The sequence below is a fragment of the Leptopilina heterotoma genome, unplaced genomic scaffold, assembly GCF_015476425.1.
Source record: "Leptopilina heterotoma isolate Lh14 unplaced genomic scaffold, ASM1547642v1 Lhet_557, whole genome shotgun sequence".
In the NCBI taxonomy this organism is placed as follows: domain Eukaryota; kingdom Metazoa; phylum Arthropoda; class Insecta; order Hymenoptera; family Figitidae; genus Leptopilina; species Leptopilina heterotoma.
This window is the reverse complement of record NW_025111121.1, coordinates 3,345-75,433: the sequence shown is the minus strand read 5'-3', so window position 1 is coordinate 75,433 and position 72,089 is coordinate 3,345. Positions and strand designations below refer to the sequence as shown.

Genomic DNA, 72,089 nt, shown 5'->3' with positions numbered 1-72,089 from the left:
AAAAGATGTAGAAATTTTAACGATACCTGCTGGAACAACTGGCATGATACAGCCTTTGGATGTATATGGATTCAGACCGTGGAAAAATTTCGTAAAAAATTTTTCAGATGCTGTTATTTTGTACGGCTACGATGTTAACTTACATTTAACGAACAATATACTAAAAATTCAATCCCTTACACATAATCAGTTTTCATCTCCGAGATTTGTCAATCTTTTTAAATATTCTTGGTATAAAAGTGGTTATATTGATGAAAAACCACCCAAATGTGAGACACCAGTAACCTACTGCTTTCGAAAATGCACTGAAACGTGTAAGTACTGTGATGGCAATTCCTTTTTTAGGTGCGCCTGGCGCGCAAGTTTTATGTGTTTAGAACACTTCTTTGATCCGAAATATGAGAGTGCTCCTCACTTTTGCAATAATTATCAAATTGACAATTAATGAATGCTTTTTCGATATAAAAACTTTCAGATAATAAATAAAAACTAATAACGATTTAGAAAAAAAATGGATAACTTCCGTTGTAAAAACCCGAAAAAAATTATAAAATTATTTTAAAAATTTAAAAAAAAACAAAAAAAAATTAAAAAATATAAAACAAAAAAATTTAAAAATATAAAAAAGTAAAAAAACAAAAAAAGGGAATAGATACTCGTCACCTCCACGTTGGTTATTCCTGGGTTTAGCAAAGAACGAGAAGCCATGTGAAATTATAATTCGACAAAGAGGGACCGCAAAAAGTGACCTTTTTTGTACATTGACAATTGTCACAAAACGTACGTAAAAAAATCGGCCAAGAATCTTCTTAATCTGTCTAAAAATTGTAGTTGATCTTTTTTTTTGGTTTTTATTTAAGGGTAGCTAAATTCAACTAAAATGAATAATTATCAATCTCAATTACCTTAACACACTTTAAATTGTCTTCAACCCCCAAAAATTACCCCCAATTGAAAAATTGATGAAATTAAACACTACAAATTTATTACTCTGCAAAATCTTCACGAAAATTATAAATAAAATCAACTAACTAGCCACACTTCATTTCCATGCTAAAGTTAATCAATCAAGCTCCAAAAATCTACCTCTAATTGAAAAATTAACCAAATTACATATTTAAAAGTTTTTACTCCGCAAAATCTTTACGAAAATTATAAATAAAATCAACTAATGCTAACATGGAAATCAAGTCTGGCTAGTTAGTTTATTTTATTTATAATTATCGTGAAGATTATGCGAAGTAATAATTATTTGAATGTATATAATTTGGTCAATTTTTCAATTAGTGGTAGATTTTGGGTGTTGATTGATTAACTTTAGCATGGCAATGAAGTGTGGCTAGTTAGTTTAATTTGGTCCATTTTTTAATTAGGGGTAGTTTTTTGGGGGCTGAAGACAATTTTAAGGGTGTTAAGGTAATTGAGATTGTTTTTTTATGAAAGTGATTTTTTATTTACGTTATTTATCAATTGTACCGATGAAAATTATTTATTTTAGTTGATTATGTAGTCGTATGAATTTTATAACTTGGCAATCTTTAGAAGATTAAATTTTGAATTTGGCTACCCTTAAATAAAAACTAAAAAATATGATCAACTACAATTTTCATGCAGATTAAGTAGATTCTTGGCCGAATTTTTTTTACACACGTTTTGTGATAATTGTCGATGTACAAAAAACAGTCACTTTTTGCGGTCCCTCTTTATAAGCCCTAGTATATCTACTATTTTATAATTTTGAAAATTGATGTCAGTTTCGTAATCAGAAACATAAAAAATCCCCAGATACTTTACTTTGTACTAATTTTTATACTTGATAAAATTAATTATTTCCCTTCCCCTAAAAAATTACAAGCGTCCCATATTGGATGTACTCTATTTTTTATTTATTCTACAAGAGTTTAATTAATGTAAGACATTTTAATTACCCCCTTCCCAATTTTTTTTGTCAGACATATTGGATCCACCATTTTGAATTTTCAAAAAGTTGACATCAGATTCGTAATCAACGACCCTAAAATCCTCGAGTGTTCATTTTTATGAGCTCATAATAAGCTGTAATTAAAAAAGTTACCATTTTCTTTGCAAGTCTTATCAAAAACATTTTTTTTAAATGTTATAATAATAAAATTGTTATAAACATATTGTACTATTATTTTCATACACTGTAAAAAAAAGGAGTTAAATTTTAACTCCCCCGGGGGGTCTATAAAAGTCGCACCCATTGAGGAGTTAATGCCAGGGGAGTTAAATAAAGAGAGTTAAAATTTCACACCCAAATGCTAACTCCCCAAAGAAAAAATAACTCGCGCGGGTGTTGAATGAAGGGAGTTAGAAATTAACTCTCTTTTGGAGTTGATTTTTAACTCGAAAAATTTCACTCCCAACTCCCGAGTCCGTTAATTCCCTAAATTTTTTACAGTGTAAAGTAAATTAAATTTGTAGGATATTTGTGTTTAGTAAACAAAAATTTATTAATTTTTGACAAAATTATGAATGTTTAAATGCAAAAGTGGTTTCAATCGAAACCGTTGGGGGTTTAAATAAGGATTAACTCACCCCATTCATAAAGGTTTATAAGGGTAATTTCTACCCTTAAAATGTGTCAAACATTTCTTAAATAAATAATTTAATACTTTAATTAAAGTTTCTTTAAATTTATCTTTCTACCATGATATGCATATTTTGCCACTCAAAATATGACTTTTCAACCCCTATTTTCCACCCTTGAAACCTCTTCATTGCCGATATAAAAAAATACGTGTCAAATATTTTTGGATTCTCTAAAAAATGCGCACAAACTCAAGTCAATCGCCGATTGGCACTTGGGTAGTGTTACTTGTTAGTGTGCGGTTTAAGGATAGATTCGTACACGAAGAGAAAAAACAAGGCTTTTTTTCGTGACTTCAATTCATGCCATTTTTAGATAGTAGTTTCACCGGATTTCGCGATGAATTTCTTACGTTTAACGGTTAGGCCACGCCTTAGCCCTTATTGGCCTAAGCTCGTTTCAAGAATCTCATCGGGAAAAACCGTGAGCGTCCTAAATTTGTACTGTGATTAAGGGTTAAAATGTCGAATTTGATCGAAACTCGTAACTCAAGGGTTTTTGGGGTCTGATTACAAATTCGGTGTTAGTTCTTCAAAATTTTAAATTACAGTTCCAATATGGCAGAATTTTTTAAAAATTATCACGATTGACCTAAAACTGTTTACTTCTGGATTTTGAAGACCACTGATTACAAATCTTATGCCAGTTTCTTAAAATTATCACGGGAGAATTTTATAAATAATCTTATTACCCTGAAACTTCTTACTTGGGGGTTTTCGGAGTCGTTTGGAAACTGACATTATTTTCGTAATCAGCGACGTCGAAAACCCCAGAGTGACGAGTATCAAGTGAAATAGACGACATTAAAATTTATCGTCCGCCATATTGGATCCGCCTTTTTAAATTTTCGAAAAGTGACATCATATTCGTAATCAGCGCCCCCAAATAACCCCCGAGAAGAGAGTTTCAGGTGAATTCAAATAATTTTTACAAAACTCGTCCGCCATATTGGATCCGCCATTTTGAATTTTTGAAAACTGATATTACATTCGTAATCAGCGACCTCAAGAACCCCCGAGTAGAGAGTTTCAGGTGAATTTAATTAATTTTTACAAAACTCGTCCGCCATATTAGATGCGCTATTTTGAATTTTTGAAAACTGACATCATATTCGTAATCAGCGACCCCAAGAACCACCGAGTAGAGAGTTTCAGGTGAATCCAATTAATTTTTACAAAACTCGTCCGCCATATTGGATCCGCCATTTTGAATTTTTGAAAACTGACATCATATTCGTAATCAGCGACCCCAAGAACCCCCGAGTAACGAGTTTTAGGCGATTTCAGTGACTTGAAAAAGTTAGAGCACTATGTTTCATATGTGAGCCATTTTTTTAGTTTTAGCCGCCTTATTAGCGTCCGCCATTAAAAAAAAAGTTGATCGCTTTAAAGGTTTTGTAGCTCAGGGTCCATGGACGCGATATTTTTTTCTCGAAAAATCGTGTTTTTTTGGAAAAAATTGTTTATAACTTTTTAACAATTTTGTATAAACAAATTTTAACAGTAGAATCTGAAAGAGGGGTAAATTTTACATTAAAAACTGTATGTGCTGATTTTTTGGTATGCATTTTAATAAAAGAACGAGGTCCTCAAAGTCAATTGGAATTTTTCGTCCGTCTGGTCCTTAATGGGTTAATTCCCTATATGCAAAGTCAGATTAAAAATGATAAAGAACTTAACAATGATGACACTTATTATAGAACGCTATTTCTTTTAGAAAATAACAAACACATGTTTAACAATTTTTTAACAGAACATAAAAGATTTAATTTATATAAAAATGAGAGTTTTTATGAATAATATGAATAATTATTATAAAAAACTATCCGAAGACTCGACTTATTTATCTAATTTTGTCCAAGAAAACCTCTGGAGAAGTAAATACTGTCCGAAGAATAAAGGAAGAATAGTTTTTCCGATATTTATTTTTTATGATGAATTCGAAGTTAGAAACGCCTTGGGTAGCCATGCCGGAGAACAGAAATCAGGAGGATTGTACGCATCACTTACATGTTTACCTAAACATTTAGTGGCTAAACTCGAAAATATGTTTGTTTTAACCATTTGCTACTCCAAAGATTTAAAAAAACTTGGAAATGCGGCAATATTCAAAAAGAGTATTGACGATTTAAACAAATTGTCCACAGAAGGCATTCAAGTCCAAGATAACGGAAAAATTTTTCAAGTTTACTTTAAATGCATTCTTGTTTTAGGAGATAATTTAGGTCTCAATTGCACTTGTGGCTTCACGAATGGTTTTAATTCAAACTTTTATTGTCGAATTTGTAACGCGACTCTTTCTCAATGCAAAAAAATGACTATCGAAGATAAAAATTTGTTAAGAAATGTTGAATCATATGAAAAAGATTTGCTTACAAACAATTTTTCTCTAACAGGCATCAAAGAATTGTGTACGTTTAACTCGTTAAATAATTTTCATATCATGGAAAACCAAACAGTCGATTTCATGCATGACTTTTGTAAAGGTGTTGCAATTTTCACAATAGGAAAAATTCTGCAATCACTTATTAAAGAAAAAGTCTTAAGTCTGCAAGTGATTAATAATAGGATTAATAATTTCCCTTACTCTGATATCGAAAAGCCTAATAACCCAAGATCATTGTTTTTTGTTCAAGACAAGGGTGGTCAAAAATTAAAATTGAAACAGTCGGCTTCAGAAATTCAGCGCATCAAAATACATCGGAATACATATGTCTCGACCCCAGATCAAGACACTTTATTTTTTTTGTGTGGCTGTGTAATGATCATATGTATGAATTTCAAAAGCTATTGGGAAAGCAATCGAATTTTTTTATAATATGCAAAATACTTTGTGTTTACAAACACTTGATTTGATAGTTCCAATCGAGAAAAGTAAGCAGCACATTCAAATACTTTTTAGTGGATCTTATAAATCTGGTCATTGGATTTGTACTTATTATGATGGAATAAGCCTTTACATTATTGATAGTCTTAATAAAAAATGTTTAAATCATTATCAAAGAGATTATTTAATTAGATTATATCCTTTTGAACCACCAGTAGTTTTCACAACTACTGGAGTATATGCAATAGCATTCAAGCGTTGTTTTTTAATATTATGTCCCACTCTGTCAATTACTATTATTGTAATATGAGAAATCATTTAATGTTAATGTTCGAAAACAATAGTTTATGTAAATTTCTCTCTGTTCAACTTTCTAATAGTAGATCTTGTACTTTTATAATTGAAACACAAAAGGTAACGTCTGGGTAACGGCGCGTAACGCCGGCTCTGGTTTCTCTCTTTCTCTAAAGGCAATATAAATAAGAATGTCTCTCTTTACCTAATAAAGCATATATATATATATATGCTTGATATGATTGCATATGATATTTCTTTGCATATCTACTCGTTTCATATTAAGGAAAAAAACCCAACTGGCCGGTTTACCCCAGGGGGTAGGGCAAACCGGCCCGTTTGCAATTTTTTTAAATATTAAAAACATTTTGTTTTAAAATCAGATAAATTTAAACTATAAATATATTTTCGTATGGCGTAAACCTGACCATAACCAGATTAATTCCGGACTTAATCGGACTAATTTCACATTTGCAAGTTGCATATTATCAGACTAACTTCGAACTAGATTGGACTAATTCTGGATTCACTGGTTATACAAAAACCGTATTGAGTTTGGATTTATCCAGGCTAATTCTAAGTGACAAAAACCTGACAATTTGTTTTTACAAATTTACTAGTATTATTAGTTATCTTTTTTTAATATTATAATTAACACTGATGTGTTAGTTTTTTGTCATTTCTTTTCGTGGCACTTTATAAATTCTATTATGAATTTGAAATCCTATGCGAGCGTGGTATAGTGTATTCGATTTCAGCGCGCGTTATAATGTTAGATAGGTGTAGGTTCGAATCCCCAAGCGTTAGAAATTTTAAGTTAATGTAAATAAAATTGCGATGGTATATCGAAAAATATGTTGAATGTACCATAAAGTAATGATAATTAATATGTGTAATAATAATTGGGTCAAAATAAGTGAAACCGGCCACTTGAAAAATTTTTATCTCCAATTTTCAAGTTATCTATGATTTTTAGTAGATATATGAGTACACTTTTTCCCCCTAAAATATTTTTCAAAAAAAAATTTTATTTTTGAAGTAATTAGGTATTGAAGTTTTAGGTCATTTTATTTTCATTTTATTATTACTTTGAAACAAATAAAGATAATTAAGTAAATTTTTTTTAAATTAAAGCTTAAAGTCTATACTTTAAAGATGAAATAAAGCGATTGCTAAAAAATGAAAATTTATAATTGTTATTAACAATTCTTTTAAACAATTGCAAATTGAAGAATGTTCTCAATGTTTTTGAAAGATTAAATTACGATATATTGATGCGCAAAACTATAAGGATTCATTTAAAAAAAAGAAAAATGAGTAACTTCCAATATTATAGAAATTATGTAAATTTTGCTGACAAAATGCAAGCAAAAATTGACTCAAGTTCCTGGAAAAAGATAAAATTGCAAACGAATAAATAAGATCTTCTTTTGTTTTGTTAGAAACTTCACGCTTTCAAGCGGATTTTTAAGATTAAAAATCGATTTTGGCCTGCATTTTGGCAGAAAAATCTACACAATTTCTATAATATTGGAGGTTACTCATTTTTCTTTTTTTTAAATGAATCCTTATAGTTTGCGCATCAATATATCGTCATTAATTCTTTCAAAAACATTGAGAACATTCTTCAATTTGCAATTGTTTAAAAGAATTGTTAATAACAATTATAAATTTTCATTTTTTAGCAATAGCTTTATTTCATCTTTAAAGTATAGACTTTAAGCTTTAATTTAAAAAAAATTACTTAATTATCTTTATTTGTTTCAAAGTAAGGGGCCGTACACATAATACGTCACGCGATTTTTGACCATTTTTAACCCCTCCCTCACCCTATGTCACACTTCGTCACAAATCTTGAACCCCCCCTCCCCCCTACGTCACGTCACATACGTAAAATTCACTGTAAATTTTATACATTGGACAATATATATGTATATTATATCTTACACTCTAAATTATTGAATCAGTTAAGAATATCTGATTTAGAAGCAAAAAATCAGTCACTAATTCAAATAGTAATATTTTTTTCTGACAATTAGTTGAAAATAACTGATGTTTCAATACAATTGTTTTTGATTGATTCAATTAGTCACGTTTAACTACCTACATAGCACCGAAACTTTCCTAAAAATTTACTAAAGATTTACTCGCAAGCTTCGAAATATTTAAATGCAAAGTTTAGTTAAAATTGTGTAAAGATTTAAATATCCCACTTCAATAAATGTTTAGCGGGAAACTTTTCCGAAAATTTAAGTTAAATTTTCAGGAAGATTTTCACGAAAGTATAGTCGAAAATGCAATTCAAATGTTCAGGAAAGTTTCAAGCTATATTTTTAAGAAAATTTGACGACAGACATTTATTGGAGTGAGAAATTTAAATCTTTACACAATTTTAAATTAAACTTTGCAAGTAAATTTTTTGACTTATGCAAGCAAATCTTTAATATACAATATTTAGAAAAATTTTAGTGTTTTGTGGATAATTTTTGTTATTTTTAACTGATTCAGAAGCAAAAAGTCAGTCACTGCTGATTGACAGTTAAAACCATGATTTTTAACTGATTCAAATTAAGAGAATATCCCGTGTAGAAATTTCGCTATGGTCCGGATCAGGGACTGATCGGGCCTTCCATATCAGGGAATGAAACACACGGCCCGATATGGCCCTGATCAGGAAATCCACATTTGATCGTCGCCCCGATCTGGCCCAGGTCGGGCCGTGTGTTTCATTCCCTAATATGGCCATAATAGGGATATTTCTACACGGGATATTATTTATCATATTATAAATAATATGCCAATAGATGTTAAACAGATACATAATAGATATTAAATAGTTCAAACCATTCTTAACTTGTTTTATTTAGAAAAAGTGACATTGTGACATATAATTTCTTATTATCTTTGAATTTAAAAGATCGTGACGTAACACATGAGTTCACCCCCCCCTCCCCTATGTCACACTTAATCACAGTTCTCAGACCCCCTCCCTCCCCCTAGCCGCGTGACGTATTATGTGTACGGCCCCTAATAATAAAATGAAAATAAAATGACCTAAAACTTCAATACCTGATTACTTCAAAAATAAAATTTTTTTTTGAAAAATATTTTAGGGGGAAAAAGTGTACTCATATATCTACTAAAAATCATAGATAACTTGAAAATTGGAGATAAAAATTTTTCAAGTGGCCGGTTTCACTTATTTTGACCCAATTATTTTTTTTATTAACATTTACTAAATTGTCCGGTCTAATTTTTGACTGTTTCGGACTAATTCCGGATTCACTAGTTAAAATTAACTGATTAATGTCGGACTTCATCGGACCAATTCCGGATTTACTAGTTGTTCACAAACCGTATAGAGTTCGGATTTATCCGGATTAATTTCGGGTGACAAAAACCTGACCATAAACCGCACTGTTCCGGAAAAATTTCGGATTAGTCCGAAATCTGTCCGGTTTTTAACCAGGGACTTTACTCCCTGTCGTCAGGTATCTAAAAGCGCTATTTTTGTGCATGTAGGATAAAAAATAAATTATTTTTAATTAATTCAAATTTAGAGAACAGTATAAATATCTATAAAAATTGAAATAAAAATCGATTTTTTAAAAACAAATTAAAATAATAAAATTTTTTTTAATTTGGTGAAAAAATTCTCGGTTTGACATAAAATTCCTGGGGGCCGTACACATAATACGTCACGCGATTTTTGATTAGTTTTAACCCCTCCCTCCCCCAATGTCACACTTCTTCACATACCTTAAACCCCCCCCCCTCCCCCTACAACGTCACGTCACACACATAAATTTCACTGTAAATTTTATACATTGGACATTATATATTACATCCTACACTCTAAATTATTGAATCAGTTAAAAATAACTGATTAAAAAACAAAAAGTCAGTCACTAATTAAAATAGTAATATTTTTTAAGGGCATGACCAAGTTGTGAAATGTAAACAAACCAAAAGGTAAACAAACCAAACACAAAAATCGCAATTTTGTAACAGCCATTTCTCCCACAAAAATTAATATTTTTTCACATTCTTTACAAAAATGGAAAATTAGAGTGTTAAAGTGTTCAATAAAATCATTTTTGACTATAAGCAATAAAAAGCAATAAGTAAGATAACTAATTAAAATTACTTGTAAAATAGCATTTTTGACGCGTCGCGAAAAATAAACTGTTTGAGTATATCAACCGCACGGATGATGAAGAAGTCTTGTGTCAGCGATTGGACCTTCAACATGTGGAAGGGGAAATTTTTCCCTTTCCTCCTTGAAATTACAAGAGAAAGGGTAAAAACATCTTCATCGTCCGTGCGGTTGATATAGTCAAACACTTTAATTTTTCGCGACGGGAACTCTGTTGCTCTCTGCGCGTGCGCAGACCATACTAAGAATGCATTGACAACACCTTGCAGAAGTGCACATTTTGTTTTGAATGAAACTTAGTTATTTTCTCATTTTTTTAGCTATGCTAGGTATAGTTACCAAATTCAATACTTTAGTTTACCATTTCCATAAAGAAAATGTGAATTTATATTTATTTATGCAAATTAGATGGTCGAAAAAATGCTTTATTATAGACCGAATAGTGAAGCATTTTTTCGACCATCTAATTTGCATAAATAAATATAAATTCACATTTTCTTTATGGAAATGGTAAACTAAAGTATTGAATTTGGTAACTATACCTAGCATAGCTGAAAGCATGAGAAAACAACAAAGTTACAGTCGAAAACAAAATGTGCATTTTCGCATGGTGATATCATTGCGACCTTGGTACGGCCTGCGCACGCGCAGAGAGCGAAAGAGTTCACGTCGCGTAAAATTCAAGTGTTTGACTATATCAACCGAACGGACGATGAAGAAGTTTTTACCCTTTCTCTTGTAATTTTAAGGAGGAAAGGGAAAAATTTTCCTTTTCACATGTTGAAGGTCCAATCGCTGACATGAGACTTCTTCATCGTCAGTGCGGTTGATATACTCAAACAGTTTATTTTTCGCGACGCGTCAAAAATGCCATTTTACAGGTCATTTTAATTAGTTATTTTACTAATTGCTTTTTATTGCTCATAGTCAAAAACAATTTTATTGGAAACTTTGATACTCTAATTTTCCATTTTCGTAAAAAAAGTGTAAAAATATTAATTTTTGTGGGAGAAATGGCTATTACAAAAGTGCGATTTTAGTGCTTGGTTTGTTTACCTTTTGGTTTGTTTACATTTTACACCTTGGACATGCCCTTAAGACAATTAGTTAAAAATAACTGATGTTTCAATACAATTTTTTTTGATTGATTCAATTAGTGACGTTTAACTACCTACATAGCACCGAAACTTTCCTAAAAATTTATTAAAGATTTACACGCAAGCTTCGAAATAATTAAATGCAAAGTTTAGTGAAAATTGTGTAAAGATTTAATTATCCCACTTCAATAAATGTTTAGCGCGAAACTTTCCTGAAAATTTAATTTAAATTTTTAGGAAAATTTTCACGAAAGTATAGTCGAAAATGTAATTTAAATGTTCAGGAAAGTTTTAAACTATATTTTTAAGAAAATTTGACGATAAACATTTATTCGAATACAAGCAAATCTTTAATATACATATTTAGAAAAGTTTCGGTGTTTTGTGGATAATTTTTCAGTTATTTTTAACTGATTCAGAAGCAAAAAGTCAGTCACTGCTGATTGTCAGTTAAAACCATGATTTTTAACTAATTGAAATTAAGAGAATATATTATTTATCATATTATGAATAATATACCAATAGATGTTAAACAGGTACATAATAGATATTAAATAGTTTAAAGCATTTTTAAATTGTTTTATTCAGAAAAAGTGACATTGTCACATATATAATTTTTTATAATCTTTGAATTTAAAAGATTGTGACGTAACACGATTTTAATATGTATAAATAACTTCTGCCCAGAAAAATGAAAAATTACGAAAGTTGGGCAATAATTAATTGATCACTAGATATACTCACTGGAAAAAGATTTTCTTTGGTCCCGAAGCTATTTTTCGAAATAATTAATTTTAAACTTTTTACTATTTCTATCAGGTTAATACATGTGATTTTTTCAAAACTGAAGTTGGTTCAAAACGATTGAACAAGAAGAGCTAACTTCGTCCATTAAAAAACACATGTATTAACCTGACAAAAATAGTAAAAAGTTTAAAGTTAATTATTTCGAAAAATAGCTTCGGGACCAAAAAAAATCTTTTTCCAGTGAGTGTATCTAGTGAGCAATTAATTATTGACCAACTTTCGTAATTTTTCATTTTTCTGGGCAGAAGTTATTTACATTTTAAAATCGTGAAAATAAGCAAAGTGCCAGTTTTAATTGCTTATTTTTTAACATTTGTGAAAAAAAGGAAGAAAGTGATAAGAAAAACTAAAAGTTAATCACAGGTACTTTATATTTTATAAGGTTTTATTGAATTTAATGATGGGTTAGATTTTCTCAAGTGGACCTTAAATTTTCAAAAGTTGAAATTTATCAGTGTAAATGTGCAAAAAGATAGTTCTATTAGAGTTACGAATAACCTGTAAATTTTATTAAAAAATATTCAATTGTTTATTTTTTATAAACAATTGAAATTTTATGCATAACATTTCTATAAAATGCATAACTTTGACAAAAAATGACGAAACTTGATGATTCTTTTTGCAAATTAACTATGAAATTACAAACTTTATAAAAATAATGTTTACTCCATCGAAGTTCTTAATTTGTTTTAAAAAATAATTATTTATTATAAACAAATTAAAAATAAGACGTGTTCTAGATAACCATATTTAATTTTATAAATAAGAACTTTAAGAGAATTTATTAAGGATTGCATATCAAAAAGAAAAAATTGTTTCAAGCAAATATTTTATTAATTATGAATTTTTTTGTAAGAGTGCGCAAGCTCCGTGATGTGGGCTCCCGCGTCTGACGAATGTCGTGTGCCCCGCTTTGCACGCTTTAACTTGTTTATTTTGGAAGGTTTTCTTTCATATTTTTTTTCAAATTTGGTTTGTATGTTTTGATCTAAAATTCAATTGGAATACTTGTTTATAATAAAAATAGTAATACATTATTTTATTTATATTATTTATTTATAATTTCTATTTTAAGTTTATTCACTGAAAAAAAATATTCTTCATTTGAGAGGAAAATTCCTCTTGAATCAAGAATATTACACTTAATGGAAGAGTAATTTGCTCTTAAGATAAGAGGATTGTTTTTGAGCCGCATATTCAAGAGGAAAATATGCATTAAAAAAAGGAATCCGCTTAAAACAAAACTGTTTTTTTGTTATTTAATTGTTTTCAGTTGAATATTTCTCGCTTCGAAAAAAACATGTTTTAACTGATTTTTTTTAATTCTATAATTTTATATATTTACTTGTAAACTTTCGTACCTATTAAAAATAAAAAGTAGTAATACAATATATTTTACTACTAAACAGACTACAATTTTTTATGAGGGTTTGAAGGCAATTTCCTCGGTAAGCATATGTAATGTGGTAAAATTTTGTTCAAAATTACGTGAAAGTAAAAAAAAATTTTACTCAAACTGAACGAAATTTTAAAAAATTTATATTACAATATTATCTTTTTATAAATAAAATTTTACAAAATCCTTATCATTTTAAAAAATTTATTTTATACTATATAAATTACAATATAATTTTTTTATAAAATAAATTTTATAAAAATCCTTTCAGTTTGAGTAAAATTTTTTTTACCTTCACGTAATTTTAAACAAAATTTTACCACATTATGCTTACCGAGCAGATTGCATTAAAACACTCATAAAAATTTTAATCTGTTTAGTAGTAAAATATATTGTATTACTACTTTTTAATTTTAATAGGTACGGAAGTTTACAAGTAAATTAAAAATATTTTTAAATTATATAATACAAAAAAATTAGTTAAAACTTGTTTTTCTGGAAGCAAGAAATATTCAACTGAAAACAATTAAACAATAAACTTAAAATAGATTACATAAATAAATATTAATAAAATAATATATTACTAATTTTATTATAAATAAGTATTCCAATTGAAATTTAGATCAAAACATACAAACCAAATTTGAAAAAAAATATGAAAGAAAACCTTCCAAAATAAACAAGTTAAAGCGTGCAAAGCGGGGCACACGACATTCGTCATACGGGGGAGCCCACATTACGGAGCTTGCGCGCGCTTACAAAAAAATTCATAATTAATAAAATATTTGCTTGAAACAATTTTTTCTTTTTGATATGCAATCCTTAATAAATTCTCTCAAAGTTCTTATTTATAAAATTAAATATGGTTATCCAGAACACGTTTAGTTTTAATTTGTTTATAATAAATAATTATTTTTTATAACAAATTAAGAGCTTCGATGGAGTAAACATTATTTTCATAAAGTTTGTAATTTCATAGTTAATTTACAAAAAGAATCATCAAGTTTCGTCAATTTTTGTCAAAGTTATGCATTTTTTAAAAATGTTATGGATAAAATTTCAATTGTTTATAAAAAATAAACAATTGAATATTTTTTAATAAAATTTACAGGTTATTCGTAACTCTAATAGAACTATCTTTTTGCACATTTACACTGATAAATTTCAACTTTTGAAAATTTAACGTCCACTTGAGAAAATCTAACCCTGATTTCTCTTTCTCACATTTAGTGAATGAGCAAAAATATGTTATTTGTCAGGTGAACTTTAAAATCATTTTTTATTTAATATTTCTTATTAATAATTGTTTCTACCAATTTATAATAATAAAATAATTCATTCTTAATAAATTCTGATAATTTTTTTACGTTTTTATAGTAAATTATGTGTTTTCTTTAATATTTTCTAATAGATGAAAATGTGACAGTTTTTACGACTCCATATACTTTAGATGCTTATTTTACAATAAATATAAAAAATATTTAAAAAATTCGTTTTGTTCGGTGATCCTAATATCTTTAAAATCATTCCTACAAAATATTACAATTTTTAAAAATAAGTCGGCAACGACTTTAGTCGAAATATAATGGAATGACTCCATGTCAAAATAATAATTGAAAAAATGTTTTTTTTAAAAAGTGTGTTTCTTTGCAATAAAAATGTTATAAATTTTTTTGAGATAATTATAAACAAATTTTAGCTTTATATTCCGAAAGAGCGAAAGTTTTACGTCGGAAATGTATTTTCGTAAAATTTTTAACTAATTATTTCATACAAAATATGAGTCGTGAAATCATGGTACATTTTGCGTCCTGGTGGGCGTTAGTGGGTTAAAATCAATTCAAACAAAACAATGTCAATGACTGGCGTCGAGAATATAATGTGTATTGCACAGAAAAACGAGCCGAGAGTGGTACGAATATCTTCCGTAATTCATTGAGTAATGTTCATAAATAAAATTTTATTGCAACGGAAGAGATAAAAAAATACTTATAAGCGAAAATAGTTTTGTTCAAATATTTGTTATGTATAACTGAAATTTTGAAAAATACAATTCATAAAATTGATAATTATTGTTTATTACTGTAATATTTTTACATTACATTATTGACAGTGGAACAGGTGACCCTATTTCGTAACCGAAAGTCTAAATATTCTAAAAATTCCTTAGAACTTGTTACTCGGGGGTTTGCGGAGTCAATGATTACAAATAAGACGTCAGATTTTCAAAATTAAAAATGGCAGATCCAATGTGGCGGAAAATTTTTCAAAAATTCAATAAATCCCCTTCAAAGATTGATTTTGCCACATCCATGCTCGATGATTCTGGATTCGGTAAAGAGCGAATAACCAGAAAGATTAAAATTATTAATGCATTTTTAAATCTGACATTTTGAATTTTGAAAAACTGACGTTGGATTCGTAATCATCGACCACGAAAACACTAAAGCGTCGAGTTTAAAGGGAATCCGTTGAAATTTTTTTAATGTGTTTCCCATATTGGTTTTATGACATTTTGAATTTTTTAAATCTGGCGTCGAATTCTTAATTAGCAACCGTAAAAACCCCCAAGGAACGACTTTGAATGATATTCGTTGAATTTTTTTTAAATTTGGTCGCCATATTTGATCCGTCATTTTGAATTTTGAAAATCTGACGTATGATTTGTAATCAGTGACTCCAATAAACTTCGAGTAATTGAACAAAGTTTAATAAATTTTTTTTTTATAACTTTAACCCCTTCAGTGTGTAGCTAAAATATAACAAAATGGTCCCAAAATATGTAAGACCTTCTTGTGAATAAATTTTCATGACACTAGGTACTAAGGGGTTTTTTGGGTCGCTGATTATGATTCCGGTGTTAGTTTTTTAAAATTCAAAATGGCGAATCCAATATGACAGTCATGATTTTGAAAAATTCAGTGGATTCGATTAAAATTTGTTACTTGAGGGTTTCTGTGGTCGATGATTACGAATCTGTTATTAGTTTTTCAAAATTTAAAATGGCAGATCCAATATAGCAACTAATTTTTAAAAATTCATTAGAGCAAAGAGGATCGAATATGGCAGACGATTATTAAAAATCAATTTTGAAAATCTGACTTCAGAATCGAGATCAGCGAGCTGAAGAACTTCCGAGTAAGAATTTTTAGAAAAATTTATCCACTATTAAAATTTTGAAAAAATTTTGGCGGCCATTTTGGATAAAAAATCATTTTTTTTGAAAATCTGACTTCAGAATCGTGATCAGCGACTCCAAAAACCTTCGAGTAAGAATTTTTGCTAATATACGTTAAGATGTTTTCTTGTTTGGGCCATGACGTGTAATTTTTTCATGAAATCCCTCAAACATTTTTTAAGCTCATATAAATGTAATAAAATTCAAACTCAAAAGATTTAAATAATAATTATTTCAAATATTTTTTATCCCACATGCACAAAAATGGCGCTTTTAGATAGATGACGACATGGAGTTAAGTCACTCATTTGTTCGACCATATGAAAATGGCGTCCATTTTCTCACATGTGCAAAAGTAACAGCTGATCCCATGCGTTATTTTTGCCCAAGGGAGAAAACGGCCGCCATGTTCATATAAGTCGAACAAGTGAATGACTTTTACTCCCTGTCGTCTGCTATCTGAAATCGACACTTTTGTGCATTAGGAATAAAAAATATCGTAAGTAACATGGGAATAAAGGCAGCCAATTTGTTTACGATGATTTTTGTGACACTCGTTCCGGTCTCGGGGCGCCCTCGACCTCCACTCGTGTCACAAAAATCACCGTAAACAAATGGCTGCCTTTATGCCCTTGATGCTTAATATACTATTAATGTCCGTTCTTGTGTGTTTTTAAAAATTGTTAGTATTTATCTGAAAAATGTATTGAAAACATACAAATGTTGATAATTGAAGGAAAACAAATTTTTAATAGAATTTATAAGTATCATTATTTCTGAAGAAAATGGAAAGCACCCGATTCTGGGTAATAGAAGGGCAAGAGTATTAAAAAATGTAAAAAGTATGGGATATTTTTTGAAAAGTTTTTGAATTATCATTTTATAGAAGACTTAATTTACCAAAAGAAATAAAATTTCTAAGGATGTATTTAAAAAAATACTATTTTAATCATGAAAAATATATAAAATATTTTAACTTCAAAATTTAAGTATAGGGGAGGGTAGGCTACATTGAACCGGGTTTTTTTTATAAAGTACAAGAACTAATTAAATTTTAAAAATTTTGATCAGGTTTTTGTAAAAATAAAACTGAAATACTCCCTTAGTTAATATACACGTTACAAACACAAATTATTACACAGGTCAACAAAAAAAACTTACTTTTTTTATGAAATATTGGAATGGTTTTCGAACGTATTTTTTGACGCTGAACAGGATTTTGAGAAAAGTGGGGGTAAAGACCCGAAAACGCTTTTTTAAGGATTTTTAACATTACTTTTCTCTTTAACCTGACGTGTTAGAGACTTCCACAAGGTCTTAATTTAAAGCTTGTAATGTGCACTACAAGACCAATGTTCATAAAAATTAAAAAAATTAAAATTTTTCAAAAAATGGGGTTAAAGACATCAAAAATGTGTGTTTTTAGAGTACTTTAATAGACTTCTTGCAATTTTTTGGATTCGCTTGAAAATGCGGTTACTCTGGGTTTTGGGGGTCGCTGATTACAAATCCGATATTAGTTTTCAAAAAAGTAACCATTTTCAAGCGAATCCAAGCAACTGCAAGAAGTCTATTATGGAAATCCAAAAACACCCATTTTTGGTGTCTTTTACCCCATTTTTTGAAAAAAAATGTAATTTTTTAATTTTATGCATATGGGTCTTGTAGTGCACATTAGAAGCTTTAATTTAAGACCTTGTGGAAGTCTCTAACACGTCAGGTTAAAGAGAAAAGAAATTTTGAAAATCCTCAAAAAAGCGTTTTTAAGGTCTATACCCCCACTTTTCTCAAAATTCTAACGTGATGGGCAATTTTGGAAGTCGGGATCGTGTTCAGCGTCCAAAAATACATCGGAAACCATTCCGATATTTCATAAAAAAATTAAGTCTTTTTTTGTTGACCTGTGTAATTAAATTTAATTTTTTTCTAACCAGTAACACTTTTCTTATTTTGCCACCGAAAAAAAAAATTTTTGTTTTAAGCGGATTCCTCTTATTTCAATGCATATTTTCCTCTAGAATATGGCTTAATAAACTTTCCTCTTATTTTAAGAGGAATGTCTTCTACTTCAGAGTATTCCTCTTAAAATAAGAGGATATTCTTAATGGTGTTCCACAGTGATCGCCTTTTAAAAATGGCTGCTTGAACGTATACTTGATTTGAAAATGATTTTTCTCCCAATTCCGACAGTTAGTGAAAAATCGGAAAAAATACCAGATATCCTGAATATTTTATCTGTCATTTGCGCAGAAGATGAAGTAAAAAATTTATTTACATTTACATCGGCAGGAGGTAAAATAGAAAAAAGTTTTAAAAAATGCGCGGTAGGGGAGACTGGGGCTAAACCGGACACGCGGCTAAATCGGACAAGTCAAATATTTCCGAAACCATGAAGAATTTCAAATAATGTTAATAACCTGTGAACGCGCTATTTCGTGAAGCATATATTGCATAAGGTTTTAGGGACATGTCATTTTTCTTGTAATAATAGTTGCCGTTAATGTATGAAAATGTCGTTTTTCGCAGTAAAAGTAAAAAAAAATTTCTTATTTTTTTGGTTTTTATTGTTATAATTAAAGTGCACATATCATATGGCAATTTTTTATTACCTGAAGGTGTACTGAGTTTAGTAGAAAAAAAGTTTAATGGAAAACTTTAAGAAGAAAAGATTTATTGCAGGATAATTATTAGATGACGGTGTGGGGCTAAATCAGACGTCGTGATAAAAAACAATCAAATTTGCGAATACTATAATTTATTTTATATTAATGACCTATTTTAAATTATATTCTTTGCATAGAACCACTTTATCAATAAATAAATAAAGAATTTATTTTAAAACACGAATTGGGTCATTTCGCAGGAGAGTGAAGGTTCATGTCTCAGATTTTTTTAATATTTTGTTTATTAATAGTATTTTGGGTCCTAAACAACTGTACCAAATATTAATTAAATATTTTTATTATTTTTCAAGATATTTGCATTGCATATTTCTTGACATTTTTTTTTCATTTTATTATAACTCATTTATTTTTAAAAAAATTTTCAATTTGTTAAGAACCTTTTTTACTCAAAAAACATTAAAGTTTAATAAAAAAAATTTTAAATTAAAAAATATCAATTTTTTAAATAATTTATTTATAAAATAATATTTATTTTTAATGTTTAAGCATAAGCCCTGTCAGATTTTTATTTAAGGGGGAAATCTACTGTGAAATTTTTTCAAAAAATCAATTTTTTTTATTGTCTTAAAAATACTTTGAACCCTCTAAAATAAGGTACACTGGGTGTTATAGCCGGCGAAATTTTGTTTTTATTAAAATTTCAACCTTTTACCTAAGCGTGTCTAACGTACAGTTTTTATACTTTTATCAAAATGAAGCGTTCTTCTGTCGCCAAAAGGGTTCACGCGAATATTTCGGACGACCTTCACGACGTAGAAAAAGACCACTGCCACCAAATCGTAATACGATGGAGAGTGAAAAGGAAGCGACAAGTTCTTCTGCGAAAAAATTAAGAACGAAATCGGTGGAAATAGAAGTTAATAATGGAAATGGATACCGTTTAATTGAACTTTCATACTTGTTTCAAACGCTAAGTGCAAATTCTGCGGTGGAAATGTGACTGTTTCGGAAAGTAGTATTCGTGGACTTGGCGTAAGCGGGGTTATTCATCGTTGCAAGGCGTAACGAGTTTAATCGGACAGTATATAGGAAAAGTCCTCGAACTCCAAGTAAAATGCGCGTATTGCAAGCAGTGCGAGTACTGGAAGACACACACTGACGACTTCAATGAATGGATGGAAACACACAAAAATGAGTGCACTGCGAATCACGTTGGAAGCGCCGGAAAAATGGAGGTGGACGCGGCTAAAGAAATGTTCATGAGATCAAAGAAATTACACTGCGCGGCGTGAAATATACCTTGTATGTCGGTGACGGCGATTGCAAAACTTTTAAAGGGATAACAGAAAGTAACCCTTACGGCGAAAATTGTATTGTCGAAAAAAAGAATGCGTTTGTCATGTCCAGAAACGAATGGGAGCACGACTGAGAAAACTAAAAAAAGTTACTAAAAGACTGGGCGGCAAAGGAAAGCTCACAGCGAAACTAATAGATGAACTTAGTGTTTATTATGGGTTAGCCATCCGAAGGAATAAAGACTTACGCCGGATATGAAAAAAGCAATATGGGCTACGCTGAAACATAAAACATCGACAAACGAGAAACCACAACATAAAGATTGTCCGAAGAGTGAAGAAAGTTATTGTACCTGGCAACAAGCCAAAGCTCAAGGTAATCTGTCCGATTGTGAACACAAACCGACTCTCTCTAGCGACGTGCTGAAATCCATCAAACCTATATACGAAGAGCTAAGCAACGAAAATTTGTTGACACGTTGTGTTGGAGGGTATACACAGAACAGCAACGAGAACCTGAATGCGATGATATGGTCGTTAGCTCCGAAACAAACATTCAGCGGCGCAAAAACCGTCGATATTGCTTCTTACTGTGCTGCGAGCATTTTTAATGAAGGCTACTCCAGTATCCTCAAAATTATGGACACTATGAACATCAAAATTGGAACAAACACCTTCAATTTAAGCAACATTGTGGATGAGCGCAGAATATAACAAGCAAACAAACGGTCGGTCGACGCTTCAAAAGAAGGGAGAATCGAAAGAAGAACGGCGCGATCGCCACTCGAGGAGAATTTCCTTGAAGAAGAAGGTGTACTATATGAAGCAGGAATGGGCGATTAATGGTAAGAAGCTTAAAAATTATTTTTTCATTGAAAAAACTAATGCAGGAACTTTAAACGCGTTTTTCTCAAAACTATGTTTTTCAATACGGTGTACATGATATCTCGAGTTCTAATGAATGAATCGACTTAAAATTTTAACCACATATTCTCTGGAATAGTGTCTCTCGTCTTACGGAGAATTTTTTCGATAAAAAATTTTGTTTAATTGTTATTAACAATAATAAAATAAAATTTGGGCCAAAAAAAAAATTTCAAGAATTTTCTTTTCGGATGCAAAATTTTTTATCGAAAAAGTGCTTCGTCAGACGATAGTCAATACTATGTAGGTGATAACCATATTTTGTTTTTTTGTTTTGAATTTCCCAGTTGTGAGATTTCATGTACACCGTTTGGGTACTAAAAAAAGACGGACCCGTGATTGAAGGAGTGCCACGACGACAATTTTAAATAATTTAACTTAAAATTTTTTTACAAATACTTCAATATAATAAAAATGACGGTTTAATTTAATTTAATGTACGAGTCATACATTTTTTAAATTCCGCAAAATTGACCTGTTTTTTTCCTTGTCACAGTAGACTTCCCCCTTAACCCTCCATCCGTCGCACCTTTTTTTGTAACGCGATCCGTCGCAGGTGAGAGAAATTCTCAACCTCATAAATTAGTCCAAACTTGTTCTAAAATGCCAAATTTTTTTTTAATGTTCATTAGAATTTCTAAATAACCTATTGGCAGTAAAATTAACTTTTATTTTCTGTTAATTATTTAAATAAAAAATTAATGACAAATGAAATCGAGTATACGCGGTCAGTCGCATGGTGAGAAGTTCCCGCACTTCGCGTCAAAAATCCTCGACATTTGCTGCTTTCAAATTCAATAACAAAGAAATTAAAATATAAAAAACACAAAAATTGTTTTAATGTAAAGAAGAAGAGTGTTGTGAAAGGTAATGAGAATATGAAATTATAATTTTTTGTATTTTAAAAATTATAAATAAAAAAAGAAACTGGGTGAGGGAAATTCTCACCATGCGACGAATGGAGGGTTAAAAAAAATCTTATTTCAAAGTTTAAGATCTCATTAAAAAACCGTGAAATTTTTAGAATGGCATCTGTCTTTGTTTTTTAGTAATAAATTTAAAAGTTTTAATTGCACTATTGCGCGCCTGCTCACAGTGGGATTTTTTTTACAATTTATTGTTTAAAAATGACTACAGCTTACAATTTGTAACCAATTTGAGTGTTTTTTGTTTTAAATTAAAAGGGACATCCCAGGAGGCCGATTTTTTAAATATTAATTATTTATAATTTTTTATTTTAAACAAATTAATACAATTTCTTTTAAAAAGGACGTTTATTTTCTTATTCCGTTACTGCATATGATCTAAATCAGTTCAAAATAATCCAATATGACTATCAGACAATTAATAAAACAAAATAATTTATTTACATTGTTATAAACAATATTAATTAACAAATAGTTAACTTTGATTCCACTTTACTAAAAAATGTTTTTTTTCACATTTACTTTTATATTTAGGTTCATTTAAGGCCAGGTTCCTCCAAGAAACGTGTTTTTTTTAAACAAATTTTATTATATTATAAAAAATATTTATCAACCAAAGTTTTTATAGTTTAAGAGGCATATAAGAATACTAATTAACCCATTAAGGACCAGACGGACGAAAAATTTTAATTGACTTCGAGGACCTTGTTTTTTATTAAAATGCATATAGAAAAATTGGCACATACAATTTTTAATGTAAAATTTAATTCTCTTTCTGATCCTGCAGTTAAAATTTTTTCATAGCAGATGGTTAAAAAGTTATAAACAATTTTTTCCAAAAAACACGATTTTTCGAGAAAAAAAATTTCATTTCAGACGTATTTTCACCTAAAAAAAGTAGGTGGATACTCTCAAAATATCGCGTCCATGGACCCTCAGCAACAAAACCCTGAAGCGTCCAATTTTTTTTCAAAATGGCGGACGCTAATAATCCAACTTTTTAATGTCACTGAAATCGCTTGAAACTCGTTACTCGGGGGTTCTTGGGGTCGCTGATTACGAATATGATGTCAGTTTTCAAAAATTCAAAATGGCGGATCCAATATGGCGGACGAGTTTTGTAAAAATTAATTGGATTCACCTGAAACTCTCTACTCGGGGGTTCTTAGGGTCGCTAATTACGAATATGATGTTAGTTTTTAAAAATCCAAAATGGCGACCGAAAAAATAAAAATCATTCGGATTGTCTTAAAAATTGGTACTCAGGGGTTTTTGGGGTCGCTGATTACGAATATGATGTTAGTTTTTAAAAATTCAAAATTTCGGATCTAATATGCAACAGATATTCAAACAATAAAAAACATTTGTCCTTAGTAACTGAAAGTGACCAGGACTTAGAATAAGTTTTGGTAGATGTTACATCCCGAGATAAAACTTTTTTTAATTTAACCCTCAATGTGTAAAATCAAATCAGCACTTTACCTCCCTTTTATTATTCGCTTAATAAAATTACTTTTGCCTTAGCTCGGGACGTGACACAAGACAAACTCAAACAAAGTTTAATGATGAAAAAAGGTCCCTACTTTAAAATTCAATAAGTAATTAAACTAAGTTTTATGAAAGTAATGTTTCAAGTTTGACATTATTATTAATTGAGTATAAGTAAATTCCAAAATTGACCCAAATAACAATTTTCAAGTCAATCCGGATGATTTTAATTTTTTTTGTCCGACATATTAGATCCGAAATTTTGGATTATTAAAAACTAACATCATATTCGTAATCAGCGACCCTAAAAACCCCCGAGCACCAATTTTTAAGCCAATCCGAATGATTTTTATTCTTTCGGTCGACATTTTGGATCCGCCATTTTGGATGTTTAAAAATTAACATCATATTCGTAATCAGCGACCCCAAAAACCTCCGAGTACCAATTTTTAAGACAATCTGAATGATTTTAATTTTATTGGTCGCCATTTTGGATTCGCCATTTTGGATTTTTCAAAAACTAACATCATATTCGTAATCAGCGACCCTGAAAACCCCCGAGTAACAAGTTTCAAGTGAATTTGGTAAATTTTAAAAAAAATCGTCCGCCATATTGAAATCGCCATTTTGAATTTTTCAAAGCTAACATCCGATTCGTAATCAGCGACCCCATAAACCCCCGAGTAACAAATTTTAAGCGAATTTAAGCAAATTTAGAAAAAAAAATTGTATGTGTAATAAAAAAAAATTAGCGTTCGGCCGCCATTTTTTAATGAGAAATGAAAAAAAAACTACTGCATATTTTTAAAGTACAGCTATCAAGAATACGGTTTTTGTACCTTAGACGATATGTAGATACCGATATATCAATGAAAATTGCAATAATAAAAAAATTTCATCCAAAAATCTTGCATTTTTTGAAAAATTTCATTAAAAGAGGGGGTTAATTTCATTTTTTGGAAATTTTGACAACGCCATTCAAAAGAGCGATCCCGAAAATAGTAGGAAATGGTACTTTTGAAATTTTTTAGCTTTCTTTTAATAGTTGTACGAAGTTAAAATTCAAGTCGGAAAACAGCACATTTGAGCGTTAAAGGGTTAAAAAACATAAAACACGAAATTTAAAAATCAAATTTAACACACTGAGCAGTTTTACGACATAAATATAATAATATTTTTTATTTTTAAAATTATTTCCTTAAATTGTCAGTTTTCTGGAAAACTGTATTATTTCAAGAATTTGTTATCAGCGAAAAAAATTTGAAAGTCAGTTACAAAACATTTCTTTTTTTAAACTCGTATGAACTATGCTATTATAAAATGTTTATAAAACGTAAAGGCAATTACAGATCTTCTTCAAGATGATAAGGAGGTTCTTTCGCAAATAGAATTAACATTACCAATTTGTTGAAATTTGTACCACTGTTAGATAAAGGTTTTAAAAAAATGTAGTTAAATTTTTGATACCTGTTGGTACTTGTGAAGAAAATTATCAGCGTCTTTGTTTTTAACTTTTAACATTGAGTTTTGTGGAAATTGAGTACATTTTCAAACATATTTACTCACCACAAAGTACTTAACATTAATAAATTAATGAAAAATTTTTTAATACGAGACAGATATATTGATTAAATATCTGTTAAAAAAAGTGTCATTAGGTACCTGTGAGAGTTGCAATAAATTAATTTGTAAAAATATTTCATGTTTTATACAGTATATTGAACAGTTGTTTAAACGTCTGGCGACATTGCACACAATTTTCTACTCAAAACTAAATGTAATCAAGTCATACCAAACATTTGCAACAAGACTAAAGAAATACGGTGTTGCGAGACGTTTCAAAGTACCAAGCAAGTCAAATTACAAAATAATGGTTTTTGTTTCGATTAGTTCAGTCAAGCGATGATAGAGAAACTTTATATAAATTCATTATACATTAGAAGAATTATTTTATTGAAGTATTCTTCCTTCTTTGTCAAAACATTGACACCGAGATTTATTGATAGTCATGATATAAGCCGAGGTATAAGCTTAGGGTCCGTCCATAAACCAGGGGACAATTTTTGATTAATTTTTTATCCCCCCCATCTAATATGGAACAAAAATTTTTACTTTATGCAATTGGCCTTAATTTTGTCACTCGGTGGTTTTTAGGGACGCTGATTACAAATTTGATGTAAGTTTTCATAAATTTAAAATGGTGTATTCAATATGGCAGAATTTTCTGATAAATTTATGCAATTGATCTTAATTTTGTTATTCGAGAGTTCTAATACCAGTCAGGTAGCTGTAAATGTCCTAGGAGCGCTCACTTTGAAATTTTGAAAACAAACATCATATTCGTAATCAGCGACCCTAAAAACCACCGAGTGACAAAATTAAGATCAATTGCATAAAGTAAAAATTTTGTTCCATATTGGATCCGCTATTTTGATATATGGGAAACTAAAATCGAAATCGTAATCAGCGACCACGAAAACCCCCGAGTAACAAAATTAAGGTCAATTGCATAAATTTAAAAAAATTTTGTCCCATATATTGGATCCGCCATCTTGAATTTCTTAAAAATAACGTTGAATTCGTAATCAGCGACCCCAAAAGCCTTCGAGTAAGAAAACTTAGGCGAATTTTGTTACATTTTGATATTTTGAAAAATAGTGACCAACCCTTTCAAAGTTTCCTTCATATTTGACGTCATATTTGGTTCGCCATCTTTAAATTTTTGAGGTCGCTAAATCCAAATATTTGATAAAAATTTAAAAATTCAAAATGTCGATCAAAAATTTCAAAGTTTACGGATTTTAAATTTTTTCGTTCGCCATTTTAGAGCTGACATTTTGAATTTTTTAATTCTGACCAAAGATTCGGATTCAGCGACCGCAAAAACTTTAGAATATTTATTGATATTCATATTTTATTTATTACAGAGATTTTCCTTTTAGATGCCGCTATAGCGGTCATACACATTGGTGACACGAATTATTTTTGCCTCTATAGACGTCATGCACTGTGAAGGGGGGTAAAAAATTATCAAACTTGAAAAAATGAAATTTCTTTTGTGTTTTTGAAATTAAAACAGCCATATTTAATTTTTGGGTTGAACGAATTTGTCAAAAGTGTTGTTTAGAATTTCGAAACAACCATGTGTAGTATACCTTATTTTTAAACAAATATTTATTCTCAAAATTAGCCTATGGGGCAAACCGGACATAGGATATTTTCATTGTATCAGAGTTTGATGAAAATTATTATTAATTAGAATGTTTTTTTCATTAAAATATTTACTTTCAATGAAAAATAATTGTCTTCTAATGTAATCGTTCATAAATCACATTTTCAATCATATCTCGGAAATAAAAGGAGATACAAAGAAAACTTAAATACGGTTAGAAAGCTGATTAAATTTTGCGTAAAATAAGCCGTCTTTGAAATCATTTCGTTAACTATTTTTTGAGTTGTAGAGTGAGAAAGAAATAAAAAAAATTATCAAATCACCGAAAAAACGGTAGGGGAGGGTAGGCTACATTGAACCGGGTATTTTATAAAGTCCAAGAACTAATAAAATTTTACTAATTTCGATCAGGTTTTTGTATCAAAATTAAGCTGAAGTACTCCTTTAGTTAATACACACGTTACAAACACAAATTATTATGATTAAATAATAAAATTTAATTTTTTTCTAACAAGTCACACTTTTCTTATTTTGAAGGATGTGTGTCTGCATTGAACCACCTCTAATAAAACACTTAACACTACAATTTACTTCAAAAATAATATTTCCACTTACACATTGTAAAAAATCTTATTTTCCACTCAAAAAAATAGAAAATTGTTATTTAATTGTTATTACTTGTTAATATAGGAGATTAATGTATTTTAATGTCAGGTTAGGTAGGTAAAGTGACAGTTTGAGTTTATCTCGTTCACAATTGTGATGAAAGCATGTCTTCCAGTATTTTTCTTACTAATTAGTAGAGCAGACAATTTTACAACTCTTAAAATTGAAAATTCTTTGCTTTTTCGGGTGGTTCAATGATGCCGCACTTACTGTATTCACATGACATTCACAACAAAAATTGTTTATAATAAATTTGTGTAAGATTTAAAGTTCTTTATCACATCGGAATATTGAAGTTGACACCCTAAGCGAAATAAATCGCAAGTTTACTAATTTTTAAAACTTCCTATTTCAATAAAAAAACGTCATTATAATTCCACCAAATTTTTTGTTTTGTACGTGAAAAACAGTTTTTTTAGTTTTTCTTTGTAAATAATAAACCTGCGTGCCCGAAATTTTTGGACATAGTTTGTTTCAGTAAAACTAACTTATATATTAAATAAGAAAAAATTTCACTCAGTCATTTCTCAGAAAATTGAAGTGGTTCACTGTTGACGCTGGTTCAATGTAGCCTACTCTCCCCTAATCTAATTTTGAGAATATAAAATTCTTAAAAAAATTTTCTTAAAATTTATCTTAATATACTCTAAAATGAAGGCTATAATATACTTATATAAATACTCTTAATAATATTCTTAAGTAAAGAGAATTTCCTTAAATATTCATCTTAGAAGAAGAATGTAAACGTTTCTCATTTTATTCTAATCATCATATCAGACGTTTCAGTGGCAGTGTTCAGTGCAGTGATTGTTTGGTATCGTATGTCGTGTTGTTGTTTCTACTGCATTTTATTAATTATGTTTATTTCTTTTATATTGTTTTATTTATATTTATTGTTTTTTGTACTATTTATTTATGAATAACTTAAATTATTTTAATTTTGATATTTGTTCATAAAATTAACAGTATTACGTTTTTGTTACAATTTTTAATTTCTTTTATACATATTTAATTCCAAGTTTTTAAGTTCAAAGCTTTTAAAAATTAACTAATATTTTACTTTTAAGTATTACTGTAAACTGAAATCGATGTAAATATATTTAAATTAATTGTGTTCTTTTCTTAAAAGCTTTACACGGAGAGCAATTTATAGTAGTGGGTAACATAATTGTGGTTAGGGTGACCATCTTTAATGCTACGTATACAGACAGCTATCTAGATAGTCACCGTTACCATCAATATCATCAGGAGTAACATCTTGGTAGTACGGGGTAGCATAACTATATTTTTTTAGCATCTGTGATGGTTGGCAGTAGCATAATGATAGTATCGTGTAACATAATCTTTTTAACATCAAAATTTGACTATCCATTTCTCTCAGTGTAATAAAAAAGATTATATTTTGTTCTGCACTTTAAATTATGTATGTATCAATTTTAAAGAATCTGTTTATTATTCTAAAATTAAGTTTAAAATATTCATAAAGTAATTAAATATAATATTAATACAAGAGAAAAATATTCTTCTATTAAGAGTATGTAGCGAATAATATTCTTACGAATAAACTCTTAATAAAAGAAAACACTATACTTTATTTAAGAATATATTCTTGGCTCCTATATGAGTCTCGCGTATTCTTAAAGTAAGTTAAAAAACCGACAGATTGGCTCACAAGTAACACTACCCAAGTGCCAATCGGCGATTGACTTGAGTTTGTGAGCATTTTTTAGAGGACCTGAAAATATTTGACACGTATTTTTTTATATCGGCAATGAAGAGGTTTTAAGGGTTGAAAATAGGGGTTGAAAAGTAATATTTTGAGTGGCAAAATATGCATATCATGGTAGAAAGTTTAATTTAAAGAAACTTTAATTAAAATATTAATTTATTTATTTAAGAAATGTTTGACACATTTCAAGGGTAGAAATTACCCTTATAAACCTTTTTGAATGGGGTGAGTTAATCCTTTAAACCCCAACGGTTTCGATTAAAACTACTTTTGCATTTAAACATTCATAATTTTGTCAAAAATTAATAAATATTTGTTTACTAAACACAAATGTCCTACAAATTTGATTTACTTTTTGAAAATAATAGTACAATATGTTTATAACAATTTTATTATTATAACATTAAAAAAATGTTTTTGATAAGACTTGCAAAGAAAATGGTAATTTTTTTAATTACTCAAAGCTTATTATGAGCTCATAAAAATGAACACTCGGCGATTTTAGGGTCGCTGATTACGAATCTGTTGTCAACTTTTTCAAAATTCAAAATGGTGGATCCAATATGTCGGACAAAAAATTGGGAAGGGAGTGATTAACCCTTTAAGGCCATTTTAAAAAACTTGATAGATTCACTTAACCCATTAACGCCCAACTCGTGAAAATTCTTTGGTCATTTTCAAGCTACGTAATTATAAATAAAACGGTTGACAATTTTAGATGTGTTCTTTTGGATTCCGGTGTCAAAAATAAATTTCGTCCAAACCAAAATTAAATAAGGCGGTTTTAATGTCAAAAAACAAAAAAATGTCATTTTTTCAAGTTTGACATTTTTTTACCTCGAAAAATTGTAAGAATAAAATTCTATTTTCAACCATCGGTGCATAAAAATTATACACTTTCGAGAAAAGTAAAGTAGAATTAAAAATTTCAAGATGGCGGACCAATATGGTGTCAAATCTAATGTAAAATTTAAAAATTTTGTGCAATATTCTTATGATTGCAGAAAACGCAATGAATTCGCCTGAATTTTGTTACTCGGGGGTTTTCGGTATCGCTGATTACGAATATGAAATTCATTTTCATAATTTCAAAATGGCGGACAAGAAACTTCAAATTTCATTCTATTGGCTTAAATCTTGTAACTCGGGGGTTTCTAATCAACGTACATAAAACCCCCGAGTAACAGGTTTCAAATGAATTTGATCAAGTTTAAAAAATTTGTCCGATACATTGAATTCGCAATTTCGAATTTTTGGAAATACAGTTTATATTTGTAATCAGCGACCCCAAAAACCCCCAAGTTACAAGATTTAAGCCAATATAATGATATTTGAAGTTTCTTGTCCGCCATATTGAATCCGCCATTTTGAATTTTTTGATAATGAATTTCATATTCGTAAAGGCCAACGCAGAATAGATCTGTAACCGGAACCGCAATCGTAACCGTAAGCGGAAGAATGAGTTAGAGAAGGATAAACAATATACCTATCCTTCTTTAACTCATTCTTACGGTTACGCTTACGATTGCGGTTCCGGTTACAGATCTATTCTGCGTTGGCCTTAATCAGCTACCCTAAAAACCCCCGTGGGACAAGTTTCAAGTGAATTGGATGAATTTTTATAAAACTCGTTCGCTATATTGTATCCGCCATTTTGAATTTTTGAAAATGTAGTTAATATTCGTAATCAGCGACCCCAAAAACCCCCGAGTAACAAGTTTCAAGTGAATTTGATCAATTTAAAAAATAAGTCCGCCATATTGAATCCGACATTTTGAATTTTTGAATATTTGTAATCAGTGACACCAAAAACCCTCGAGTAACAAATTTGAGGCCAATTCATTGACTTTTCAGGAATATGAAGAATATTGCCCAAAATTATTATTATTTTCATAAAGTAAATCAAATTTGTAGGACAATTGTGTTTAGTAAACAAATATTTATTAATTTTTGACAAAATTATGAATGTTTAAATTCAAAAGTGGTTTTAATCGAAACTATTGGGGTTTAAAGGATTAACTCACCCCATTCAAAAAGGTTTATAAGGGTAATTTCTACCCTTGAAATGTGTCAAACATTTCTTAAATAAATAAATTAATATTTTAATTAAAGTTTCTTTAAATTAAACTTTCTACCATGATATGCATATTTTGCCACTCAAAATATGACTTTTCAACCCCTATTTTCAACCCTTAAAACATCTTCATTGCCGATATAAAAAAATACGTGTCAAATATTTTTAGGTCCTCTAAAAAATGCTCACAAACTCAAGTCAATCGCCGATTGGCACTTGGGTAGTGTTACTTGTCAGTCGGATAGATGCCTCGCTTGGCGGTCGTTTAAGGACCGAGGGTATAAGTACCCTTGGTTCGCGCCCATTTGGCTTGGTATTTTTCCGGCACGTGAGATAATCTGAGCGGGAGGTTTGACGTCGAGGTATAATGATGTGCACCGTCGATTATTGTCCGGTACACACCATTAGAACTCGACTGTCGATAAACCGGTTGTACTCAGGAGAGGTTTTCTACAGTTTCCCTCTTCTCTGTCGAGAAAACCTATTGACGGGTGGTCCAGGCGGAATAAAGTCTAATAAAGTCGGCCTAATAAAGTCGGCTGTAGACGCAAATTAGGTTAATATATAGAAAATTTCTAAGTAGAATGGTTATGCTTAATCCAAAAAAGTATTTCTCGGGGACTCTTGTCTTCTTTAGAATTTCAGCTTTAAAATAAACCTTCGAAAATTAAAAAAGGTTAATCCGTTTTTGATATATCATTTAAAATGTGAAGCCGTTTTTCGTCGATTGGTGCATTGGAATTTAACTGTGACAACTCGATTCTAGCTTCGCGTGGCTGCGAATGGGAGAAAAAACAGGGACGAATTTAGGCTGGGGAATAATAAATAATGATGTTTCACGAGTAATAAAAAGAAACTCGAAAGTTCATCGTTCCCTCGCATGAATTCGACCCTGCTTTCTCTCTCATTCGTTGCCACGCGAAGCCAGATTCGATTCGTCACAGTTGAATTTCAATGCACCAATCGGTCGAAACACGGCTTCACATTTTTAATGATATATAGAAAAATGTTATCTAAATTTTTCTAGATTTTTGAAAAAGTTAAAGTCAAGAGACCAAAATGAGAAAATTTGATAATTTTTTTTATTGCTTTCTCACTATACAGTAGGGTTCTTATTTTGGTTTTTGGTTCTTATTTTGACAGATTTTTATGAAATTGTATACTAAAGGGTTTTTGGGGTCGCTGATTACGAATCCGATGTTGGTTTTTCAATGTTCAAAATGGCGGATCCAATATGGCGGATGCTTTTTTTGAATCGATTCAATTTGGCTAAGAATCGTTCTTCGGGGATTTTTGGGGTCGCTAATTACGAATCCGATGTTGGTTTTTTAATATTCAAAATGTCGGATCCAATATGGTGGAAGCTTTTTTTTAAATCGATTCAATTTGTCTAAAAATCGTTACTCGGGGTTTTTTGGGGTCGCTGATTACAAATATTAAATTATAAATATGACGTCAGATTTTTAAGAATACAAAATGGCAATAATAATATGATATAAATCAAATTTAAATTATGTTTTATACGTTAATTTTTAAATTGATTTTATATACTTTTTTAAATAAAGGTTATACAATTTACTTAAGATTTTTATAGTCTTGTTTTGACAATTTTATTCATTTATACTTATTTTGATACTGAATAATTCAAAAAAGTAATAATTTTTTACAAATTGTGATTAATTTGTACACTTTAAAGTATGTTTAAATCCATCAATATATAATAAAGTTTTTAGCAAATTTAAAAAATATTATTGCTTTAAACAATTTTTTAACATTATCGTATTTTTCAATTTTTTAAAATACTTCTGCATAGTGTAAAAATTTTTAGCACAGATTGTTAGTCTTATTAGTGATTTAAATATCGTGGTAAAAGTATGAGTTTTTCATCTTTGCCGCGAGATGGCTTGATGCTTTTTCACCTATAAGTAAGAACGATTCGTTTTTCATCATAAGAGCTTATTACATTTGTGAATTAATAATGTAAAAGATTTTGATATACTAAAAATATTAATTATACTTAAAAAAACCCAAAAATCCTTTTTGAGTAACAAGTTTCAAGTACATCTAATCAATTTTTCAGAAAAGCGCCTTACACATTATATCATTCATTAAAAATTTTGAAAAACTAATTACAGATTCGTAATCAGCGACCCCAAAAACCCCCGAGTAACGATTTTTTGCCAAATTGAATCGATTTAAAAAAAGCATCCGCCATATTGGGTCCGCCATTTTGAATTTTGAAAAACCAACATTGGATTCGTAATCAGCGACCCCAAAAACCCTTAAGTATACAATTTCATCAAAATCTATCAAAGCGTTTGTCCACATTAACAATTTGTTGTAAACTTAATTATTTGTTAATATAAATTGTTTATAACATTCGAATATTTACCTGCATAAATTTTTTACAATTTACAGAGTACTCTAGGTATGTTTCTAAACAGTTTTTAGCACGTGTCATTCGATTATAGAGGCTGAAGATAACTTTTTCTTAAAAATAGATGCTTTTGTTAAACTTTGCAATAAAAAAATAAATATAAACAAATTGAAATTTAAAATTCGGCCTCAACAAATTTCTTCAAAATTTAATAATCTTTCATTTAAAACAAGATTCAGTAAAATCGTTTAAAAAATAAAGGCTCTAGACCAGGCACGTAGCCAGAGGGGGGGCCCAGGGGGCCCTGCCCCCCCCCCCGAAATTTTTATATTGATATTTATATTTTTATTTTAACCATAGACTATCCCTCGAAAAAAATTTTGATTTCAAACTGGGACCCCCCCGAAATAAATTTCTGGCTACGGGCCTGCTCTAGACTATTATGAATAGTAAATTGCAGTTTGGTCCCACTGTGCGCCGGCCGGAATTTGAATTAAAATGTGAAAAAAATGAGCTACCCACAAGAACAGCCCATTTGATAAATATTAACCCGTGCCGACGAAGGGAAGTTTAAATGGGGTTTAATATGGGATTGGTGTATTTCTTTAAACTTTGTATTACAATTTTTCCATTTCTGAACAATTTGACTTAGGTCTATGTATTCTTATAGTTTTTCGCACGCTGAACATGTATATTATTCTGTCAAAATTCTGTCAAATTTTTAAATAAAGAGAGTTTTCAAGATTTTTACAGTAACTTCTACGAATAAAACGGTTTCTTGTTAAAATTTCAGTTTATATCTAGCAATTTAATACACTTTGACAGTTGACAGCTGTCAAAAGAGTTGTCATTTTTTATAAACACCAGTTTTCAAAGATTTTTAAATGAATTACCACAAAAAACGGTTCTGTGGGTAAATTTAGTTTATATTTAGAAATTGAATATGTTTCAGCAGTTGGCAAGTGTCAAAACAGCTGTCAACTTATATACGACAGAATTTTTCACAATGTTTTTAATTAATTTACCAATTTTGTAAGCTTTTGTAAATTGTGTAACAAATACATGAAAATAAACAAGTCTAATTTTCTATGAAACTAAATTCAATTCTGAATTAATTTCTTTTTAATTTCATATAAGTTGACAACTCATTTGACAGCTGCCATCCGTCAAAGTGTATTAAATTGCTAGATATAAACTGAAATTTTCACAAGAAACTTTTTTATTCGTAGAAGTTAATGTAAAAGTCGTGAAAATTCTCCTTTTTTAAAATGTGACAGTATTTTGGCAGCTTTTTTGCCAACCGGTAGCTGTCAAAAGTTATTTTTGGCATCATATTCGTGTTCAGCGTGCGAAAAACTATGGGAATATATAGACCCAAGTTAAATTTTTGAGAAATGAAAAAGTTATAATACAAAGTTTGCAGAAGTGCACCAAACCCATGTTAAACCCCATTTAAAGTTTAACCCTTCGTCGGCACGGGTTAATATCACAGGCACACAAAAAAATAAAAAAGTCAAAACCCAGAGGTTACACCCCCCTATCCCCATGTCTTTGGGGTCGCTAAAACTGAATATGACCATTAAAAATTTTTTTCATCGGCCATTTTCCCGCTACCACCCCCTTACACCTGCTCCCGGGGGTTGGAATTTCAGTTTTAAAAAAAGTGGAGTAGGGTGTCTATTCTTATGTTTTTTGGGTCGCTTAAACCAAAAAAGACTACCAAAAACAAATTCTTCCTTCTCTTGACCCCCTACAACTCCCTTAACAACCCTGGGGTGAGGGGTCGAAATTTGAATTTTCACGAAAAGTCGATTGCGGTGTCTAAACCTACGTTTTTTGGGTCGCTGAAACCAAAAAAGACTACCAAAATCAAATCCTTTCCACCTCCGACTCCCTACAACCCCCTGCAATAATTTTTTTCAAATAAAATGAACCGATTTTTGGGAAATTGAAAATTGAATATTAATTATCAAAAATTATTGCAGGGGGTTGTAGGGGGTCGAGGGTGGAAAGGATTTGATTTTGGTAGTCTTTTTTAGTTTCAGCGACCCAAAAAACGTAGGTTTAGACACCGTAATCGACTTTTCGTGAAAATTCGAATTTCGACCCCCCACCTTTCGGGTGTTAAGGGGATTGTAAGGGATTAAGGGAGGGAAGAATTTGTTTTTGGTAGTCCTTTTTGGTTTTAGCGACCCAAAAAACATAGGAATAGACACCCTACTCCACTTCTTTTTAAACTGAAATTCCAACCCCCGGGAGCAGGTGTAAGGGGGTGGTAGCGGGAAAATGGCCGATGAGAAAAATTTTTCATGGTCATATTCGGTTTCAGCGACCCCAAAAACATGGGGATAGGGGGGTGTGACCTCTGGGTTTTGACTTTTTTATTTTTTTGTGTGCCTGTGTATTTATCAAACGGGCTGTTCTTGTAGGTAGCTCATTTTTTTCACATTTTAATTCAAATTCCGGCCGGCGTCCAAAGAAATTTCAAATTTTCCAAAATAAGAACCACCCTACTATACAGCTCAAGAAATAGTTAACGAAATGACTTTAAAGACGGCTTATTTTACTCAAAATTTAATCAGCTTTCTAACCGTATTTAAATTTTTTTGTATCTCCTTTTATTTCTAAGATATGATTGAAAAAGTAATGTCATGTTTTTTCATAGAGTCGCGAGTAATCGTTCTGATACTCGTGAAGGGTAGTGTATTGTAAAAAATCTTATTTTCCACTAAAAAAAAAAGAAAATTGTTAAATAGTTATTATTTGTTAATATAGGAGATTAATATATTTCGATGTCAGGTTAGGTAGCAAAGGTGACAGTTTAAGTTTTTCACGTTGACAATTTTAATGAAAGCATGTCTTCCAGTCTTTTTCTTACTAGTTAGTAGGGGAGAGTGGGACAAGACGGGGTTGCGGGTAAGACGGGGCGTGGTACCTGCCCTATTTAACAAACGAATTAACCAATCGCGATTATATTCTACATAATACTGCACGGAGACGATAGTTTCTTGTTTATAAAACCTAAAAGCCATGAGAACAAATCTTTTATCTGTTTTACTAAAAAACTGTCTTCGACGATTTTCTTGTCATTTTTTCACTTTTTTTAGTACACTGAGAAAAAAGAGGGCGCGTTACAGCACATTTTCGATTCATGTTGCGCGACTCAACCCTGAATTCTTCTACACACTTTCTGGGGCGTGCAGCACGCCCCAAAGAGCATGTAATACGCTTCAAATACAGCTCGCCTCGACTCAGGGGTCCGCTGCACGCCCCAGAAAAGTATCTAGCAGAACACAGGGTTGAGTCGCGCAACATGAATCGAAAATGTGCTGCAACGCGCCCTCTTTTTTCTCAGTGTAGGTGTTTATTATTTAATAATAACAGTTAATGAACTGTATCAATTTTTTTCTAACTGGCAAGGGTTACAGAAGAAGGAAAGCGTATGTTTTTTTCTTTGTTGAATTGTAAATTGTAGTAAATAACCTTTTTCTTCAATTTCGTAGGTGGGGGCAAGACGGGGTACACAAATTAAGCAAAAGAAAAGAGAAATAAAAGAAGTTAACAAAACTATTTATATCAAGACTGAATAAAATAAGAGTGACCAAAAAAAAAAGCTTGTCAGGTTAAATCATCAATTAGAGATGGTAAAGTGCAAAATAAACCTTGTGTCTATTGTAATGGTTATTATTTAGACTCAAATGAAGGCTGGACTGCTTGTTCTGTCTGCGGCCAATGGGCTCACTGCAGTTGTGCTGGTGTAGACGACGAAGATCAAGATGCAACCTTCACTTGTAAAATTTGTCGACAGAAATAGGTTTTTCTAGTACCCCATCTTACCCCTTAGGGTACCACATCTTACCCGCATGTGGGGCAAGATGGGAAGATTTTCAATTTTTTCAATATTATTAACAGAGAGAAACTGAGAGTACGCACGTAATGCAAATCGCTCTTTCCTTTGAAAGTCTGCCCCCTCGTGGCCAAAAGTCCCAAGCTTAGATGGTTGGCTATATATATTGCCTAAATCGGTGAGCTTGCACACATATGTAAAACGCAATGGCTAAGCCGAATTTTAATCGGAAGCACTCGTGATCACTCGGAAAATGCAAGGAACGCGAGGAATAGAACTGAACTATAATCTGATCAAAATCTGATAATAGGCCGAGAAATGATTTTGAGTCCCCAAAGCCCCAAAGTAAATCTATCGCAATGCTGAGAATGAGAAAGTGAAGGACAGCGAATTGTCTGCTTCCTTCTCTTATTCATTCTTACTATTGTGATTTAAAAATTATTACACATTAATTACTATACACGGAAAAAAAAAGTTCACGAATCTCTCGTGAACTAGTATATCACTTTTGGATGGGACACAAAATTTCAAAATTTTCATTCACTTTTGATTAGAAATGGCGAACGTCAACAAAAAACTGAAACAAAGTTAATGAATTTTTGATGAACTGTTAATGAAGAGCAGTTCGTGAAAAGTAGAGGTACAAGTTCACGAAAAAATCGTGAACTCGCGAGTGTCAGTAGTATGCGCAGTTCGTAATGCGCATCAAATATGGCTGATCAAGCATTCATCATTCAGTCGGTGTCATCGGTGTTTACATTCGGGAAAATTCTTTGATGAAAGTTATTATTTAGAATCAGTGTTTTATATTACTTAGTGAATATTTTTGTTTGCTAATTTCCTTTGTGAAACAAATAATTCATAAAATGAATTAAAAGTTACGATAAGGGACTTTTTCTACTTTGCACGGTCCTGAGTTTTACAGCAGACAAAGCTAATCGTTTCGTTTGTCGAAGGACAGTGTATCTAGATTTAGCCGTGGCGGTTAGTTGTTAGAAATTTTATGTTATAGGGTATAGGTACTAGGTTCGAATCCCGTGAAGCGAATTACGAATTTTAATGGCGATAAAATTGTGTATTCTGTGTAGTTGGGTGCGTAATAGGCGTCAAGTTATCAAATAAAGTGAAATACTATAAAAAAGTAGTGTCTGGAAATTATTTTTTCTTGTTTTTAGCATTTTTTAAAAGTTCACGAATTTTTCGTTAACTTTGACGAAAAGTTCGGAAACCGTACTATGTAAAAAACTCAATCAACTCCTGTTGATGAAATTTTGACGAACTGTGTTTGTTGATTTTCAAGAATTTTTTGTCCCATCCAAAAGTGATATACTAGTTCACGAGAGATTCGTGAACTTTTTTTTTCCGTGTAAGTGATAAATTTAATAAATGAAATAACAATAAAAATTAATTTTTAAGAAATTTAATTTATAAATTGAAATTAATTCAACTAAAAATAAAAGGTAGGTACCTAAATTAAATTTAATAAAATTAATTACATTTTTTTAAAATTAATAATTAGTATAAACGTACCTAATAATTTTAAATAAAATTTAATTTTATTAAATTTGTATAGTTCATGTTGAATTAATTTCTATACGTAAAATTATTCAGGGAAGAAAATATCATTTTGGATGCCAATTTAATTATTAACTCTACGCCGTTAAACACTAAATAATTCTACACAAATAAATATCTATAGTTTTTAGAAAATCTATGACATTAAATTCTTTTCACTATTACATTTTTTCAATTTGAATTTCTCTTCAAATTAATTTTAGAAAATTAATCTCTACACACGAAAGTTTTACAAAAAATAAATTCTACACAATATAATTAAATATACTTAATTTAACTTAATTCTTAATTTTTTATATATATTTACTTTACTAAATTTATGGGGTACAATTAATTTCTTAATATTTTAATTTATTTTTTTTAATTTAATATTATTTATTTAAAAATATTTGTGTAATTTGTAATTTTTTTTGTAATTTGTGTAATTTTTTAAAATTTTAATTATTGTAATTTGTTTTTTGCAATTGTGTTATTTAATGTTAATAATTAAATTAAAGCATCCAAACTTATATTTTTTCTAATTTAGAATTTTACGGTGTGGAATATTGCGAAGAATTAAGCATATTTAATTAAATTAAATGTTTTCTAATAAGAATAAGTGTACCTACTCTCTATTTTTGAATTAGTAAAAATGTTTACTAATTTGAATCAGTGACTGACTTTTCGCTTTTTAATTTGTAAATTTTACTTTTTTAAATCAGGGTGGTTTCATAAGTATCAATTTTTCTGACAATTTACTGACTTTAAAATTGCTTTTCCTAACAAAATTCTTTTTACAGGAAAATATGAATGTTTACGGAAAAATTATTTTCTACAATTTTCAACTAAACTTTATCTCTGAATCAATTAATTTAAATAATTTTTCAAAAGTTCTTCTAGAATTTAATTATTTAAATACAAAAATCTTAATTTTTTATAATAATAAATTGTAACTCTCCATAGTTTTTTCTTAAGTTATTAATGTATAATATTTTCAAAAAATTACAGAGAAATTCTTACAATTAATTTTTTAAAAATATATTAAAATAATTTTTTTTACATTGTTTCAAGTTTTTTGATAATTCAATTATTTTGAAAATTTGCAATTAAAATTCTTTAAAAGTTGATTTTCAAAAATTGTAACAAAATACTTTTAAAAAAGTAATTATTTTCAATAAAATTGTACAAAATTTCAATTATTATTCAAACAGATTTTTCTTATAGATATATTTGAAAAATTTAATTATCTTAAAAAATTAATCAAAAACAATTTTTGAAAGATTTGTTTATTAGTTATTTTTCGCATTATAAAAATCAAAATAAACTGTACTTTTTTATTAAAAATTGTGATATTTTGTTGCAATGTTTGGAAGAAAAGTCGAAAAAGTTGCAATTTTTGGTAAGTTGAAAAAAGTCTCAATTTTCTTTGACAAAAAATTTTTTCCTGACATTTCCCTGACTTTACTGACATGTGGCCACCCTGTAAATCTAAAATCTTTGAAATAATTATTTCATTTTTTCGGTTTTGTAAAAAAAAATATTTTTCGATGCTCAACATCGACACTAACTTTAGACACTTTAGTAATTCAATTTGTAAAACTTTAATTTAATTTTATTTTAGTTTTACTAATAAATAGTAATTTCTACTAATTTATTAGTAAAATGTACTAATTCAAAAGTAAAAAAGTCAGTCACTGATTTAAATTAGTAAATACTTTTACTAATTCGTATTTACTTTGTTCTTGTTTAATTTTGTTTTTTCCTGATTTCCAAATAGAATTTTGACTTTTTCACATTTATTTGAGAATATTTTCAATTCTAAACTTTTATTTGAAACATTAATAATTTACAAAAATTATAAATATAAAACCTTCTAAAACTCAATTATTTATAAAAATTGCAATTGCAACTAACTCTTCGAAAATTCAATCATTTTTCGACTTTTTAAGTAAAATTATTCCCTGAAAAATTTATAAATAATAATATTATGAAAGTTTTTTAATTCAAGATTTAAATTATTTAAAATAAATTTCAATTATTGGCAAAAATGGAAAAAGTCCAAAGTTCTGTATGAAAATTAGTAATGATTTCAAAATTTAGAAAGTGAATTATAAGAAAAATTCCTAAATGTATTAATATTATCAAAGATTAATTTGCGGACACCGGAAAAACCAGAATATTTTTCTCAATTTTGTAAATTTAATATTAATTTCTCCAGTACTTTTCATAAAATTCCCGAATTTTTCCCTAATTTATGCAATAGTAAGAGTTTATCACTCAGTATAAAAATACTAATGAATGTTGATAATTAAAAATATTGTTGCAATATTTATTTGCTCTATATTTCAATTCCTTTTTTTTGAGGAGAATTTGTTCCTATAAATATGTAAATATATCAAAATAAATAGCCTTAATTGAAATCTTATACGCTCAAAAATCCCTAAAATAAAATTTTTGTGTAAATACAAAATTTTATAAGCATAAAAACCACAAAAAACTTTGCATAAACAATGTGTACAAATGTCAAAAAATTGTCATAACCTCTTTTTAGTTCTATTCCTCGCATTCGCGTTCCTTGCATTTTCCGAGTGATCACGAGTGCTTCCGATTAAAATTCGGCTTAGCCATTGCGTTTTACATATGTGTGCAAGCTCACCGATTTAGGCAATATATATAGCCAACCACCTAAGCTTGGGACTTTTGGCCGCGAGGGGGCAGACTTTCAAAGGAAAGAGCGATTTGCATTACGTGCGTACTCTCAGTTTCTCTATGTTATTAATTATAAGCTTTTTAAAGAAACAGATAACCTTTGTACGCCTTTTTTTACGAAAGACTGATTCCCAAAGATGATAATTAAAAATAATAATAAAGTATATATTCGATAATTTTTATTTTTTTGCGCTTTAAACCTTAAGTACCCCGTCTTGCCCCACTCTCCCCTAGAGCAGACAATTTTACCACTCTTTAAATTGAAAGTTTGGGTGGTTCAATGATGCCGCACTCACTGTATACACATGACATGCACAAAAAAAATTGTTTATAATAAATTTATGTAAGATTTAAAATTCTTTATCACATCGGGGGCCAGATCTCTTGATCATTGTGTAGGCCATAACATGGCATAAAACACCTTCCCAGATCGGGCCCAAGTCTGGCCAGAAAAGTGGCAAAAAAATTCAGTTCACCAATTGAATATAGTGTCAAGAAACGGCGGGTAGAAATTGCGGCCGGGTCGACCCTCCATATGGGGGGTAAAGTTATTTAACCGCGAAAAGTACAGGTAAGGAAACCGGAGCAGTGTTCCCCCACCAGTATCTTAGTTTTATGCATTTCCCCTCATTATTTAAGTAAAAATGAAAATAAAATAAATAATATAAAAATTAAATTAAAAAGATAAAAATAGACAAAATTGAGAGTACAAAAAATTCTTTACCTTTTTAAGTAGTAAGAAATCCAGATAAAAAGTTAAATAAAATATGAAGCACGCAGAACAAAGGTGTTCCTTGAAGTTGTTCCATCTTGACGTTAACATTTTAACAGCTGATCAAGATGTAACTTTCTCCTTTTTGTGTTCCTGTCGTGAATAGAAACTTCTAAATGCAGACTTTGTAACGCGATGTAAGTGTCAACTTAAAATTCTTTTAACGTCGTTACAAAATCATTGATTGTCGGATGACATTCATAAAAAGATGCATTGAATCGAGAGTGAAAAGATTCACATGCATTTGTCGTGCGAGACAAGTCAGAATTTGCAGCAGCCCAAATAAAAGGTGGAAATGTTGCCAAATCGTCAATGTAATTTTACAGGAGGTAATCTGCATAATCGTCAACTAAATTACATTCTGGCTTATCAGCCATAAGGTCGTCTATGAAGCAATCGGAAACTTCATCCGCTTCTAAATAAATTAAACCAAAAGTCGTTCTTAACCACTTTCCCACATCAGTTCCATTCATATATTCTTGAGACAGCCCTAATTTTTGAATTTTTCTCCACCAACCTTGCCCAATATGAAAACGGCAACCAATTCTCAACGCATTTGGCCAAACGATATTCACAGCATTGTGAATCGACATTTCAAAGTCAATGGTGAATTCATTTGGATGAAATATGAAATTAAACTTTGAAAGACATACGGAAACTAACTGCTCAAAAAGTGATGTGTACGTTGTCTGTTGTTTATCGGGAAGTAAACAAAAAACAAGTGGTATATATCTTTTTGCTAAAAACCCGTGAATTGTGAAAAATTGATAAAAATATTTAGTACAATATGAAAATGTACCGTCCATATATACGCGGCTTGAAGAACAAAGTGCCTCAAGATTTGTTAAACAACTAAAAGCAATTATATTTTTAATAGAGTCATTAATTAATAAAAAGTTTTCCGAATGAGCTATCGGAGTCAAAATTTGCTGATTTGACAAAATGTCATGAGCTTCTGCTTTTGAAAGTGGAAGTGAATGAGGAAGAATTCTGCGGCGTGCGTTGTACATGTTGTTTTTCACTTTTCGCGTATCACGTACTGTAAAAGCTTCTGGAATGCCTACTTCCATCAAATGCCGACGAACTATTTTGGATGGTTATTCTGACATATTATCAGTTGCTTTCCTTTTACAACTGTAACTGACAATTTTACAATTAATTTCTTCCACATTTGCATCGTAATTGTGTTCGTTTTGTTGACGAAAATTATCATTCACAGCAGTGTAAACTTTGCACAAACAATATCGTTTTACACAATCCCACCTAATTTCACCGTTATGCATTTCTTTTTTTTATAAAATGTAAATTTACTATCAACAAGCAATAATTCATTTTCGCGTTCACTACTTATTTTTTCAATTTTTATTTTAACGATTTATTTTACTGCACGACACTTTCAAGAAACGTTAACACTAGAATGTTATTGTTTTTGAAAGATCGAGTCTTCCTATTCCATTTACTTATACATTACACATACAATCAAAATTACTAATACATACGCACTAAAATAAATAGTAATGAATCACTCATAATTACGAAACGATTATTTCAATTAAAGGCCATGAGGGGGATAAAATTAAAATCAGAGAGTAGAGGGGAGACCATATTTCCCCTCTTCATATCTCAGGTATCAGCGGCCACATTACCTTACCCCCCTAGTGAGGGTCCATCCGGCCGCAATTTCGATGCACCCGCAAGAAAATTGTTGGATATTATAATTTAAAATTAAATTTTTTATCAATACAGAGTTTGAGAAATTTCTTTAAATTTATATGAACTTACAAAATAATAATGATTTCTTGAAAAATTATATGGGCATATCTCTAGAAATTTAAAACTTTATGTTTCCGTTTATTATTATATTTTAAAAATTATAAAAATAATTTTGCAGTACCATAATTTAATAAATTATTGTGCTCTTTAAATATACCTTGTGAATAATAATCATTTTAATTAGGTAGAGAACGACAAAAGTAAGTAAAAGTGACGAAATCGCCAGTTTCTCGTGTGTGACATTGACTGTTTTCTTCAGTTTATATGGTATAACTTTTTTAACGAGTCATTACACGGAAAGAAAAAGTCCGTCAATCATTAATAGACTAGTATATTACTTTGAGACGGGACACAAAATCATTGAATGCATAACATACTTTGAGTCACAATCAGTGACGAGTTGCTTGCTAAAATTTAGAAAACTGTCTATTAAATTTTCTATGACTATCAAAAGCATTCAAAAAATTCAACTTCTTACAGAATTATCCCTAACTTTAGACACTATTTGGTACAGAATGAACACATTTTTTTCGTTACACAGTTCCGATATTTTATTTACACTCTTAGACGCTTTAGACCAACACATTTTCGCACTTATAATAACTACACGTAGAAACGCACACTTATAACATTTTAAGTTTAGAAGTGAACTGTTCTTATATACCAAATAACAAAATTTTTCACAACTTGTGAGAAATGATTTTGCACTAATAACTACTTTTTAATTAGCGAGAAATATAAAAGAAAATATATTTTTATCGAGGTCAATTTCTAGACGCAATTCAACTGCAAATTATTAGTTAAGTTAAATATTCACATTACACATAATAGTATATAGGGATATGTATAGCAGACAGCAAAAACACATGGACTATAGAGAAACCGGAAGAAATGCGCATCGGTGCACTGCGCAACAATGCGCTAGTGAAGAGCGCCGATTTAGAATACGAGTCAACTAACGTTTCACAAACTTTCACTAATGATTCGTAAACATTCAAACAGCCATTGATAACAATTCAGCATTAAATCTAAAACAATTGGTCACATACTGGCATTCTAATCAATCCATGACTCGTTTTCAATCGTTAAGTAAAGTTAAGTAACCATCAACGGAAAAAGAGTCCCGTCTCAAAGTAATATACTAATCCATTAATGGTTGACGGACTTTTTCTTTCCGTGTATGATAGTCAAAAATAAAAAATGGACAATATAGGACTGAATGCTGCTTCTTGGAAGTTTGCGGAGTGTGAAAATACAAATCTGGAATCATTCTTACAAAATTTTTAAATGGCGAATCTGATGTTACGACTATAACAACAATAATATTAAAAATAGGAGAGAAGTACTGTTTTTTTGTCGTTTGTCATTGTCCCTTTGCTTTCTCTTGATTGTCTTTTGTTTTTTTGTCGTTAGTCTTTTATGTTTCGTCACTTGTTTTTTGTCGTTTGTTACGACAAATATAAAAATATTCAAAAAATAAAAAAAATTAATAAAAGTCCCTGGCGGGTTGGGCTACCGTAAAGACGCTCTCACAGCTCTGCATGCATGCCAATGCATGCATAGTTGTCATGGTAACACATGAGAGTAAGTAAGTCAGAAAATTCAAATTTCATGTTTTTTCTCTCTTACTCTCATGCTGGCAGTAGAGCTGTGCGAGCGCCTTAAATCTACCCAAGTTATGGTAGATTTAAGGTAGGTTTTGGGTAGACTTAAAAAATTGCTATTATTCAATGAAATATTATAAAATAAATTATTGGGAATAATAAAGTAACATTTGTAGATTAAATTTTTAAATTATATTATGTAAATTAAACAATTATAAATAAATTATTGATATGTAAAAGTGACAAAGTAGTTTCCAGTGAATATAGTGGGTTTTAAATAGCATATTTAGTGAATAATGAAAAGAAAAAATTAGGAAAACTTATTTGATTTAACAGAAGTAATCATTAAAGCATTTATTTATTACATATTTAGGGCAAATTAATGTTTACTTATTGAATAATTAATGTTTAAAGTTAAAGATGTCAGTTCTACCGTGAGATGTATGCGTGTGTGTGTGAAGCAACCCGCGTAGAAATGACCAAGTCTGGGAATAGCCTGGGAAAAGGTGTCTAAAAGACATTAAAAACCTTGGGAAAACCCTTGGACAAGGTAAACATAGTCTCCGGGACTACCCTTGCTAATGAACATTTCCCAGGGCCTGGGAATTGCCTAGCTGAATACCATCATTAAAACTTACAAAATTTATTAAAAAACAAATAAATTTCCCTGGCTAAACCCTGGCTGCACACAAAAGTCGCTTTTCCCAGGCAAAATCATGGCAAAAATGATTTCAAATTAACATATTTCATTACCTGGCTACACCCTGGTTGCACACAACAGTCGCTTTTCCCAGGCTAACCCATGGCAAGAATAATTTCAAATTATCAGATTTCATTCCCTGGCTACACCCTGGTTTCACACAACAGTCGCCTTTCCCAGACTTAACCATGGCAAAAAAAATTTCAAATTTAGATATTTCACTCCCTGGGTACACCCTGGTTACCCACAACAGTCGCTTTTCCCAGACTTAACCATGGCAAAAATAAATGGAAATTAAGAGATTTCATTCCCACGCTACTCCCTGGTTACACACAACAGTCGCATTTCCCAGGCTAAACCATGGCAAAAATAATTGCAAATTCAGAGATTTCATTCCCTGGGTAAACCCTGGTTGCACACAACAGTCGCTTTTCCCAGGCTAAACCATGGCAAAAATAAATGCAAATTCAGAGATTTAATTCCCTGGCTACACCCTGGTTGCACACAACAGTCGCTTTTCCCAGGCTAAACCATGGCAAAAATAAATGCAAATTCAGAGATTTAATTCCCTGGCTACACCCTGGTTGCACACAACAGTCGCTTTTCCCAGGCTAAACCATGGCAAAAATAAATGCAAATTCAGAGATTTAATTCCCTGGCTACACCCTGGTTGCACACAACAGTCGCTTTTCCCAGACTTAACCATGGCAAAAATAATTTCAAATTTAGATATTTCACTCCCTGGGTACACCCTGGTTACCCACAACAGTCGCTTTTCCTAGGCTGAACCATGGAAAAAATAAATGCAAATTAAGAGATTTCATTCCCACGCTACTCCCTGGTTACACACAACAGTCGCATTTCCCAGGCTAAACCATGGCAAAAAAAATTGCAAATTTAGAGATTTCATTCCCTGGGTAAACCCTGGTTGCACACAACAGTCGCTTTTCCCAGGCTAAACCATGGCAAAAATAAATGCAAATTCAGAGATTTAATTCCCTGGCTACACCCTGGTTGCACACAACAGTCGCTTTTCCCAGGCTAAACCATGGCAAAAATAAATTCAAATTCAGAGATTTCATTTCCTGGGTACACCCTGGTTGCACACAACAGTCGCTTTTCCCAGGCTAAACCATGGCAAAAATAAATGCAAATTCAGAGATTTAATTCCCTGGCTACACCCTGGTTGCACACAACAGTCGCTTTTCCCAGCCTTAACCATGGCAAAAATAATTTCAAATTAACAGATTTCATTCCCTGGCTACACCCGGGCTACACACAACAGTCGCTTTTCCCAGGCTAAACCATGGGAAAAATAAATGCAAATTAAGAGATTTCATTCCCACGCTACTCCCTGGTTACACACAACAGTCGCATTTCCCAGGCTAAACCATGGCAAAAATAATTGCAAATTCAGAGATTTCATTCCCTGGGTAAACCCTGGTTGCACACAACAGTCGCTTTTCCCAGGCTAAACCATGGCAAAAATAAATGCAAATTCAGAGATTTAATTCCCTGGCTACACCCTGGTTGCACACAACAGTCGCTTTTCCCAGGCTAAACCATGGCAAAAATAAATGCAAATTCAGAGATTTAATTCCCTGGCTACACCCTGGTTGCACACAACAGTCGCTTTTCCCAGGCTAAACCATGGCAAAAATAAATTCAAATTCAGAGATTTCATTCCCTGGGTACACCCTGGTTGCACACAACAGTCGCTTTTCCCAGGCTAAACCATGGCAAAAATAAATGCAAATTCAGAGATTTAATTCCCTGGCTACACCCTGGTTGCACACAACAGTCGCTTTTCCCAGACTTAACCATGGCAAAAATAATTTCAAATTTAGATATTTCACTCCCTGGGTACACCCTGGTTACCCACAACAGTCGCTTTTCCCAGACTTAACCATGGCAAAAATAAATAAAAATTAAGAGATTTCATTCCCACGCTACTCTCTGGTTACACACAACAGTCGCATTTCCCAGGCTAAACCATGGCAAAAATAATTGCAAATTTAGAAATTTTATTCCCTGGGTAAACCCTGGTTGCACACAACAGTCGCTTTTCCCAGGCTAAACCATGGCAAAAATAAATGCAAATTCAGAGATTTAATTCCCTGGCTACACCCTGGTTGCACACAACAGTCGCTTTTCCCAGGCTAAACCATGGCAAAAATAAATTCAAATTCAGAGATTTCATTCCCTGGGTACACCCTGGTTGCACACAACAGTCGCATTTCCCAGGCTAAACCATGGCAAAAAAAATTGCAAATTTAGAGATTTCATTCCCTGGGTAAACCCTGGTTGCACACAACAGTCGCTTTTCCCAGGCTAAACCATGGCAAAAATAAATGCAAATTCAGAGATTTAATTCCCTGGCTACACCCTGGTTGCACACAACAGTCGCTTTTCCCAGGCTAAACCATGGCAAAAATAAATTCAAATTCAGAGATTTCATTTCCTGGGTACACCCTGGTTGCACACAACAGTCGCTTTTCCCAGGCTGAACCATGGCAAAAATAAATGCAAATTCAGAGATTTAATTCCCTGGCTACACCCTGGTTGCACACAACAGTCGCTTTTCCCAGCCTTAACCATGGCAAAAATAATTTCAAATTAACAGATTTCATTCCCTGGCTACACCCGGGCTACACACAACAGTCGCTTTTCCCAGGCTAAACCATGGGAAAAATAAATGCAAATTAAGAGATTTCATTCCCACGCTACTCCCTGGTTACACACAACAGTCGCATTTCCCAGGCTAAACCATGGCAAAAATAATTGCAAATTCAGAGATTTCATTCCCTGGGTAAACCCTGGTTGCACACAACAGTCGCTTTCCCCAGGCTAAACCATGGCAAAAATAAATGCAAATTCAGAGATTTAATTCCCTGGCTACACCCTGGTTGCACACAACAGTCGCTTTTCCCAGGCTAAACCATGGCAAAAATAAATGCAAATTCAGAGATTTAATTCCCTGGCTACACCCTGGTTGCACACAACAGTCGCTTTTCCCAGGCTAAACCATGGCAAAAATAAATTCAAATTCAGAGATTTCATTCCCTGGGTACACCCTGGTTGCACACAACAGTCGCTTTTCCCAGGCTAAACCATGGCAAAAATAAATGCAAATTCAGAGATTTAATTCCCTGGCTACACCCTGGTTGCACACAACAGTCGCTTTTCCCAGACTTAACCATGGCAAAAATAATTTCAAATTTAGATATTTCACTCCCTGGGTACACCCTGGTTACCCACAACAGTCGCTTTTCCCAGACTTAACCATGGCAAAAATAAATGGAAATTAAGAGATTTCATTCCCACGCTACTCCCTGGTTACACACAACAGTCGCATTTCCCAGGCTAAACCATGGCAAAAATAATTGCAAATTTAGAGATTTCATTCCCTGGGTAAACCCTGGTTGCACACAACAGTCGCTTTTCCCAGGCTAAACCATGGCAAAAATAAATGCAAATTCAGAGATTTAATTCCCTGGCTACACCCTGGTTGCACACAACAGTCGCTTTTCCCAGGCTAAACCATGGCAAAAATAAATTCAAATTCAGAGATTTCATTCCCTGGGTACACCCTGGTTGCACACAACAGTCGCTTTTCCCAGGCTAAACCATGGCAAAAATAAATGCAAATTCAGAGATTTAATTCCCTGGCTACACCCAGGTTGCACACAACAGTCGCTTTTCCCAGACTTAACCATGGCAAAAATAATTTCAAATTTAGATATTTCACTCCCTGGGTACACCCTGGTTACCCACAACAGTCGCTTTTCCTAGGCTGAACCATGGAAAAAATAAATGCAAATTAAGAGATTTCATTCCCACGCTACTCCCTGGTTACACACAACAGTCGCATTTCCCAGGCTAAACCATGGCAAAAAAAATTGCAAATTTAGAGATTTCATTCCCTGGGTAAACCCTGGTTGCACACAACAGTCGCTTTTCCCAGGCTAAACCATGGCAAAAATAAATGCAAATTCAGAGATTTAATTCCCTGGCTATACCCTGGTTGCACACAACAGTCGCTTTTCCCAGCCTTAACCATGGCAAAAATAATTTCAAATTAACAGATTTCATTCCCTGGCTACACCCGGGCTACACACAACAGTCGCTTTTCCCAGCCTTAACCATGGCAAAAATAATTTCAAATTAACAGATTTCATTCCCTGGCTACACCGTGGTTGCACACAACAGTCGCTTTTCCCAGGCTAAACCATGGCAAAAATAAATTCAAATTCAGAGATTTCATTTCCTGGGTACACCCTGGTTGCACACAACAGTCGCTTTTCCCAGGCTAAACCATGGCAAAAATAAATGCAAATTCAGAGATTTAATTCCCTGGCTACACCCTGGTTGCACACAACAGTCGCTTTTCCCAGCCTTAACCATGGCAAAAATAATTTCAAATTAACAGATTTCATTCCCTGGCTACACCCGGGCTACACACAACAGTCGCTTTTCCCAGGCTAAACCATGGGAAAAATAAATGCAAATTAAGAGATTTCATTCCCACGCTACTCCCTGGTTACACACAACAGTCGCATTTCCCAGGCTAAACCATGGCAAAAATAATTGCAAATTCAGAGATTTCATTCCCTGGGTAAACCCTGGTTGCACACAACAGTCGCTTTTCCCAGGCTAAACCATGGCAAAAATAAATGCAAATTCAGAGATTTAATTCCCTGGCTACACCCTGGTTGCACAGAACAGTCGCTTTTCCCAGGCTAAACCATGGCAAGAATAATTTCAAATTATCAGATTTCATTCCCTGGCTACACCCTGGTTTCACACAACAGTCGCCTTTCCCAGACTTAACCATGGCAAAAATAAATGCAAATTCAGAGATTTAATTCCCTGGCTACACCCTGGTTGCACACAACAGTCGCTTTTCCCAGCCTTAACCATGGCAAAAATAATTTCAAATTAACAGATTTCATTCCCTGGCTACACCCGGGCTACACACAACAGTCGCTTTTCCCAGGCTAAACCATGGGAAAAATAAATGCAAATTAAGAGATTTCATTCCCACGCTACTCCCTGGTTACACACAACAGTCGCATTTCCCAGGCTAAACCATGGCAAAAATAATTGCAAATTCAGAGATTTCATTCCCTGGCTACACCCAGGTTGCACACAACAGTCGCTTTTCCCTGGCTAAACCATGGCAAAAATAATTGCAAATTAAGAGATTTCATTCCCTGGGTACACCCTGGTTGCACACAACAGTCTCTTTTCCCAGACTTAACCATGGCAAAAATAATTTCAAATTTAGAGATTTTATTTCCTGTCTAAACCCTGGTTGCACATAACTGTCGCTTTCCTATGTAAAATCATGGCAAAATAATTTTCAAATTAAGATATTTTATTTCCTGGCTGAATCTTGGTTGCACTTAAAAGTCGCTTTTTTAAGAAAAACCATGTCAAAAATAATTTTTTGATTAAGAGATTTCTTTCCTTTGCTAATTCCTGGTTACTCACTACTCTTGCTTTTTTAAGGCCGAACCATCGCTTAACTCTGGTTTTCCTGTTTTTTACCTTCTTAATGTGAATTGTTTTTTTCTATGGAGAATCTACTAGATTTTTTATTTATTTGCTTTTAGAAATTAAGTATTCTTTTTGCTTTTTAAGTTTATTTAAACTGTATTTTATTTTTTAATATTTTAAACAAAATTTTTTTTAATAATATAATTAATTTTTAATTGTTAACACGAATAGAATTGTTTTTCTTTTCTTCATTATTTTTAATGCTTCCTTTTTTTGGCAACTGGTGATTCTGAATCTGGTTGTATAGGTTGTTCACTGTTAAAAAAACATTTGATTAGCGCTGTATTATTAGGATGTTAATTTTTAAATTATTATATAATAATTTATTAAGATGTGTTTGGACGTTTTGAATTTTATAACATTTTAAAGATTATTTATTTTTTGAATTAATGAATAGTAGTTAGTAAAATTAAGATAATGTCGTTTGCGACAGGTGGGACAATAATTTAATAGATTTAAATACTTTGTTTAATTTTTGAATAAAATGTTACAGATTTTATATAATTTTTTTTCTAAATATCGATTCTAAATTCTTGTTTACTGAACGAGAAATACCTAACATTTTCTTCATCCTGATTTTCAGAATCCTTGTCTTCCTGATCAGTATTTTCGTCATTACTATCTGCGCATTTGTCATCCTTATTTCCATCGATTTCATCATTCTGTTCATCACGATTATCATTATTGTTATTTACTTTACGAATTTTCTTCACCTTTTCATTTGCTGGCTTTTCTTTTTTCGGATTTCGCAAAGTACAGCATTGGTTGTTAATTGTGTCGATAAACTTTTCATATGTAAATCCTTTTGCTTTAAGTTTAACATAATTTAAACAATATTGCAAATTGTCAGTCAAGACTACTTATAAGAATTATTGAAATTTCAAAATAATTTCAATTTGAATTAAATTTAATTAAAATACATTTAATTCCGCTGCCAAATTTTATATTTTTGTTATAATTTTGTTGTTCATTTCATAAACACTTTGCTTCCTCATAAAAATATCCATAATTGAAATATAGTTATTCTTCTCCATAATCTTGTTAAAAATCATTAAATTATTTACCAAAAAGTATGTTTCTATACATTCTATATGATGGTTATAATTGTTTAATAATTACACAAAAGTTAATAAAGAAGAAAGTTTTGAAAATACTAATAATGTTATAATTTCTAACTAATCTTGTTCAAAAATAGGTCAATTAAAGCGTTTTTTTATACGTTAGAAATTGGTAAGGATATTTTTAAAGTTTCTGATACATTTTTTAACAAAATTTCCAAAAGTACTATTTTTCAAAATTTGAAATTTTTAAATATGGACGAAAATATGGCTAATAAGGACAAAAAATGAGCAACAGAGGCTCAAAAGACACATTTGAAAAAATGATTAAAAAATATTTACTTTTTTTAACTTATGAGCAAAAAACGTTTCTTTGAAAAATTAAAAATCTAAAAAATGTAGTTAAACTTTATGAATTGGGATAAAACTTCTTTCATTCTATGTCCCCTGGAAGACATGAAATTAAAAATGAATCCTTTAGCTCTTTCTCGGTTTGAGATATTGTTAATATACACATACATGGACATTTTTCAAACTTTTGAGATAAAATTATATGGAAACATGTCAAAAAATAGCAATCGAAAATTTTGCCAATACATCCTTCCCCTATGAGAAAGCAATTAATTAAAAAAGCAATATTTTTAAAAAATACACACTGTACACAGCATTTCTAATCTCCTCAGGTACAGCTTTTCCCGTTTTTCCACCTCTTGCAAAGCCAAGTGCAGTCATAGTCTTTAGCTCTTCTCGCCCTACTAATTCTAATAGCAAACGACGAACCATTTCTTCTGGCCTTTTTTTAAATCTCGTAAATTCTACTTCTTTAGATTTGTTGAATACAATGTCCCCATTTTTTATCATCAGTGACGATGATGATGTTGAAGCAATATTGTTCGTGGATGAAGGAATCAAGAACTATATTTTTGTATGAATTTAATAAAAGTATAGTTAATTTACACTTACACATGCCTAAGCTGATAAAATAATACTGTAAAATGTAACTAACTGGATTAGTCGCAGATTCATCTCCACCTAATTTTGCCTGAGCGTAAACTGCAAGCTGCTGCAGGAACACAGCAATTTCAGGAGTTACTAGAAGATAAATAATGTTTCTAACTGAATTTAATAAATATTTACGAATACTTTTGTCATAAATAAGGTCTAAATAGTTAATATTATTCGAAAGGTGTTACAATAATATAAAAATGAATACAATGGTTAAGTTTAAATTAAAAATTTTTTAAAGAAAAAATTCCAACCTGCTGGGAAACAAAAATTTTCGACTTCTGGCAGATTATTAATTGGACTACTTGAAGTATTCTCAGTCAAATTTTCAGTAAGTTCAGAACTTCCTGGATGATTTAGAGAGTCACCATTAGTCAAATCAAAGTTTTCACCTTAAAAGAAATTTTAGAGTTAATTACAAATACGGAAATTCATTGTATAAAAACTAGAATAAAAATATATTTAATTATTTTCATAAATAGTAAAACTCATAGCAGAATTTCAATTATTTTTAATACAATTTTAATCGAATTCCTCGAAAAAAGTAATTATTCCTAAAAATTTTATTAAAATTTGTCGAAAGATTTCAATTACTTCCAGAAACTGTAAAAAAAACTCTTTTCAAGAATTTAATTATTTTCATTATAGCAAAATTCTTTAAATTTACGGAATCTTTCGAATATAAATTTAAAAAAATATTCTTCTTAATAATAGAATTATTTTTAAAAATTTTCATAAAATTAAAAAAAACAATTCAATTATTTTCAAAAATTCTTCCCAGAAATTCAATTATGTTTAAATTTTTTTTTTAATTTTTCTCAAAATTTCAATTATTTTTATAAACAATTTAATTGTTCTTCACAAAAGAATAATTTATAAAAATTTAAATAAAGTTCTCCGCAAGCATTTAATTATTTTCATAAATAATAATATTCTTTGTAAGAATTCAATTACTTTTATAAATAGTAAAATTCTTTGCACGCACAAATTCAATTAGTATCAATAAATTTTCAATTATAATTATGAACAGACAAGATTATTTTAAAAATTTGAAAAAATTCTTTGTTTAATTCAATTATTTTCCAAATTTTTTTATGAAAATAATTAAAAAACCATTATTTTGAGAAAATTCAAAGAAGCCATTGGTAGATTTATTTATGTTCGAAATTAAATAAATTAAAATTTGAAGAGAAAATAAAATATAAAACCGGGAATTTTCTTGAACAAAAAGAGGCAAAACTAAGCACTTTTTTCCGCATAAAACCTAAACACTATTTATAATAAGTCACTATTGATGGAGTAAATGTCAGTAACTCTCTTAATTTAAATCAGTTAAAAATCGTGGTTTTAACTGACAATCAGTGACTGACTTTTTGCTCCTGAATCTGTTAAAAATAAATGATTTTCGGTAAAAAAATAACTAATATTCAGTTAAAATTAACTAAAAAATTAGTTAAACTTGACTAATTGAATCAGTCAAAAAAAAATTTACTAAAACTTCAGTTCTTTTTAACTGACAATCATTTTTTTAAACTAATTATCAGTAGAAATATTATTTTTTTGAATTAATAATTGACTCTTTGCTTCTAAATCAGTTATTTTTAACAGATTCAAATTTAGAGAGAAAATTATTCCCAAATATCTTATTGACGGTCGTTTTTCATTAACAATTTTAGTTTTTAACGCTGTTTTAAAATGGAAATGTGAAAACTTAAAAATCTAAATTTGACTATTTGATCAGAAAAGTAGTTTTTAGTAGCATCATGCTAAAAAAAGTAGCCTCGAATTAAAAAAGTATCAAATAGTAGCTTTTAGTAGAAGAGTGCGAAGCCTGTCTTTTAGACTTCTTGCAATTAAAGGTCCTGTATTTGTCACTTTATATATTTAAAAATTTCTTTCTTACTTAATTGTAGTATATATATTTTAATATTTCACCTTTAAAAATGACATTCTTTTGAAGTTCAGATTGATTTGTAGTCACGATTTCGTCTTCTGAACTGTCACTTTCATGAGCTCGCGAAATCTTCTTTCTGGTCGTTGATAACTTCTCAGCATTTGCAATTCTTTCTGATTTTTTACCTTAAATTGTCATTAGATAAAATTACTACTATAAATAATAATAAATATTGTTTAAATCTTAATTAAAAGGTTTTGAGCTAGATACTTTGTTTTGTTTTTTTTATTCCAAATTTGTCCGAAATTCGATAACATATAATTTATCAAATTTATACCCGCGTGGAAAAGAAAGTACAGGTAAAATCCATCAAAATACATCAAACTATAAAAATATTTCAAGTACGTGAAACAGTTCGGGATTTTTAAATTATATTAAATAAAAAAATCAAGTGTCGAACTTTAGGAGTAGATCTTAAGTACAGAAAAGTAAATCACCGTTCAGGAGAGAAAAGGAAGATTCATTATTTTGTTGTTTTCTGGTGGTCTTTACGTTTATTTTCTTTTCTGGTTATGTCTTCTCTTTTAAATTATTAGAAATACCTTGTAAACTTTGAGATTGAGGTTGCTGTAAGACACGTGTTTCTTGTTCAATTGATGCACCGTATGTACTTGCAGTTGGTGTTTTGATCGAATTAGATTTAGGATGCTGCGGTATACTTTTATCTTGACTAGTTGTTGCAGCACTCTTATTTGCTGAAGGCTGTTCACCTTTATAGATTTTTTATAATATTATTCATTTATTAAAAAATGTGAATAAAAGCATTTAGAAGATTCCAAGAAGCACAGAATATAACATTACAATAAAGACAAATTACATTATATATTTAAAATTTTCTAGTGGAATGTTCCAAAGATCGTAAGGTAAGATTAAAATGTCCACCTTAAAAGAATATTTCAAGATAACATTGACGGAATGTTTGACGGTAATATTAAAGGAATATTCCAAAATGATTTTGAGAGAATGTTACACCGTAATGTTGACGGAATATTCCAAGATGATGTTAAGAGAATATTAGGGGAATGATTATATTACGTGCTGCTTGGGTATAATAGAAATGTGTCAAATATTAGGATAGAATATCACACCGATACTCATATAAGAAATTTTAATCAATTGGGTTATCATTGAGATATTGCGTTGAAAATATGTCTTATTTACTAGATATCATAATAACAGATAAATTTAAAAATAATATATTACTTTTTTCCCTTCCTTTCCTTGAAGTGACTAAATTTGATACAGGATTTAATTGAAGAATTTTCTTGTTTACTTCGGTCTGTATAGCATTTCTTTCCTTTGTCTTTCTTGAATTTTCCGTTTGTTTGTCACTTTTTTTTTTTGATGTTTTTGTTGTATTTTGTCCCTTTTTTAATATCGATCCCGCTGTTGAAACTTCCAAAGTTTCCAAGTAATTCTTATCTTCTATATTAAAAATGATTTAAGTAAATATATAATAATAATAAATAAATGTATAATCAGTAAATAATAAATAACATAAATATCTATAATAAACAAACTAACAAATTATAAATAGTAGATAAAATAATTAATAACAATAATATACACGTAATTAATCAATTTATTAATAGTAAATGAAGTAAATAAAAAAAGTAAACTGGTAAATAACTACTTCAAAAATAATACATAAAATAAATAATTAATAATTAATTATTAAATAATAAAGTAAAAAATAATGTAAATGATTGATAATAAATAAATTTTACTTTTAAATTTGTAATAAATTAGAAAACAATAATAGCTATAATATCAAGCAACAAATTGTAAATAATAGATAAAATAATTAATAATAATAATAATATTCACGTAAATAAAGATTTAATTAATAGTAAAAAAAATTAATAAGAAAAATAAAACAGGTAAATAACTACTAATAAAAAAATACATAAAATAAATAATAAATAAATTTTACTTTTAAATTTGTAGTAAATTTAAAATTAATAAATTAAATAAATAGCTATAATAACAAGTAACAAATTGTAAATAAAAAATGAAGTAAATAATAACAATAATAGATAACAAAATAATGAATGAGTAATAAATTGAAAATTGAAAAAAAATTTAATATGTAAATAATATATAAAATAAATAACAATGATAAACAAGTAAATAGTTAATAAATTGTAAATTAAAAATTTTTAAGTATACTAGCAATGCACAATTAATAAGTAATGAATTTAAAAATAAAGAAAATGATAGTTAATAAATAATTTATACTTTATAATTTTTTAATAAATTAGAAAATAATTAATAAAATAAATAGCTATAATATCAAGCAACAAATTGTAAATAATAGAAAAAATAATTAATAACAATAATATTCACGTAAATAATCAATTAATTATAAGTAAATGAAATAAATAAGAAAAATAAAACTGGTAAGTAACTACTATATAAATAATACATAAAATAAATAATTAATAACTATTTATTAAATAACAAAATAAAAATTAATGTAAATGATTGATATTAAATAAATTTTACTTTTAAATTTGTAATAAATTAGAAAGCAATAAATAAAATAATTAGCTATAATAATAAGTAACAAATTGTAAATAATAGAAGAAGTAAATAATAAAAATAATAGATAAGAAAATAATGAATAAGTAATAAATTGAAAATTGAGAAATAAATTAGATATGTAAATAATATATAAAATAAATAACAATGTTAAACAAGTAAATAGTTAATAAATTAAAAATTTCTAAATAAACTGGCAATCAACGATTAATAAATAATAAATTTATAAATAAAGAAAATGTTAGGTAATAAATAATTTATACTTTACAATACAATAATAAATAATAAATAATAATAATAATAATAATAATAATAATAATAATAATAATAATAATAATAATAATAATAATAAAAAATAATAATAATAATAATAATAATAATAATATAATAATATATATTTTTATACTTTACAATTCTCGACTATTTTTTTTAATAAATTAGAAAGTAATAAATAAAATAATTAGCTATAATAGCAAGCAACAAATTGTAAATAATAGATGAAATAAATAATAACAATAATAAACAAAAAAATAATTTATAAATAATAAATAAATATGTTTATAATTAACTAATAATAAATTTATAATTTATTTAATTTTTTATTTAACCTAAACAAAATTTCATTTACCACTTCTTGCTAAGATTTTTATTTTGAAAGAAATTCCTTCTTTAAGAAAATCGGTTTCCTCTCCATCACGTGTATACTTTAATTCTTCCGGTTCTTCGATAACACTGTACGTTCTCTCATTGATCCAAAAAATTAGACAGAATTTATTTCTTCTTGATGACATTTTGTACTTTTTCGAAGATAGTGACACATGAATAAAGTGAACATAATCACTTAAAATAAACGAAATGAAGGGCGACGAGAAAATTTTGAAACATGTATATATATATTTAATTTTTAAATTCTTTTCGAATAAAATATATTTATAAAATAAGGATTATTTAAAAATAGGTCTTTTATTTTTTTTATTAGAAAAAGTTTATTTGTAGTAATCTTTACAATTGAATTTTAAACAAAGTTGTAAGATATTTTTTTAATTTAATATTTTATCTTTTGTTTTATTTCAAATTGAAAATCAAATATTCATTAGTTAAAAATTGTCAACACAAAATTTACAAAAAATATGTCAAATTAATTTTGATTTAATAAATGTAAACATTTTGTGCTTGTCTTCAGTTTGAAAATTAAGTATTTATCAAATAATATTATGTTGAATAAAATTATAATTGATTAATTTTTAAGTTAAAAGTTTATGTCAATTAATAATAAAATTCTAACATGCATCGACACAAGGATTTTCAATATTATTCCTATTCAACGCAAAGGAGAATATTACAAACACTTTACCAGAATGAGGAAAATAATTCAAGTTCATCTGACTCTGTAAGATAATTTATTATAAATTAAAAATATTTTCTGAATACTTATTAAATGTGATCAGTGAACTTTTAAATTCTTTCATAATTTCTATTAATTGTTATGATTTTTGCAAAAAAATTGCATTGTGTATATATATATTCAGAATCAGTGTTTGTTAAAATTTAACAATATCTTATTGTGTTGAGATTCTTAAATGGCAAATATTGTGAATATTCAGTAAATTAATCTAATTTTTTCTAAAAATTGAATGCAGTAAGTATAAAAAATAATTATTAATATATATTCTTATTTCACTCCTTTCTGTGAATATACAATTTTGTATAATATAAATATGTATTATATTACTTTGAAATAGCTTAGTAAATATTTAAAGTTTTTTGCTCACAGCTCAAGAATTCATTACAGATTATTTATCGAAAAACACTTTTCCAAAAACAGATTATTTTAATTTGTGATTAAAAAATATTTCCTGGTTTTTACTTCCGGAAAACCTACATGGATTATCTCAATCTACTTGAGTTTACAATTAATCTAGTCTAAACATTATAGAATAATAATATTTTTCGCAGTGCTCTTTTTTCTGTTCCTATTGTCGATTAGGAATTTATTGAAATCATTGAATTTTCTCAGTTGTCTGTCTACTACATTTATTTATTTATTGTGATCTTATTTCAGCTTTAAATTTTCCCGACTATTTTATCTCTTTTTTCTTTTCAGTTTTACCCTTTTTCCGTTAGTTTTATCAAGCTTTTTGATATTTCTTTACATTTCTTTAGTATATAAAAAAGCCAATTCCATATTTACTAACACTATAAATGACAAAATCTAAAAGTGAACCAATTTTTTTAATTTACGTATTATTCGATTAACAGAAATAATTATTTTTCGTTGATCTTATTTACAATAAACAAATATATATATATATATATATATATTGTTAAAAAGATATTGTGTTTATTAGCAAGTTAGGAAATTAATATTCTTTAAACATTAATATATTGAAAGTGTACAAGAATAATCGATAATTGCTAATCAGAGAACTTCATTCACAATGACAATTGATAAATAAACTTTAACAAATGAAACTTGAAATTTGTTACCAAGATAATAGTTTCTTATATTTGCAAATCAAAATGTCTAACGAGAATTCTAAAATAGAAGAGCTAGAAAAGACTATCTGCAATTTAACCAAGGAGATTGAACAGCTAAAGAAATGTAAGTATACAATTTAGGAAATTATAAAGCTTTAGATATGAAATTTAATTGTGTTATTTATTAGCGCAAGTTACGGACATGGAAACTGAACAACCAGGAGGTAGCAGAGAATGGAACAGAGAAAGAAATTTAAAAATAAACAGTAAGATTTTAATCTAAAATTTTATAATCTAAAATTTAATATAAAATTTAATAATTTTTGATATATAATTTAACCTAAAATTTTATAATAATGATGTGACATATGTTTTACTTTTAATTTGTGTAGTAATATAATATGTGCACATATTTTACTAAAGGATAGGAGAAGGTTATTAATCGTTTGTCAGATCTTATAATAGAATTATTTATTGTATAAAATAATAAAGAAGTAATATATACTAAGAAAAAAATAATCCAACTTGCAATAAATATTTATTAAAGTTTGTGAATTTAAATAATAATAATAATAATAATAATAATAATAATAATAATAATAATAATAATAATAATAATAATAATAATAATAATAATAATAATAATAATAATAATAATAATAATAATAATAATAATAATAATAATAATAATAATAATAATAATAATAATAATAATAATAATAATAATAATAATAATAATAATTAACCCTCGGCCTGGACAATCCCGATTGGGTCAGAAGGATTATAAAAGCTCTATTTCCTCCTGCAGAACCGTGGGTTAGGAAGGACTGGAGTACCTGCGAAGTCGGTGAGGAGGAACTCTTCACTCTTACAGAATTGAGAAATGCAGGTAGAAGATTGAAAACAAGCAAGGCGCCTGGAATCGATGGGATAAGTAACGAGATCCTAAAATTGGTTATCGACACTTCACCCCAGATTCTGCTCCGATGTTTCAATCTTTGCCTTGAGAAAGGAGAGTTCTTCCGCGACTGGAAGCGGCAGAGGCTAGTCCTCCTAAGAAAAGGCGAAAAACCTCTGGATAAAGTCTCGTCGTACAGGCCTATTTGCCTGTTAGATACGATGGGTAAACTTCTAGAGGATATGGTTCTGCAGAGAATGCAAACCCATTTGACCGGAGAGAATAGTCTATCCGATTACCAATTTGGTTTCCGCAAAGGCAGGTCCACGGTTGATGCCATTCAGGCAGTTGTGGACATAGCCAAAGCGGGAAAAAACAAATTGGGACCAAAGAAGAAGAAGGGCTTCTGCGCATTGGTGGCTATTGACATACGTAACGCGTTTAACTCCGCACGATGGAAAGATCTCATCCAGTCGATGATGGAGAAGAGAATACCGCCCTACTTGTTGCGGATAATGAATGATTATCTTAGCGACAGGTGGGTAATCTATGAGGGGGACAACTGGACTCTGAAGGAAGAGATGCAAAGTGGTGCCCCCCAAGGCTCGAGGGTGGGACCATTCGTGTGGAATGTATCCTATGATAACTTCCTGCGAATGGGTCTACCTGAAGGCGCGGTCATCATCGGCTTTGCGGACGATGCGTTGGTCGTGTGCTCAGCCGAAAGCGAGGAAGCCCTTGGGACATTGGTGAACGAATGTCTGCGGCGAGTTAAAAGCTGGTTGGATGCCAGAGGTCTTCAAATGGCCTTGGAAAAAACCGAAGCTCTGCTCGTCACAGACAGACGTGGTTATAGTTTCCCACGAATCGTGATAGACGAATTCGAGGTCAAGTGGAGTAAACATATTAAGTATTTAGGAGTGGAGCTCGATGGAAGGTTAAACTTCCATTACCATATAGCGACGGCCTTGAATAAGGCGATAAAGTGTGCGTCAGACTTGGCACGACTTATGCCAAACGTTCGCGGACCACGTGAAAGGAAAAGGAGACTGGTGGTTAGTGTTGCCCACGCTAAGCTGTTTTACGCAGCAGCGTAAAACTCCCTCACTTAAAACAAGAAGCAAAACCATTTGCGATAATATGCTGTCTGCGCAGAGATGTGTTACTACCCGTATCGTTTCTGCGTATAAGACGGTCTCGACGAGCGCTGTGCAAGTCCTTGCAAGTGTCCCGCCGGCAGATCTTATGGCAAGGGAAAGGGAGGAAGTATTTCTTCTTTTTAAAAGAAGAAATAATCCCGAGTACCCAGAAGAGAAAAGACCTAGCAAGGACTACATCCGCAAATACGCGAGAAACAGACTTATCGAGACATGGCAGGACAGATAGGTACGTCTGACAGAGGCAGAAAGTAACACTCTGCTAAAGCTTGGTAAAATAAAAATCGGCTGGATAAATGCTCCAATTCGCGAGCATGTTGAAGTAGCTAGGTGCCAAAAGTGCCTAGCATACGGACACTCAACCCGAACCTGCAAAGGCCCCGACAGAAGCAAAAACTGTCGGAGATGCGGCGGAGAGGGACACCTCGCGAAGAGCTGTAAAGTTAAGCCGAAGTGCCTTACATGCTTGGACCTGGGAAAGCCAGAGACGGATCACGATTCCGGAAAGAGAGCCTGCCCGGTTTACAGAGAAGAACTGCAAAAGATTAAAAGGGCAAATCCTTAAAATTTTTGCAGGTCAACTTGCATACAAGTAAGGATGCACAGTTGCTCCTAATGCAAACAGCAAGGGAAAATGAGGTCGATATCCTGTTCTGCAGTGAGCAGTATCAAGGAAGCGATCTCGCCCCTTGGTATCAGGATAAGGCGAAGAGAGCCGCCATAAAGCTGTGCAACCCAGAATTGCGGGTTGACAAGTTTCTGGAGACGAGCAGTGGGTTCGTGTGGATAGAGGTGGCTAATATACGCATGTATAGCTGCTACTTCTCACCCAACGACCCACTGACAAACTTCGAAGCCAATATCGAAGACCTAGAATCGAGCCTCACAGAATCCAGGCTGGATGTCATCATCACTGGTGATTTTAACGCAAAGTCGCCAGAGTGGGGTGAGACGAGACTCGACAAGAGAGGAATTCGTATTGGAGAAATGATCTCCAGAAACGACTTATTGGCAGTAAACCGAGGCAATACATGGACTTTTAGACGAGGTGCGATCGGATCAATTATAGATCTAACAATCGCATCGTCTAAACTATTTAGCCGCATAACCGACTGGCGGGTCTCAGAGGAATATACCGCAAGTGACCACCAGTACATTGAGTTCTCAGTCTCTATGGGAGACACACGAGGAGGAAAAAGACAGGATGCTCCTAGTCGCAAAACCTCCTCGTGGAATATGAAGAGACTCGACAAGGAAAAGTTCGGCCGGTCCCTAAGAGAAGCCCTTTTAATTGAGGACTTGGGCTGGGTGAAGAGGCCGAGCAGTCTGGATGGGGAGGTGCGAGCGGTGAGGAACATGATAGTCACCGCTTGCAATGCGTCAATGCCACGCAAAGGCGCCACTCCAGTAAGAAAATCCTTGCACTGGTGGTCAGAGGAGCTAGCCTCCTTGAGAAAGGAATGCCTCAAAGCAAGAAGGACATATACCCGATCTAAGGGAGATCCCTTGCTGAAAGAGGCTTTCAAGGAGGCGAAAAAGGACCTCAAGAAAGAGATCCGCAAGTCGCGACGCCGTAGCTGGAAGGACCTAATCGAGGAAGTCGATAAGGACCCATGGGGTCTGGCTTTTAAAATCGTAACTAAGAAATTAGTGACGAGGCAAAAGACCCCCGGCCTGGACAATCCCGATTGGGTCAGAAAGATAATAAGTTCTTTGTTTCCTCCTGCGGAGCCATACCTTAGAAGGGACTGGAGTTTTTGCAAAGTCGAAGAGGAAGAACTCTTCACACTTAGTGAACTGCAAAAAGCAGGCAAAAGATTGAAAACAGGCAAGGCGCCTGGAATCGATGGGATAAGTAACGAGATCCTAAAGTTGGTAATCGACACTTACCCCAGATTCTGCTTCGATGCTTCAATCTTTGCCTTGAGAGAGGAGAGTTCTTCCGCGACTGGAAGCGACAGAGGTTAGTCCTCCTAAGGAACGGTGAAAAACCTCTAGATAAGGTTTCATCGTACAGGCCTATATGCCTGCTAGATACGATGGGTAAACTTCTAGAGGATATGGTTCTGCAGAGAATGCAAAGCCACTTGACCGAAGAGAATCGTCTATCCGACCACCAATTTGGTTTCCGTAAAGGCAAGTCCACGGTTGATGCCATCCAGGCAGTTGTGGACATAGCCAAAGCAGGAAAAAACAAATTGGGACCTGGGAAAAAGAAGAGCTTCTGCGCGTTGGTAGCAATTGACATACGCAACGCGTTTAATTCCGCAAGATGGAAAGATCTCATCGAGTCGATGGAAAAGAAAAACATGCCGCCCTACTTGTTGCGGATAATGGATAATTATCTTAGCGACAGGTGGGTTATATATGAGGGAGACACCTGCACTCTCAAGGAAGAGATGCAGCGTGGGGCTCCTCAAGGCTCGAGGGTAGGTCCATTTGTATGGAATGTATCTTACGATGATTTTCTGCGAATGGATCTGCCCGAAGGTGCGGTGATCATCGGCTTTGCGGACAACGCGTTGTTCGTGTGCACTGCCGAGAGTGAGGAGGCTCTTGGGACATTGGTGAACGAATGTCTGCGACTAGCAAAAAGCTGGCTGAATACCAGAGGTCTTGAAATGGCCCTGGAAAAGACCGAGGCACTGCTGGTCACAGACAGACGTGGTTATGAGCTCCCACGAATCGTGATAGACGGATTCGAGGTCAAGTGGAGTAAACAAATTAAATACCTTGGTGTGGAGTTGGATGGAAGGTTAAACTTCCACCACCACATGGCTATGGCGTCGAATAAGGCGATCGAGTGTGCGGCTAATCTTTCACGGCTAATGCCAAATGTTGGCGGACCCCGTGAACAAAAAAGAAGACTGGTGGCGAGTGTCGCCCACGCTAAAATGCTCTATGCAGAACCAGCGTGGGCCCCATCCCTGAGGAGTAAAAGATGTGTGACCATCTGTGAAAAGATACTGTCTGCGCAGAGATCGATAACAACGCGTATCATCTCTGCATATAAGACGGTATCTACGAGTGCTGTGCAGGTCCTTGCAAGTGTCCCGCCAGCAGATCTTTTGGCGAGGGAAAGGGAAGAAATGTTTCTCTTTTCTAAAGAAAGCAGTTCCTTGAATGAGGAATTAAGACCAAGCAAGGGCCTGATCCGCAAAGAAGCGAGGCACAGGCTCATAGAAAGATGGCAAGAAAGATGGGATGGTGAGGAAAAAGGTCGATGGACTTATCGCCTTATCCCGGCACTCGCCACCTGGATAAATAGGAAACACGGTCAGGTTTCCTATTACTTGACTCAGGCGTTCACAGGTCACGGGTGTTTTAACTCGTACCTGTGTCGCTTTAAATTACGCGAGAACGAGGTGTGTGCATATTGCCAGTTTCCTGAGGACAACGCGGAGCACACCCTCTTCTCATGCAAGAAATGGGACTTGGAGAGGCGGGCCATGTTCGAAGGTGTAAACAGTCAAGTTACACCGGAGAACATGGTATCGCTGATGACCCAGTCAGAGGAGAATTGGCGGCAAGTCGAGAACTTCATAATCTCGGTTATGTCGAGGAAGGATCTCGACGGCCGCCAAAAAGCGTAATTTAAACAGCTTTTAATTTATTCGTTTGTTTTTTATTAATTTATTTTGTGATTTATTTGTCCTTATACATTTTTTAATTGTTTGTGTTTTTTTTTATTATTCATCTTTGTACAGTTTTATGTTTTCAATTTTTTATACGCGTTTATTTTTTCTTTTTTTTATATATCCGTTTATAATTTTATCTTTTGACTTTTTACACTTAATTACACATTTGTTATTTTTAATTATTGTTGTGCTGTTAATTCCGCTTTATATTGAAATAGTTTTAAATTTTAACTATTAACGCAGGATAACCGCAGAGAAAAGCAGAAAGTCACATTAGCGACAGAGTTGGAGCGCCACCCTCGAAGGCTAAAGTCTTACGACAGTTCCGAGGGAGGGTAAAGGGCTCCAGAAGAAGGGTTACGGGTTTTAGTGGGTCGGGCTGGCAGTAGGTCGCCAGTTTATTAAATTTACTATTTTATATATTTATTTTTCTTTTTTTTATCTCCTTTTGTTTTATCACACCAACCCCACATAACCTTGGAGTGCGGAATCCAAGGTATCTGTAGGCAGATTTCCCAAAATTCCCTAAGCAAAAAAAAAAAAAAAAAAATAATAATAATAATAATAATAATAATAATAATAATAATAATAATAATAATAATAATAATAATAATAATAATAATAATAATAATAATAATAATAATAATAATAATAATAATAATAATAATAATAATAATAATAATAATAATAATAATAATAATAATAATAATAATAATAATAATAATAATAATAATAATAATAATAATAATAATAATAATAATAATAATAATAATAATAATAATAATAATAATAATAATAATAATAATAATAATAATAATAATAATAATAATAATAATAATAATAATAATAATAATAATAATAATAATAATAATAATAATAATAATAATAATAATAATAATAATAATAATAATAATAATAATAATAATAATAGGACGGCTTTAAGGTTATTGGAAAGAGAAGGGAACGGGCTCCAAGAAAAAAGCCCCCAGGCGAGAAAAAAGAGCTCCCAAAACACCCTTTGAAGCTTAGAACCACGGAAGCGGTAAAGATCACGGCAAGAGACCCAAATCTTATGAGGGTATCTTGCCGCTGATAAAAGCAAAGATTAAACCAGAAGACACTGGTACCGTAATTCATAAAATCAGGAGAACCTTTAAACAGGAGGTTCTTGTGATAGTGAAAAAGGGTGGAGATACCTTGAAGTTTGCGGAAGCACTGTCCTCGGCTCTGCATGGCGCCTTGCCATGCGACGTCACTGCTCTCGTAAATAAAAGGTCTCTTGAGATCAAGGAGCTGGATGAAACCACGACGGAGGATGAGGTGATTTCAGTTCTGAGAGATAAGCTGGGCAAACCTGATCTGAAGATAGAGTGCCACCTTTTGACGCGCTTTAGAAGTACTAAGGTGGCTCTAATCCGCTTAGCAGAAGCAGAAAGTGACATTCTGCTTAAACTTGGCCGAATCAAAATCGGCTGGATAAACGCTCCAATTCGTGAGCATGTTGAAGTAATTAGGTGCCAAAAGTGCCTAGGTTACGGACACAGAACCCTATTCTGCAAAGGCCCCGACAGAAGTAAAAACTGTCGGAGATGCGGCGGAGAGGGACACCTCGCGAAGAGCTGTAACGTTAAGCCGAAGTGCCTTACATGCTTGGACCTGGGAAAGCCAGAAACAAATCATGAGTCCGGAAAGAGAGCCTGCCCGGTTTACTGGGAAGAACTGCAAAAGATTAAAAAGGCAAATCCTTAAAATTTTTGCAGGTTAACCTGCATACAAGTAAGGATGCACAGTTGCTCCTAATGCAAACGGCAAGGGAAAATAAGGTCGATGTCCTGTTCTGCAGTGAGCAGTATCAAGGAAGCGACCTCGCCCCTTGGTATCAGGATAAGGCGAAGAGAGCCGCCATAAAGCTGTGCAACCCAGAATTGCGGGTTGACAAGTTTCTGGAGACGAGCAGTGGGTTCGTGTGGATAGAGGTAGCTAATATACGTATGTATAGCTGCTACTTCTCACCCAACGACCCATTGACAAACTTCGAAGCCAATATCGAAGACCTAGAAGCGAGCCTCACAGAATCCAGGCTGGATGTCATCATCACTGGCGATTTTAACGCAAAGTCGCCAGAGTGGGGTGAGACGAGACTCGACAAGAGAGGAATTCGTATTGGAGAAATGATCTCCAGAAACGACTTATTAGCTGTGAACCGAGGCAATACATGGACTTTTAGACGAGGTTCGATCGGATCAATTATAGATCTAACGATCGCATCGTCTAAACTATTTAGCCGCATAAGCGACTGGCGGGTCTCAGAGGAATATACCGCAAGTGACCACCAGTACATTGAGTTCTCAGTCTCGATGGGAAGCACACGAGGAGAAAAAAGACAGGATGTTCCTAGTCGCAAAACCTCCTCGTGGAATATGAAGAGACTCGACAAGGAAAAGTTCGGCCGGTCCCTAAGAGAATCCCTTTTGATTGAGGACTTGGGCTGGGTGAAAAGGCCGAGCAGTCTGGATGGGAAGGTGCGAGCGGTGAGAAACATGATAGTCACCGCTTGCAATGCGTCAATACCACGCAAAGGCGCCATTCCCATAAGAAAATCCTTGCACTGGTGGTCAGAGGAGCTAGCCTCCTTGAGGAAAAAATGCCTCAAAGCAAGAAGGACATATACCCGATCTAAGGGAGATCCCTTGCTAAAAGAGGCTTTCAAGGAGGCAAAAAAGAACCTCAAGAAAGAGATCCGCAAGTCGCGACGCCATAGCTGGAAGGACCTAATCGAGGAAGTCGATAAGGACCCATGGGGTCTGGCTTTTAAAATCGTTACTAAGAAATTAGCGACGAGGCAAAAGACCCCCGGCCTGGACAATCCCGATTGGGTCAGAAAGATAATAAATTCTTTGTTTCCTCCTGCGGAACCATACCTTAGAAGGGACTGGAGTTTTTTGCAAAGTCGAAGAGGAAGAACTCTTCACACTTAGTGAACTGCAAAAAGCAGGCAAAAGATTGAAAAACAGGCAAGGCGCCTGGAATCGATGGGATAAGTAACGAGATCCTAAAGTTGGTAATTGACACTTCACCCCAGATTCTGCTTCGATGCTTCAATCTTTGCCTTGAGAGAGGAGAGTTCTTCCGCGACTGGAAGCGACAGAGGTTAGTCCTCCTAAGGAAAGGTGAAAAACCTCTAGATAAGGTTTCATCGTACAGGCCTATATGCCTGCTAGATACGATGGGTAACTTCTAGAGGATATGGTTCTGCAGAGAATGCAAAGCCACTTGACCGAAGAGAATCGGTCTATCCGATCACCAATTTGGTTTCCGTAAAGGCAAGTCCACGGTTGATGCCATCCAGGCAGTTGTGGACATAGCCAAAGCAGGAAAAAACAAATTGGGACCTGGGAAAAAGAAGAGCTTCTGCGCGTTGGTAGCAATTGACATACGCAACGCGTTTAATTCCGCAAGATGGAAAGATCTCATCGAGTCGATGGAAAAGAAAACATGCCGCCCTACTTGTTGCGGATAATGGATAATTATCTTAGCGACAGGTGGGTTATATATGAGGGAGACACCTGCACTCTCAAGGAAGAGATGCAGCGTGGGGCTCCTCAAGGCTCGAGGGTGGGTCCATTTGTATGGAATGTATCTTACGATGATTTTCTGCGAATGGATCTGCCCGAAGGTGCGGTGATCATCGGCTTTGCGGACGACGCGTTATTCGTGTGCACTGCCGAAAGTGAGGAGGCTCTTGGGACATTGGTGAACGAATGTCTGCGACTAGCTAAAAGCTGGCTGGATACCAGAGGTCTTGAAATGGCCCTGGAAAAGACCGAGGCACTGCTGGTCACAGACAGACGTGGTTATGAGCTCCCACGAATCGTGATAGACGGATTCGAGGTCAAGTGGAGTAAGCAAATTAAATATCTTGGTGTGGAGTTAGATGGGAAATTAAACTTCCACCACCACATGGCTACGGCCGTCAAATAAGGCGATCGAGTGTGCGGCTAATCTTTCACGGCTAATGCCAAATGTTGGCGGACCCCCGTGAACAAAAAAGAAGACTGGTGGCGAGTGTCGCCCACGCTAAAATGCTCTATGCAGCACCAGCGTGGGCTCCATCCCTGAGGAGTAAAAGATGTGTGACCATCTGTGAAAAGATACTGTCTGCGCAGAGATCGATAACAACGCGTATCATCTCTGCATTATAAGACGGTTATCTACGATGTGCTGTGCAGGTCCTTGCAAGTGTCCGCCAGCAGATCTTTTGGCGAGGGAAAGGGAAAGAATGTTTCTCTTTTCTAAAGAAAGCAGGTTCCTTGAATGAGGAATTAGACCAAGCAAGGGCCTGATCCGCAAAGAAGCGAGGCACAGGCTCATAGAAAGATGGCAAGGAAAGATGGGATGGTGAGGAAAAAGGTCGATGGACTTATCCGCCTTATCCCGGCACTCGCCAACCTGGATAAATAGGAACACGGTCAGGTTTCCTATTACTTGACTCAGGCGTTCACAGGTCACGGGTGTTTTAACTCGTACCTGTGTCGCTTTAAATTACGCGAGAACGAGGTGTGTGCATATTGCCAGTTCCCTGAGGACAACGCGGAGCACACCCTCTTCTCATGCAAGAAATGGGACTTGGAGAGGCGGGCCATGTTCGAAGGTGTAAACAGTCAAGTTTACACCGGAGAACATGGTATCGCTGATGGCCCTTTCAGAGGAGAATGGCGGCAAGTCGAGAACTTCATAATCTCGGTTATGTCGAGGAAGGATCTCGACGGCCGCCAAAAAGCGTAATTTAAACAGCTTTTAATTTTGTTCGTTTGTTTTTTATTAATTTATTTTGTGATTTATTTGTCCTTATACATTTTTTAATTGTTGTGTTTTTTATTCATCTTTGTACAGTTTTATGTTTTTTGAATTTTTTATACGCGTTTATTTTTTCTTTTTTTTTATATATCCGTTTATAATTTTATCTTCTGACTTTTTACACTTAATTACACATTTGTTATTTTTAATTATTGTTGTGCTGTTAGTTCCGCTTTATAGTGAAATAGTATTAAATTTTTAACTATTAACGCAGGATAACCGCTAGGAGAAAAGCAGAAAGTCGCATTAGCGACAGAGTTGGAGCGCCACCCTCGAAGGCTAAAGTCTTACGACAGTTCCGAGGGAGGGTAAGGGCTCCAGAAGAAGGGTTACGGGTTTTAGTGG

At 31.8% G+C, this 72,089-nt stretch overlaps 1 protein-coding gene across 1 annotated transcript; it reads right to left on the bottom strand.

Moving 5' to 3' along the window:
* Window positions 1-52,355: 52,355 nt before the first annotated feature.
* On the bottom strand, window positions 52,356-55,745 carry LOC122508727. Its single transcript, XM_043622246.1, has 6 exons — window positions 55,736-55,745; window positions 54,476-54,613; window positions 54,223-54,308; window positions 53,873-54,131; window positions 52,714-52,966; window positions 52,356-52,413 (listed from the first exon to the last, which is right to left on the bottom strand). Exons 1-6 carry the CDS (start codon window positions 55,743-55,745, stop codon window positions 52,356-52,358), a joined length of 804 nt encoding a protein of 267 aa, XP_043478181.1.
* Window positions 55,746-72,089: the final 16,344 nt, after the last annotated feature.

Coding starts and splice junctions, on each gene's coding strand:
- LOC122508727 (XM_043622246.1), bottom strand. Junction 54,309..54,475: donor AAATTTTTGTTTCCCAGCAG/GTTGGAATTTTT, acceptor TTTATCTTCTAG/TAACTCCTGAAATTGCTGTG. Junction 52,967..53,872: donor GATTAGAAATGCTGTGTACA/GTGTGTATTTTT, acceptor TTAAACTTAAAG/CAAAAGGATTTACATATGAA.